This window comes from Moschus berezovskii, chromosome 23 (assembly GCF_049115385.1).
Source record: "Moschus berezovskii isolate FMDL1 chromosome 23, NW_MosBer_1.0, whole genome shotgun sequence".
NCBI classification, from domain to species: domain Eukaryota; kingdom Metazoa; phylum Chordata; class Mammalia; order Artiodactyla; family Moschidae; genus Moschus; species Moschus berezovskii.
In genome coordinates this window covers 37,363,315-37,435,403 of record NC_142482.1, presented here as the reverse complement: position 1 = coordinate 37,435,403, position 72,089 = coordinate 37,363,315, and the positions used below count along the sequence as shown (strand labels likewise).

The 72,089-nt window shown below is 41.2% G+C and overlaps 3 protein-coding genes and 1 pseudogene across 4 annotated transcripts in view; 2 read left to right on the top strand and 2 right to left on the bottom strand.

Annotated features, from left to right (window-relative positions):
* The window catches only part of LOC129543663 (boLa class II histocompatibility antigen, DQB*0101 beta chain-like), a 15,328-nt gene extending 10,488 nt beyond the window's left edge, over window positions 1-4,840 (bottom strand). The window contains exons 1-2 of the mRNA XM_055406896.2: window positions 4,648-4,840; window positions 2,695-2,964 (exon numbers count right to left, since the gene is read on the bottom strand). Of these exons, the coding sequence (XP_055262871.2) occupies window positions 2,695-2,964; window positions 4,648-4,765 (388 nt within the window). The 5' untranslated portion in view covers window positions 4,766-4,840. The remainder of the gene's footprint in view (window positions 1-2,694; window positions 2,965-4,647) is intronic.
* A 13,760-nt stretch (window positions 4,841-18,600) lies between these two features.
* LOC148774137 (iron-sulfur cluster assembly 1 homolog, mitochondrial pseudogene) lies at window positions 18,601-19,409 on the top strand (annotated as a pseudogene).
* Window positions 19,410-23,897: 4,488 nt separating this feature from the next.
* LOC129547514 (SLA class II histocompatibility antigen, DQ haplotype D alpha chain-like) lies at window positions 23,898-32,063 on the top strand. The gene is made up of 5 exons (XM_055413264.2): window positions 23,898-24,041; window positions 25,999-26,247; window positions 26,675-26,956; window positions 27,213-27,387; window positions 27,557-32,063. The coding sequence occupies exons 1-4, from the start codon at window positions 23,960-23,962 to the stop codon at window positions 27,365-27,367; spliced, it is 768 nt and encodes a 255-aa protein (XP_055269239.2). The 5' UTR covers window positions 23,898-23,959; the 3' UTR covers window positions 27,368-27,387; window positions 27,557-32,063.
* Window positions 32,064-52,656: 20,593 nt separating this feature from the next.
* On the bottom strand, window positions 52,657-62,461 carry LOC129557775 (boLa class II histocompatibility antigen, DQB*0101 beta chain). Of its 2 annotated transcripts, none has more exons than XM_088831023.1 (5): window positions 62,276-62,461; window positions 60,199-60,468; window positions 54,445-54,726; window positions 53,876-53,986; window positions 52,657-53,140 (listed from the first exon to the last, which is right to left on the bottom strand). In XM_088831023.1, exons 1-5 carry the CDS (start codon window positions 62,382-62,384, stop codon window positions 53,058-53,060), a joined length of 855 nt encoding a protein of 284 aa, XP_088687149.1. In that variant the 5' UTR covers window positions 62,385-62,461; the 3' UTR covers window positions 52,657-53,057. The 2 variants fall into 2 exon arrangements, with proteins under 2 accessions (XP_088687149.1, XP_055284386.2); XM_055428411.2 differs by having other exon boundaries at window positions 53,070-53,220; window positions 62,276-62,459.
* Between the last annotated feature and the right edge of the window lie 9,628 nt (window positions 62,462-72,089).

The window sequence follows — 72,089 nt, the reverse complement described above, 5'->3', positions numbered from 1 at the left end:
TATGTTCTCTATAGAAAATATTCTGAGATTCTTGCAGAAGCTGGCCTGGGTTAGTGAGTGTGCCATTTGAACATAAAGTATAACTGGGACTTGTTGAGGCCAGCAGACAGTCTTGTCACCCCAATAGCATGACATTCATGAACCATCATCTGGAAAGAATCATGTTTTTAATTTGGACTTTTAACTATTTGTCAGGTTCTCCATAGTGTTTCCCTGGTGGCTCAGACAGTAAAGAATCTGACTGCAATGCAGGAGACCAGGTTTGATACCTGGATTGGGAAGATCCCCTGGAGAAGGGAGTGGCTGTCCACTCCAGTATTCTTGCCTGGAGAATTCCATGAACAGAGGAGCCTGGTGGGCTACAGTCCATGGGGTCGCAAAGAAGCAGACATGACTGAGCAACCAGCACTTTCACTTTCAGGTTCTCCTTCCTGGACACTGACTGAAGTCATGGTCGGTTATGAGGACTTATAAAATCTGTTCATCTCAAACAAACTGGAAATGAAAATGGAGGTCACAAGTTCAAGAAAGCAATATTAGAATAATTTTTATGAAAAAGAATTGTACATACTTGGTGGCATTAGGATGAAGAAGGATGGAGAGGGTGCAAAGTAAGCTAAAAGTTATATGAACATGTTGAGATAATACTGGGGTCAGACTAAGGGTTAATCAGTGAATTTTCTATCCATTGAATGTATCATTTCATCCCACCAACACTGAAAATACGCAGGAACAGACTGATATTGCTACTTCTTGTCATAACTGACTTTAAAGAGGCTTTGCTTCTGTTAAACTTTACATACATGTAGTAAAGAATATGATGACTGTTGTGTATTGGGGTAGGCTTCAGAACAGTGAAAAACTGAAACTATTCATTACGCATGTATGAAGCAGTGGTGTTAATTTCCAAAACACAGGGTAGTTGTGAAATTAAGTGACATAATATAGATAATGTTTGGTAAGATAACTGTCCACAAATAGGTGCTCATCAAATGGGTATAATTAGCTTTCAGAATGTCTACCTCTGACATGGATGGTGATGATTAGGGGAAAGGGACAGGGGAGAGAGGATAAGCAAGGTTTAGGACAAAAGATGACACCACCCTTATGGCAGAAAGTGAAGAAGAACTAAAGAGCCTCTTGATGAAAGTGGAAGAGGACAGTGAAAAAGTTGGCTTAAAGCTCAACATTCAGAAAACTAATATCATGGCATCTGGTCCCATCACTTCATGGCAAATAGATCGGGAAACAGTGGAAACAGTGGCTGATTTTACTTTTTGGGCTCCAAAATCACTGCAGACGGGGACTGAAGCCATGAAATTAAAAAAACACAGACTCCTTGGAATAGAAGTTATGACCAACCTAGACAGCATATTAAAAAGCAGAGACATTACTTTGCCAACAAAGGTCTGTCTAGTCAAGGCTATGGTTTTTCCAGTGGTCATGTATGGATGTGAGAGTTGGACTATAAAGAACGCCAAGGAATGAAGAATTGATGCTTTTGAACTGTGGTGTTGGAGAAGACTCTTGAGAGTCCCTTGGACAGCAAGAAGATCCAATCAGTCCATCCTAAAGGAAATCGGTCCTGAATATTCATTGGAAGGACTGATGTTGAGGCTGGACACTCCAATAGTTTGGCCACCTGATTCGAAGAACTGACTCATTGGAAAAGACCCTGATGTTGGGAAAGATTGAAGGCAGGAGGAGAAGGGGATGACAGGATGAGATGGTTGGATGGTATCACTGACTCAATGGGCACGAGTTTGAGTAAACTCCAGGAGTTGGTGATGGACAGGGAAGCCTGGTGTGCTGCAGTCCATGGGGTCGCAAAGAGTCAGACATGACTGAGTGACTGAACTGAACTGAACTGAGGCCAAAAGAAACCTGAAATAATTTTAATCCAAAATTAAATGACATCAACTGATTTACTCCCAAACTTCAGTTCTATTATGCCATTTGTTGAGCTTGTCTAAGAAATTAAAACTCTCCCTTACAACATCATTCAAGTATTTTTAATTTTAGCAAGCACTTTTCCCCTCAGACTTAGCATTCACAAAATCTAAATTGTTAAGATCCAAATCACTGAGTTTACTTTAAAGGGTTAAGCAAAATAGTAAAGAATCTGCTAATAAAGTCAGTTTGTAAGGCCGTACCTTTCTGTTTTCTCCTAAGCTTAAGCAGATGGGCAAACAAGTACACTTATTCATTGATTTAACAAAGGTTTATGGAGCTTATACTACCTGCCCAGGTGTCAGGTACCAGGCACACTGTGATAATAAAGACAGCCCCTTGGCTGAAAGAGATGCAGGACAAATGATATAGTGATATCCATTTAAGAAAGCAGGGTTAAGACAAATAACGATTTGAAACCAAAAAGTTAAAATATATTCTTTCATGCTGGAATTTATCATCATGTGTGCAGGGTGCCCTAAGTACAGCCACGGAGCAGCCCGAAGCGGGCGGAGCTGTCAAACTTCAGAAAGTCAACACGCTGAAGGCACGAGGTGGGGCAGATAGTGTGTAGTTGAAACAACAGTCTAGGACCAGGCCACCAGGGTGGGACCACTGTGCGGGACGCCCTGCCTGGCTGTCCCCTCCGTGAACGTGGAGATCCCAACCTGGTGGACCCTCGCCCCTTCCCCGCTCGGAATCTGGGGTGGAGGGCCAATCCGTCAGAGGGCAGCAGGCGCTCACCTTGGTGCTGCAAGGACGTGATGACCTCCAGCTGGTAATTGTGTCTGCACACCGTGTCCAGCTCCGCCCGTGTCTGCTCCAGGATATCTTTCTGGCTGTTCCAGTACTCAGTCAAAAACCGTCCTAGCTGGGTCACAGCCCGGTACTCTCCGACGTCGCTGTCGTAGTACGCGGTCTCCTCCTGGTTGTAGATAAATCTGGTCACGTACCGCACCCGCTCCGTGCCATTAGTGAAGTAACACTGGCCCATAAAGTGGACCACGGTATCCTCTGTGGGGAGACAGTCAGGCCTCAGTCCCATAGTTCCACGTGGCGGCCGCCAGGCAGGCAGGGCAGGAAGCTGTCTGCCTCCACCAGCTGGCCAGGGTGCTAAGTCCTGTCCAACTCTTTGTAACCCCATGGACTGTAGCCTGCCAGGCTCCTATGTCCATGGGAATTCTCCAGTCAAATGGAGTGGGTTGCCATTCCCCTCTCCAGGGGATATATCTGACCCAGGGATGGAACCCACGTTTCCTGCATCTCCTGCATTGGCAGGTAGATTCTTTACCACTGAGACACCTGGGAACATTGCCAGTTGGGTAACAAAAACCTGAAACCTGCTGCTTAATCTCGGGTTCCTAGCCCAGCCCGGCCCTGCACCCCCTGCTCCAGCCTATGACCCTCCAGACAGCTCTTCCCCAGGCCTCTCATCCCCTCTGAGGGCTTCCAGGATGGCCTTCCAGTAAGGGGATCTGTCACTGAGTTGGCCTTGTGATCCCTGCTAAGACTAAGAACCAAGTAAGGAAGGCAGTCTGATTAGTTTTACATGCATGTCTGTGCTTAGAGGTTCTCATCAGAAATATCACCACCCCCCACCCCATCCCGGAAATCCTGGGAACTTCAGAGACAAAAGAGTATCCACATAAGCACAAGAGTTCAAGGGAACAAGGAAAGAGGTAGAGAATGAAGCTTGTCCTCATCCTGACAGGCATATTCTCTTGGTCCCTGGTAAAATGCCTTTTCTTCCCGTGCCTGGGTTTACTCTGAGTTTCTGCCACCCCTGCACCACCTTGGTGTTAGAAGAACCAGCACCACCCAAGTCCTAAAAAGGACAGTTTATTCATGAAAAGATTACAGACTTTAAAATTAGATTCCAGTTAAACTGGAACAATTCCCAGTTTAACAGAGTATCTGTATCTTAAGTATAAGCATGTTAAAAGTCATTATGCCTAAACATGTGGCTTTTAGGAAAATTGAGAGAGAATTTATATAAAGATACTAATCCTGTGTCTGAAATGAACGTACTTTCTCTCTCTACATATATATATATATTATACATATATATATGGAGGGATATATCCCTTCTTATGTTCTCCTTTCTCCTAAATCCAGTCCATCTTCAACTCAAGTCTCTGAGTCCCACTCAAGTCATTATTTGACCATAAATCTTGAGGTTAAGATTCTGTGGTTACCCAGGCAGCTCCACTCAAATACCAAGGTTTTACTTCCACGAACCCTTGACTCAGAGTCAGGAATGTAAAGTTTTTTTCCTCAAATTCTGAGACACAGAGACCACCGCTGCACTACACATCCCCTACCCAGGATCCCATAGTATTTAGTCCAGACAAGAGCCTGAGGAATCTTGAAATGACAGAAATCCTGCGGTGTCATCTTTGGAGAAATTCACATCTTTAAAAAAAATACCCATTCTCACTTTGTCCCAACACTTGCAGTAGATACACACTGTTATAACATCCCTGTTATAACATCCCCGGGCTTAAACTTGTGAGAGAAGAATTGCCCTCACCTTGTCATTAGAACGTAGAAATTAGAATGCAACATAGCTCTTATTCCCAAAGGGAAAGGGAAGAAATGTGTGATAAAAGACAGTATTCTGAACACACCCCAGCCCAAGGGTCCCTCAGAGCCTGTTCCCCAGAGTGGTGGCTCCAGGGAGCACTACCCTGCACTTACGTGGCGAGTCTCTGCCCTCAGCCCCTGGGTTGCTCAGCACCAGCAGCATCACCAGCATAACCATCACAGCTGCTGTCCAAAGGCCGCTGGGGATCCGCAGAGCCACCATTCCAGACATAATTGAGAACAAAGGAAGAAGTAATGGTAGTTAACACAACTCAAACCCAGTGGATCTGGTGAGCCCATTTCACAGAATAAAAGCTGATGAGAACTCCCACGTATAGCAGGATTGGAGAGTCCCTAGGAAAGAAACCAATCAGCTGACAGGAACCAATCAGCTAAAGTACCTCATCTGTTTCTTGGCAGATATTTTTTTTTAAGGTTCTTTATTTAATGCCTGGCACTATGTCCTCATCAAATTACACTGGATTGGGGTGAATATTTTCTCTCAGTTGTAAAAGATCTGAAGATTGAAAGCCTTAGGTGTTTAAAAAACAAGAAGAAAAGAATTTATTCAAGAGTAGACATCTCTATGATATTTATTTAAAATCTATCATTCTTAAAATTAGAATAGGGGAAACTAAATGGGTATTATATTTCAAGAAGAGAAAATTATTGTCACAGAGTTGTTCACTTTTATTATCTTAGACACTCTGAGGATCCTTACATTGTGGTGGAGAGAGTAGAATTCTTGAGAAAAATGGTTTTAGCATTGGTGCACTTTATGAGAGTCAACAAAATACAGAACCTGTTTGCCTCAGACTTCTCTTTATAAAATGTGAATCATATTTCATGCATTTTATATCTAGACCTTAATATACACAAATTCAAGAGTAATAGGACTTGTTTAATATTGCAAAATGTTCTTCAGCTGCCATGTGTAACAGCTGCCAATAACAGGATAATATGTAAAACAAGAAAACAAGCCAAAAAAAATAAAATTGACAACCAGAGCTAACCTGGCAGTCCAGTGATTAAGACTCTGCCCTTCTACTGAAGAAAATGTGGATTCAATCCCTGATTGGAAAACTAGAATCCTGCATGCCATGAGGCATGACCAAAAAAAAATTTTAATATTTTTTAAATGACAAACAGCCCTGCTGGCAAATGATTTTTCACTACACAAGAATCGATGGCATTTATGCTCTTTGAATGAAAATATTTGGACAGTTTCGACTTTTCTCTTAAAATCCCTTCAGTTGCTCAAATCCCCCCGCCCCCCGAACCATCTAATGTCAGCAAAGGCACAATCCACAAGCATTAATAGCATTCAGAGGTAGTCACCTTCAGTTTTGAGAACAGAGAGCAAAAGGTGTGGTGAAGCACCTCCTGGGGCTTGGACAATGTTAATGATGGAACAGATACTTAGAGTGCTGTGCCAGTCCTAAGCATCAAATCCCCAATGGCAGAACTCTCAATCTGTTTTATTAATAAATGTATTATTTGTCAAGCTCCTCTTGCCCATGACTAGGGGCAGTATCAGATGTTTACAGAGCAATTAGACAGTGCCTGGAAAACATTGATAAACAAGACAGTAAGTATCTCTCCCTGTAATCTCACTCTTTCCTGAATTTTAGGTTACTCTTTCAAAAAAGAGAACAGGATCTAAAAGCAGAACATCAAGAGTTTACCAGGTAAAACAAAATAAGGAAGAGACAACAGCAAGAGGTTTCTGTTAGAGGCACATGAAGGCAATGAGTTATTTCAATATTCTTAATTAGGTGCATAGTTCCAGAGCACCTGAGACTGGGAATCTGTCACTAGGCTTCCACCCGCAATGGTACATTCAGGACCATGGTAGCTCCAGAGCTAGGATGGTTTCCAAGGTGGATGAAAACATAAAGGAAAAACAGCAAACTCAAACCAGTCATTAGGTTGAAGGGAAAACAAAGAAAGTCAGAGAGGGATTTTGAAGGTGTCTCAGTTCCCTCAGACTACATTTCAGGGTCCCTGGGATTAAACAGGGGCTTCTGGCCCTTCCCCTCCCTCCTGTCCTAAGGCAGAAATTCCCTCTGCTCTGTTCTGGGCTGTACAGTAGAGGCTATATCAGATCAGGGGATTGTCTGGTCTCATGGGCATCTTTACACAGACTTTTCTACTAGCAACAATAGTGTCAGCTTAAAATCCTTTTTCTGATTGGCTAAAACCTCATCTGCAAGGCTGTGGTTTGGACTTCTGCCTGCTGCTTCCCCCAAGCCCGGCAACATTCTCTACATGTTCTAGAGTTCCTTGCACTGTCCTTTTCTCTGCTGAGTTACTCAGGGCAGTCACTGCTGCCTGTCCTAAGAAGAGAAAACACAGACAAATATTCTGATTACAGGTATTTACATGAATCACCCTGTGGAGGCAAGAAGCTTAACATGAGGGCAGTGTGTACTCCATGTGAATAGGTGCTGGAATCAAAAAGCAGTCATTGATAAGGGTCAGGGTCACTCTAGGAAGACTGTCATGGTTCATCCTCTGTTCCCTTGGAGTGGGAGACAAAAACTATGTGCTACTTCCTGTGGAAATTCAGGGAGAAATCATCTTCCCTGATCAGCATGCCTTGGAATCTGTACTTGGTCAGTGGAGTTATCTGTGAAAGTAATAATCATTTTGTCACCAAAAGAGACATCCAGGACCCTATTCTGCATTCAATTCAGGAAACAAAATATTAATACATTGCATATTTTGAAAGGTTCCATGACTTCTTTAATACCAGTAGCAGTATAATTAGAAATAATTCTCCAGAATATTATTTCCTTTAAAAAGAATTTATCAAGGCATTATTCCCAAAATTTTTCAAATCCTTATGCTGCTGCTGCTAAGTCACTTCAGTCGTGTCTGACTCTGTGTGACCCCATAGACAGCAACCCACCAGGCTCCTCTGTCCCTGGGATTCTGCAGGCAAGAATACTGGAGTGGTTTGCCATTTCCTTTTCCAATGCATGTATGCATGCTAAGTCGCTTCAGTTGTGTCCGACTCTGTGAGACCCTATGGACAGTAGCCCACCAGGCTCCTCCATCCACAGGATTCTCCAGGCAAGAATACTGGAGTGGGTTGCCAGTTCCTTCTCCAGGATGGTAACTAGTAACAAGAAAATAAGTGTAAATTTATAAGTGTAAATCTCAACAGTAAAGGCAAATATACAGTAAAAGTAGTTGATTCACCACTCATAAAGCCGGAAAGATTAAAAGACAAAGGTAGTAAAAATGACTAACTACAACAATTAGTTGAGAAATCAGAGATGAAAAGATTTAAAATGTCACATCAAAAATATAAAACATGGGGGGGATAAAATGATACAGCTTTAGAATACATTCAGATTTAAGTTGTTACCAAATTTAAATAGGCTGTTATAAGTATAAGTTGTTACGTATAAGTTTCCTAGTAACCACAAAGCAAAAACCTATAGAAAATATTAAAAAGATAGAAAGAAATGAATTTTGGCATACTACTAAAGAAAGTCATCAATTAAAATGGATTAAAAACAAAAGAGAGAAACAGAGAAACTAAAAAGCAGTCAGAAACAAAGCATTTTTGCTGGTCACAATGATATAAAACTAAAAATCAATTACAAGAAGAAAACTGGGGAAAAAAGTATGTATGTGGAGATTAAATAATATGCCAGTGAACACAGTCAGTGAGTTAATGAGGAAATCAAAAATGGAATTTTTAAAACTTTCAAATAAATGAAACTGGAAATAAAATATACCAAAATGTATGGGATACAGTAGAAGTTTTAAGAGGAAAGTTACTAAACCTGCAGAAATATTGAAATATTTCAGAGAACTTATTCACTGTACATTTAATTTATTTTATTTATAAAAGTTATGAACTGTAGAAAGTTTTACTTGTTGGGTCAAATGCTTGTTGCTTCAAATGCTTGTTGCATTTGAAGTGCTAGTTACAAGAAAATCAAATACCTTCAATGTATAAATGCTATTAAGTTTTTAAAGGACTCTGGAGTATAAGTAAGTTTGTTTAAAGAAATTTCGTCTGTTCAACTTGAATCAGCTCTGTCAAACATTAATTAGAAGCCTCATTTAAAAAAATAAATAAATAATGGTGATGGGAGGGAGGGTTGGGAAGCTGGCTGGAGGTGGAGGTGGTGAAGTTTATAAATCTAATTAAAAATGAAGTTGCATTTCCATTTTCCAAAACCACCCATCCACCAGCGTACTCTGTCACTAGACATTATGTACGATTTTACTTTGCAACAGAAACCATTACATTTAAAAATTCATTACAGCAAGGTTAGTTAGACACATGATGGATGCAGCTTTAATCCTGCCATATATTATTACAGTTAAAATGTAAATGATGAAAAATATTTTGTGCTTATCAGCATTTATGTGGAAATGTGTTTTACAGTGATATATGGTGTTATATTTCTATTATTGTGATGAAAAAGAAAGCAATACAAAAAGACGAAGTGTTTATTAAAACATGAAAAAAAAAAAAGAAAGAAATGGTTTTGCAGCACTGAAGAGATTATAGAAAGTAAATAAGCTAGATCAGACCTGTTTTATGTAGTAATTTTATAGTTTATTTTAATTATTTCAGTTGTAAAATATTGTTATACTGTTAATTAGTTCTGATTGTTCATATTAAACTATTGAAATGCAAAAAATAAATAAATAAATAAATTTTGAAAAAATAAAAAAAATATTTAAAAAAAAGAGGAAAGTTAATTGTAATTTTTACTGCACACCTTTCAAGAAAAAAGAAAAATCTAAACAACCTAACTTTACACCTCAAGGAACTAGAAAAAGAATAAGCAAACCTCAAAGTTGCTAGAAAAAGGAAAATAACAAGGATCAGAGCAGAAATAAAGAAAATAGAGGCTAAAAAAACAATAGAAACATCAATGAAACAAAAAGCTATTTCTTTGAAATAATAAACAAAACTGACAAACCTTCAGCTAGACTCATAGAGAAAAAGAAAGAAGTCTCAAATAAAATCAGAAAAGAAAGAGAAGTTACAAATGATACCAAGAATATAAAGGATGATAAGAGAACACTACAATTTTATGCCAGTGAATTGGACAATATAGAAAAATGGATAAATTCCTAGAAATGGACAACCTTCCAAACCTGAATCATCAAGGATTTGAAAATATGAAAAACCAGCTGGTAATAAATAAATTCATTCAGTAATTTAAAACCTCCCAACAAAAAAAGTCCAGGACTGGATGTCCACTGATGAATTTCACTAAACATTCAAGGAAAAATCTGTATTACTTCTATTAAAAGTCCTTGAAAAAATAGAAGAAAGAACACTTCCAAAACATTTTATGAGACCACCATTACACTGATACTAAAACTAGACAAGGACAACACAAGAAAAGAAAATTACAGGACAACATCCCTGGTAAGCATAGATCCAAAACCCCTGAAAAGAATAGAAGCAAACCAAATTCAACAGTGCATTAAAAGCTTCATACACGAGGATAAGCCCGATATATTTCAGGAATGCAAGTTTCAACAATCCGTGTGATATACCACATTAACAAAACAGAAGATAAAAGCAAAATCATTTTACTAGAAGTAGAAAAAGACTTTGACAAAATTCAACACCCATTTTTGATAAAAATGCTAAACAAATTCAGTATAGAGGGAATATACAACATAAAGACCATTTATTGACAAGTCCACAGCTAACTTCATTCTCAATGGCAAAAAGTTTAAAGCTTTTCCTCTAAAATTAGGAATAAGGCAAAGAGATGTACTGTCACCACTTTTATTTGGCATAGTATTGGAAGTCATAGCCAGAGCAATTAGTCAATAAAAATAAATAAAAATCATTCAAATTGGAAAGAGAGAAATAAAATCATTGCTAATTTGCATGTCACATGATATTATATATAGAAAATCCCAAAGTGAAAGTGATAGTCGCTCCAACTCTTTGCGACTCCATGGACTATACACTCCATGGAATTCTCTAGGCCAGAAAACTGGAGTGGGCAGCCTTTGCCTTCTCCAGGGGATTTTCCCAACCCAGGGATCAAATCCAGGTCTCCCGCACTGCAGGTGGATTCTTTACCAGCTGAGCTACAAGGTATTAGAACTAATAAATTCAGTAAAGTTGCAGGTTGCAAAATCAATATACAGAAACCTATGCATTTCTATATACTAATAACAAAATACTAGAAAGGGAAATTAAGAAAACAATCCCATTTATAATTTCATTCAAAAAATAAAATAATCTAGGAATTAATTTAACCAAGGAGAAGTATGACTCATACACTGAAAACAATAAAACATTGATAAAAGAAATTGAAGAAGACACAAATAATTGGAAAGACAATCTATGTTCATGGATTAGAAGAATTAATATAGTTAAAATATCCATACTACCCAAAGCAACCTACCCAATTCAATGCAATCTCTATCAAAATTCCAATGGCATTTTCCTTACATATAGAAGAAATAATTCTAAAATTTGTACAGAACCGCAAAAGACCCCAAATAGTCAAAGCAATCTAGAGAAAGAAGAACAAAGCTAGAGGCATCATATGCCCCTAATTTCAAACTATATTTCAAAACTATTAGTATATTTATAGAGACTTCCCTGGTGGTCCAGTGGTTAAGAATCCACCTTTAATACTGAGACCTTAAATTCAATCCCTGGTCAGGGAACTAAGATCCCAGATGCTTCTGAGCAACTAAGCCTCCATGCCACACTGCTGGTCCCTTGGGTCACAACTAAAGAGTCCATAAGCTGCAACAAACTATCACGTGTGGCACAATAAAGACCCAATGTGGTCAAATAAGTAAATAAATATGTTTTAAAAACCTGTATCCATAATATAGTTCTTCTTGACTAGTTGCTATGGTTAATCAGAATATATGATACTGGCATACAAAGAAACACACAGATTAATGAAACAGAACAGAAAATCCAGAGTTAAACTGATGCTTCTATGGGTCAATTCATTTTTCAAGAAAGGATGCCAAACGTATACACTGGGAAATCAGAGTTTCAACAATAAAGTGTTTCAAAAACTGAGCATCATACTCAAAACTTAATTCAAAACAGACTAAAGTTCTGAAACCATAAAATTCCTAGAAGATAGCAGGGGTGGTAAGATCGTTGACATTGAAGTTGGCAATAATTCATAGGGTGAAACTATAAGGTCTAGAAAAGAGTAATCCAGTAGCTATAACCTGAAGAGTTCCTGGAGGACATACACACCTAGCAGAATTCAAGTTTTAATCAGAATTCAAGTTTTAATAGCGTCCCTTTGTGGTTAATGAATTTCCATTTCATATAAAGCTATAGACTCAAAGGAACACCATGTAGATTTCTGGAGCTCTTTTTTCAGCTTTTGTTTTTCTCTGATAAATGCCCTCCAAAACATCCTTCTTAACTTTCCCAAACGCATTACTTTCTCTTCAACCCATCAAATTCATCCTGTTCTGCTTGAGATTTCCTCCTGTGTGCCATGTTTTGAAATGTACTTCATGCAGAAATCCAAACTAATTATAGGTTCCTCTTGCTTATGTCTCTCTCACAGGAATCACAATCTGATAGGACATGTTGTCCAATATTTGAAAGCAATCACCTTATATATTTTTCCTGTTTTCTAGTCATTTATATCAGTAGGCCATGTCTGTTTCTAATTATTCTATCACAGCCTAAAGTGAAAGTCTTAGCTCAAAATTTTGATCATTTCTATCACACCACATGTTCCAAAATTTGACCACCAGAAAAATTCTGTAACAGTAAGTTTGTATGAACTCACATCCCCTAAAGATAAAACCAAGTGTGCATCTTCTTTTCTATAAGCACTTAGAATATTAAATGAGTGTGTGTTGTGTGACTTGATGCTGGATGTTATAGGATTCATAGTGTCATAGGTTTGGGCATACACAACTGCAATCCATTGTGTAATTAGAGTGATATATATGGAACCAGATTTGAATAGATCCAAGGTACATTAATGAATGGACAGTCTAAGCTCCTATATCTTACCTACTTCTACTGAGCTTTCATCTCTCCCTGAACCTACATATATATCATGACAACTTTGTTTAAACAGCTAGTGGAGGAAGAAAGAATCCTGACTCAGTTCTCGAAAGAGTAGGATTGCACGGTGACATTATTTGAAAGTAGACTGCTGCTGCATCACAGCCTCACTTGATGATGGCTCTCCAGGAGTTGGTTACCACCTTAGAATATTGGGAGATGTGGCCTGAGGTACAGATACTCACTCTTGGGCAGTGGTGAATAGTTCATCTGAGTGATCAAATTTCTAAAAGGATCAAGCCTAGTAGATCTGGGACAGAAGGAATGTGAAAGAAGTATATAAGTGGACCTCAATGAATGAAGAACAAAGTGTCACTGATGTGTTATTCTTTCTGGTAAGACTTAATGTGCTTCATGTAAAGACTGACCAGAAAGCACCTGCATCAAAGATCATTCTTGAAAGTGACTAGGACAACTCACCCTATGGACATCCTCTTGCTTCTCTCCTTGACCACAGCAGTGATTGTGCAATGAGTCCATAAATAGCATGGTCATCATAGTAGGGAAGAAAGATATACATGCACTCAGTAATAGACTTGTACTCAACTAGAGTGATCTAGTTAATGGCATAGATGAGTCCCAGCATGCCAAAAGTAGATAATGACACTGAACTTTTAATATGGCATCATTCCTTGGGAAGATCAAGTTAACTGGCAGCAGATTGACTATATCAAACCTTCCACCTTGGTGGGAAAGTGAACTTTCCTTCCTAGATTTGGTATATATTTTGCATATGGGTTCACCTTTTTTGCCCACAGTGTATCCAGGATTATTACTATCCAAAGATGCATGATATATCATATTTATTGGCATAATGCAAAGCCACAATATTGCCTCAGATCACAGAATTCATTTAATAACAAAGGAGTAATGACAATGGGCAACATGGCCCATTGTAAAGATGTATCTACCCAATGCAATGATTGAATGGTGTTGACTGGAGGACACTGTCCTCTAACATGTGATATAAGCCTGAAACTAAAGATGTGAACCAAGATGGAATGGCTCCTCTTACTATGAAACCTAGTTGTGGAATTTATGCTAACTGTTCCTATAAACTTGGGTTCTCCCAATTTAGATATCCTGATTCCTGGAAGGGAAATGCTTCTGCAAAATGGCACAGTAAGATTTTAATAAAATTTGACTATGATAGCCATCTCATGCCAGTGGACCAAGAGGTAAACAAAGAAGTTAATGTACTGAATGGAGAAACGAATCTTAATTGTGATAGAAAACATGTTGCTCACACACAAAAAGGGCAGAGAGGAATATATTTGCAACCCATGAATTTACTGGACAGTCTTTTAGTACTTTTATGCATGGTAATGACTGACAACAGATGTTAAAACAATCATAGCCCAACAAGAGGAGAGTAAATAAGAATATATACATTTATGGGATGGTAACCTCTATAATCAAGTCAGAAAAATAATCTAAACTAAATTCATAGGATGAGGGGAATCAAGAATGGCTTATAAAGGAGAGCCATGATAAAGATTGCTTACAGTCACAAAGTTAATTGTAACTGTGGACACTGTAGCAAATCTCACTAACCTCCTTCTTTTAGCTTTCCAGATCACAACTGTACATCTTTCCTGACATCTCCTCTTGAGGAAAAATTGAGGTGTTAGTTTTCATTTAAAGATGGAAGGAGACTTGTTGAAATATGGGAGCCTGGATCCCTATCAACATCAACTGCCTGTTGTTACCTCAGTTCAGTTCAGTTCAGTCGCTCAGGCGTGTCCGACTCTCCGCGACCCCATGAATCACAGCACGCCAAGCCTCCCTGTCCATCACCAACTCCCAGAGTTCACTCAAACTCATGTCCATTGAGTCGGTGATGCCATCCAGCCATCTCATTCTCTGTCGTCCCCTTCTCCTCCTGCCCCCAATCCCTCCCAGCATCAGTCTTTTCCAGTGAATCAACTCTTCGCATGAGGTGGCCAAAGTAGTGAGATATAAACTTCTGTATTTGAAGCCATCATACATTCATGAATTTGTTACAGCAGTAGGTAGGACCCAGTCTAATTAATATAGGGGAAAAGTTTAAAACATCAATTTTACATATAAAATAAGCAAATCTCAGGAAGTGTAATAATAAACTCTCATACATTGATGATAAGTTGCAAATGGAGGAAAATTTGGCACTAATGACCAAAATTATAAATATGAAGTCTCTAACCTAGCAATTTTACCTCTAATAATTTACCTTTCATATCCTCTTGAAGACGTATTAATTAATGAATGCATAAAGTTATTCATTGCACCATTGTTTAAAAGAACAAAGATAGAAAAAACTACATGACTGCTTATCACGATCAGATGACCAAGTGGCAATTTTCAAAATGAGGCAGATATTTAGGTCCAGATCTGAAAACAATGGTTAGTTAGAAAAATCAAAATGAATAACATGTTATTATTTAATATCAATAATATATATCCAGATAATAGATGGAATAGATGATTTTTGTTGTATATATTTAGAATACTTCTGGAAGGATAACCAGTGCTAACAATGGCTGCCTTCTCAGAGGCACAGCTGATAACTCTGTATTTGGGTTGGGAGATAGATGAGAAATTTTCTACTATAATGATTCTTTGTACCAAATTTTTGTCATGAACATGTATTAGTTATTCAAAGTAAGTTGAATTTTAAAACAAACCAAGAAAAGCATGAAGAAAAATAAAGGAGAATATGACCATTTTAATGGTTTCTGTGGGCAGGTTTCAAAGAAATGACTCTCAATTTTGGTCTTAAGATTTTCAGAGACGTAACACAGGATATCACAAAAGCATTCTAGCTGATGATGATGCCAAATTAGCAGCTAGGGTATGTGTCGAGAATTCAGACAATATCAATCCTCACTGCCCATTCCATACTCTATCCTTTAGGGCAGGGCCTTTTCCTCATTGACCTCTCATCTTCTCACGTGCTAAATCAGAACATAGTGTTTGCCTTTCGTTGACATATTATCTCCTAAGTCGATATGGATCAAGTCAATTTTTTTATTATTTTGAAAGCACCTCATAGAAAGACAATTTTGTTGAAAGTTATATTTGAATCTGGGCAGTCTGTCCTATGTTCTTGTACTGATATTGCTTCAAAATATATATATCAATATATATATATATCTATATTCTTCTCACTTGTGGGAAATTATTATACTGTAGATCAGCTTGAAATAGTTGTGAATCAAAAGTTACTGTATGAAGTTGAGAGAAAGGCTTTAATTAGACTAGCAGCCCAGACACTCAGGACAAGAGAAATGATAACTAAGTGACCACAAAGGACTCTTTTTTTTTCCTTTTTTTTTTTTTATTGGAGGCTAATTATTTTACAATATTATATTGGTTGGTTTTACCACACATTGACATGAATCTGACCCGGGTGTACGTGAGTTCCCCTTCCCAAACCCCCCTCCCACCTCCCTCCTCCCCTTATCCTCCCTCTGGGTCATCCCCACATACCAGCCCCGAGCATCCTGTAACATGCATCGACTCTGAACTGGTGATTCATTTCATATATGATAATATACATGTTTCAATGCCATTCTCCCAAACCATCCCACCCTCACCCTCTCCCACAGAGTCCCAAAGACTGTTCTATACATCTGTGTCTCTTTTGTTGTCTTGTATAAAGGGTTATCATTTGCATCTTTCTAAATTCCATATATATGCGTTAGTATATTGTATTGGTGTTTTTTAATCACATGCATAGCTCTTGGAGCAGAGGAAGATGTCCTTGGTGGCAGAGTGGTTACTTGACCGTAGAGTAACCAAATATAGAATGTTGCTTTAAAAAAAAAAATTACAGAAGTTGTGTTTTAGTTAAACCACTAAATACTTTCCTCTCCAGCTAATAAGGCAGCATCACTTGTCTCTGGCAGACTAAGCCACTAAGTCTGGTCTAGAAAACAACTCATTTAGAAGAGCAATATATCTACAAAATATCAAAGTAATATACTCTACCAGCCATTTTTAGAATGCAAAGGAAAGAACAGGAGTTGAACAGAAAGTAGTTTAATAAATAAATAAAGATACCATGTTCTGGAACAGGAGAGCTTTTGTCAATTTCCCAAACAAGATTTAGATTTGGAGTTATTTTAATCTAAGTATCAATAAGATAGATTTTTAGTAAAATGTTTTTCAGTTCAGTTCAGTTCAGTCAATCAGTCGTGTCTGACTCTTTGCGACCCCATGAACCACAGCACACCAGGCCTCCCTGTCCATCACCAACTCCTGGAGTTCACTCAAACTCATGTCCATCGAGTTGGTGATGCCATCCAGCCATCTCATTCTCTGTCGTCCCCTTCTCCTCCCACCCCCAATCCCTCCCAGCATCAGACTCTTTTCCAGTGAGTCAACTCATTGCATGAGGTGGCCATAGTATTGCAGTTTCAATTTTTTCATTAATAATAAATGTACAAAAATAACTATTAATGAGAAAAGTGGGGTGAGTTTCTCTGTGCTCAGTTGTTCAGTCATGTCTGACTCTTTGTTAACCTGTGGACTGTAACATACAAGGATCCTCTGTCCATGGAATTTTCCAGGCAAGAATATTGGAGTGGGTTGTGGTTTCCTACTCCAGGGGACCTTCCTGACCCAGGCATCAAACACATATCTCTTGTATCTCATGCACTGGCAGGCAGATTTCTGACCACTGTGCCATCTGGGAACCCCAAGTTTTTCTGTAGATGTGTACAAGTGATTACAAAGTTAAACAATTAAAGTATGTTTGTACAGCTACAAAAAAGACAACTGTGGAATAAAATTGACTGCACTGAATTACATTAAGGTTAATGTGATTGAGAAATTTATTTACCATATTTCTAGGAAGGAATTAGTCCTATGAGAAGATTTTAAGATGGGAAACAGAAACTTTCACAATTTAGCCTGTGTTCTCCACTTTTTCATGGCACAAAAGAACCCACTCCACATCTCTGTAATCAATCCTGGTCTGTGAGGTAAAAAGCAGTACCTCATGGGGACTGGAAGTATGAGAGGGTATGAGGGTATGAGAGGTCAGGAAACAAGTCTTTTGAGAGACTTTTGAGATATGTTTGATCAACATGACACCTAGAGGTGGAATGGAAATGAAAGCAGCACAGTGGTGAGAAAATGGTGGTGAGTGAAGAAATTCTAGTGTGAGATTTTAGGGAAAGACAATATTTGAAAAGAACTTAAAGTCATGCTTCTTGGTGTTAGAAATGCAATTCAAATTTGACATTCCTCAAGAGACTAGAATAAAAATTTGAACTGCTTTTTAATTATATCCAAGGAAATTTACTCTTGCCTATTTAAAACGATTCTACACTGTTCAAGGCAGAACAAGTTATCCTACCTTTATGTTGGATAAATTCAGAAAGAAGTATATACATAATAAAAGTAAATTTTTTAATTCAATGGAGTGAGGGAAATGTGCTAAAATGGCATTGCGTCAATTGGTTTGTTGCTTGAAAGTAAAAAGAGACTATAGGTCAACAAACATATGGTTGGTATAAGATGGCTTAAAAGTTCAAATGTAAAATACAAAGGAACTCAAAATATAGAAAAATGTGTATAAGTTAATATTTATTTTAAGTGGTAAGATATTTTAATTTTGAAAAAAGAAAAACTATTGAGAAAATAATGTTCAACTCCATGTTTGAAACTTTGTATTTCTACGTTAAAAAGTCGAAATCTGAACAAGAGTGGATATATGTATACATATGACTTGTTCACTTTGCTGTACAGCAAGAAATTAACAAAATATTGTAAAGTAACTACAGTCTAATAAAAATTAATTTAAAAATAGTTTCTGAAAAAAAAGTCATCATAAATAAGACCACAAGTTACATGAAAAATCAGAAATTACTATGTGAAGCACATATCAATCATTAAGTTTTCTAGTTATGCTTTTTTAAAAATTATTTAAACCATAATGGAAAAGAATACATGTGTGGGCCCACGGTGTCCATGGAGAGAGGTTGAGATGGCCGACCTCCAGCCCTAGACACCAGGGTGGCAGGACGGTGAGGATGCTGGCTTCGTTAGTCTGGGCCACTGTCCAGGCTGTGAGCAAGAGGAAGTTGCAGCCCACCCGGGCTGCCCTCACCCTGACACCTTCAGCAGTAAACAAGATAAAACAACTTGTTAAAGATAAGCCTGAACATGTTGGTGTGAAAGTTGGTGTCCGAACCAGGGATTGTAATGGCCTTTCCTACACTTTAGAATATACAAAGACAAAAGGAGACTCTGATGAAAAAGTTATTCAAGATGGAGTCAGAGTTTTCATCGAGAAGAAAGCACAGCTAACACTGTTAGGAACAGAAATGGACTATGTTGAAGACAAATTATCCAGTGAGTTTGTGTTCAATAACCCAAACATCAAAGGAACATGTGACTGTGGAGAAAGCTTTAATATTTGACTCCTCAGGACTGCTCAGGCTGTAAGCCCCAGGAGAGCTGTGTGGAAGCTCTAGGGTTTATTGAAGAAACCATGTGACTGTCACATGCTTAAGGTGTGTAATGTATGGCTGCCTTCCAAGGAAAATAAAGTGATGCGTTTGAAAATGAAGCCAGTGTGTTAGATTCCAGAAGAATTGATGCTTTTGTTCTTTATATGGGACAGAAAATGATAATCCATTGCTCTCTTGTCATCTTTCTGATCTGTAAAGAAAAAGTTAAATTCTCCTTCCTACATCCTTTCTGTTAGAACTGGTTCCATGGAAGTGGCCTTCCTGGGAGGATTTCAGAAAACGTATTCTTCACAGCTGTGCTTTGGTAGGTCTTTCACTTCCCGACAAGATTGAGGACTTGAAATTCAGAGGCAGGAAGTCTAGACTGCCGGTGTCGTGTGATGGTGCACTGTTTTTCTACCCAGACTTGGCGTAGTGTTCCTACATTTTTTATCCAGAATTTCAGTGTCAGATGCCTCATTTGCTTATCACCCTGTAGCATCCCCAGCCATTAGATTAAAATACTGGACAAAGCCTTCCTTGAACTATAGTGCCAAACAGTTCCCAGTGATGAGATCAGAAGGTAAATACTTTGCCCACCTGTTTTTAAGTCCATTTCTTTTGCCACTCTTCGGTGTCTGCCCAGAAGTGCGATCTCAAGCTGACTTAGATCCTTTCTCTTGAAGTCTCTTTAAGGGACTTCCCTGGTGGTCCAGTGGTTAAGATTCGACGCTTCCATTGCAGGGGGCATAGGTTCCATCCCTGATCAGGGAAATAAGATCCCAAAATGCTGCATGGCAAAGCCAAAAAAAAAAAAAGCAGTAAGTTCTCTTAAAAGCCATCTAACCCACTCACTCAATTATTTACCTGGGGAATAAAACTCCAGGGATGTTGATGGGCTTTTGTCCCCCCGACACTGCAGGCTGGATTGGGACAGAGCAGGAACCACCTGCATCTCCTCTCTTGGAGGTGCCACACCAGTTTTGTGCTCTGAGGCAGTCAATGGAGGTAAACGGGTGATCTGGCTTATTTATCTGGTCAGCATTTTGATTAGATTTCCTTGTAATTTGGAGAGCATATTTAGCTTTATTTTATTTGGGGTGAGAAGTGTCTTATTTTAAAACCCATTTATGTGAATTACCATCTTGTTTCACTAGAACTTGGAACAGTAGTTCATACTAGCAGGGAAGAGGACACCATAGCAACCCAGAATTGTTCTTTTGGAATGTGGTGGTGATTGAGAAGCAGAACACGGGGATCTTTCCTTGTCATTCCCAGCATGTGTACACTTTCTGGATCCTAAGTCCAGTTGCTAAAACTTTAAGCCTAATATTTTAACCTAACATTTTTATCGCCACCCTTTCTTAAACAGTGCTCCTTTTGTCCTTTAGTTATCTCTTTTCCTGGATTTGACTTATCAAGTGTTCTATGAGATGACATATTTGCTGCTTTTGGAAGCCTGTTCTTATGAATTGAAGTAGCCGAGATCCTTTACATTTGTCATATTTACTAAGGTTCCTGGCACAAAATGCACCAAAACTTGGAGCAGCAGCTTTGTGTAAATGCTTATAAATTTGTATTGTTACTATAATTGTCAATCCACTTATAATTTATGCAATACTATATATATGTAGATATTTAATTGCCAATAAAAAAAAGAAAAGTGGAAAAAAAAGAATATGTGTGTGTATATATGTATAACTGAATCACTTTGCAGTACAGTGAGACTAACACAACATTGTAAATCAACTACACTTCAATAAGATAATTCTTTTTGAAGTGCTTAAGATGCAGTATGTAAAACTTAAATGAACAAGAGATGTTGTATTTATTTTCAGCCAGTGCCATAAATTAATTCAAACTCAGCAGTTTAAAAGAACACCTGTATATTATCCAGTGTTCTTGGTCAGAAGTGTTTGCCAGACTCTCTGCTTAAGGTCTCACCAGACTGAAGTCACAAACTGAGGTTGCAGGTCTCATCTAAATTGCAGGGTCCTCTTCCAAACTTGCTGGATGTTGGCAAGGAATGTTGGCATTCCTACCCATTCACTTGTTCCCTCTGTTATGAAATTCCAAACTTTCTTCTGTTATCATTTTCTTTCTGTTTGGAGAAACTTCCTTCTAAAGGGGAGATTTACTGCCAACATTTTCTTAGTTTTCTTTTATCTAGAAATATCTTTATTTCTCCTTAATTCCTGAAGGATAGTCTTGGCAGATACAGAATAATTCATGATTGACAGTTCTTTTACTTTCAGCAATTGAAAAACTTTGTGTCACATCTGTCTGGCCATTGTGGCTTCAGGTGACAAATCCACGGTCATCTGTCATGAAATTTGGTGTTTCCTTATCATAATGTATCATTTTTCTCTGACAGATTTTAAGACTTTTTTCCCCTTTAATCTCAGGAGTTTAATAATCCATATCTCTTGGTGTGAATTTCTTTAGGTATAACCTATTTGAGTTTTGCTTAGATTCTTGAATCTGCGTGATTCTTATGTCTTTATCCAAATTTGGGGATTTTTCTACCATTATTTCTTTGAATACTTTTCAACACTTTACACCTTTTCCTTCTCTTGGACTCTGATGATTAAAATGTTATGTATTCTGCTTTTACTCCATAAGTCTCAGAGTCTCTGTTCATATTTTTTAGTCTGTTTTCTCTCTATGGCTCAAATTGAGTAAATTCTATTAATCTGTCCTCCAGTTCACTGATTCTGTTCTCTGTTGTCTCCAATCTACTATTGAATCTTTTTGACAATTATTTATTTTTTAGTTCTGTAATTTCTACTTGGTTCTTTTTTATAACTTTTATTTCTTTACTTAAATTTTCTATTAGTTTCATTTGTTTTGAGCTAATTTATAATTGCTAATCAAAGCATTTTGTGATGGATGTTTTAAATTTCTTCTCAGACACTTCCAACATCTGACGTGTCTTGGTATCAATTGATTGTTGTTTCTCATTCAAGGTTCTATTCCTGATTCTTGGTATGACAAGAGTGATATTTTATTACATCCTGGACATTTTGGCTATTCTGTTAGGAAACTCTGGATTCTGTTCAAATATTTTATTTTAACTGGTGGTCACCCAAGTCTAAAGAAATCAACCCTGAATACTCATTGGAAGGACATATGCTGAAGCTGAAGCTCCATTACTTTGGCCACCTGATGCGAAGAGTCAACTCATTGGAAAAGACCCTCATGTAGGGAAAGATTGAAGGCAAAAGGAGAAAGGGAGGGGCGGAGGATGAGATGGTTAAATAGCATCACTGACTCAATGGACGTGAATTTGAGCAAACTCCAGGAGATAGTGGAAGACAGAGGAGCCTGCCGTGTTGCAGTTCATGGGGTCGCAAAGAACTGGACATGACTTAGTGACTGAACAACAACAGCAACTTGATCTTCATGGCATAGTAAACTTCTTTTATTCAAAGCGTCACTGTCTCAAAGCTGTCTACTACTTCAAGTTCTCCCTCATAATGAGTAATGTTGATTCTCTGGTGTTGATTTGTGGAAGAAATAAGCACAAGATAGAGTCTCGGGTAAATAATGTCCACAGGTCTGGATCACTCTAAGAGTTGAGGAATCTGTCTCCAATAGGTATGGATGTGTCAGTTTGGACTATATTAAGAGACGCCTGGCATGTCACAACACCTAGGGTGTGGTTGGAATTCAGGTGAACTTTGATTTTTTATCAGAAGACTGATGCCAGCTGGAATGGGTTAGGGGTGGATGAATGGGGTGAGTGGGTTCAAGAGACATGAACTTGGGCAAACTTCGGGAGATGGTGAGGGACAGGAAGCCTGGTGTGCCATAGTCTATGGGATTGCAAAGAGTCGGACACAACTTGGAGACTGAACAACACTCTTCTTGATCTTGGCACTTGTTCCTGGCCTAATTTTCAAGCTGTGATTCTGAAGACAGTTTTGTTTTAAGAGCCACTTCAGTGCTATTCTGGTCTGTTTCATTTATGCTATACCACTGGGGCTTCCATTCAGAGTAAGCCTGTGTCAGCCACGGTGGCAGAAAGCACTTCCAAGACTGACCAACCAGTGCTACTAGGTGGAGGATGGGCAAAGGTATTTCTTGGCTGCCACTAACAGAATTCCCCTGGGTCAGCTCAATATTTAGAGAATTCCATATGCACTATGGAAGCAAAGAGAAAGACAGTTAACCTACATATCGAGGCACTGAGCTTCCCTGGTAGCTCAGCTGGTAAAGAATCTGCCTGCATTGCAGGAGACTCTAGTTCGATTCCTGGGTGGGGAAGATCCCCTGAAGAAAGCATAGGCTACACACTCCAGCATTCCTGGGCTTCCATGGTGGCTCAGCTGTAAAGAATCTGCCTGCAATGTGGGAGACCTGGGTTTGATCCCTGGGTTGGGAAGATTCCCTGGAGGAGAGCATGACAATCAACTCCAGTATTCTTGCCTGGAGAAACCTCATGGACAGAGGAGCCTGGTGGGCTACAGTCCATAGGGTCACAAAGAGTCAGACATGACTGAGAGATTAAGCACAGCACAGCATGGATGCAGGGGAAAAGGGAGGTGGCAGGGCCTCCCAGGGAGGGGACCAACTCAAGGGAGAGTTCTGGGGAGTTATAATCCAGAAAATCCTGTTGGAGCGGGCTTACACACATGTGAAAAGACTCTGATTTAATATTCTCCCTCCTTTCATAGAAAGATCCCTCTGGTCCACTCTGAGTGGAGGCTGCATCAGAACCAGGGGATTTCCAGTCCCTTTCAGGCCTCTTAGTACAAAGTCTTCATCTAGCAACTGAAGAGTCATCAAAGGGGATTTTTCTGATTGGCCACAACCTGACCTGGCAGAGTATGGTTTGGGTGTCTTCAAAGTTCCTTCTCCACTCAGCCCTCATCATAGCTCTGCAACACAGAACAGCCACTGCTGAGTCCACCTTGAGAAAAGGATGGTCCTGAACAGAGCTCTGATTCTGGGGGCCCTCGCCCTGACCACCATGATGAGCCCCTGTGGAGGTGAAGACATTGTGGGTGAGTGCACAGTTAAGGGATGCAGAGATTAGAATTGGGGAACAGGGAATCAGAGGGAAAATCAAGAAAGATTGGCATAGAAATAGTGGAGACTCCTCACACCTTTCTCCATATTCAGTAAGGCAGTTCAGTCATGCAGTTGTGTCCCACTATTTGCGACCCCATGAACTGCAGCACGCCAGGCTTCCCTGTCCATCACCAACTCCTGGACCCTACTCAAATTCATGTCCATTGAGTCAGTGATGCCATCCAACCATCTCATTCTCTGTCGACCCCTTCTCCTCCTGCCTTTAATCTTGCCCAGCATCAGGGTCTTTTCCAATGAGTCAGTTCTTCGCATCAGGTAGCCAAAGTATTGGAGCTTCAGCTTCAGCATCAGTCCTTCCAATGAATATTCAGGACTGATTTCCTTTAGAATTGACTGGTTTGATCTCCTTGCAGTCCAAGGGACTCTCGAGAGTCTTCTTAATATTAGGCAAATCTAAAAATTACAGTTGTTCCTCCTTCAGGAAAACAGAGTCCAGACACACTCTCTTTATTACTGGTACTGTTGCAGAGTTCACCAAGGTCCAGTTTCTGATACTGGAGCCAGTGAATATGTTCTGCAGGGCTCTAAGGCAATCAGTTCATTTTTGATTGCCTCAAAGATTAGCGATGTTTCCACAGGTAGACGTCTTGTTACAAAAAATTCCATGAACTATCACTTCCAAATTTATCTGAACAACTTTAGAAGTTTTTAATATATTTCTTCTAAAGTTTATCTGTGGTGAATAGTTCCATGAATTATGAGTACTGTATGGATATGAAGAAGGTTGACCTTTCCTTTGTCTCAGATCTACATACATTTCCATGCTGGCATCTGGCACAGGGGTAGATGAGCAAGCCCAGTCGAGTATCTTTATATAAAGCACTTTGCCACACAGTCATCATTTGATCTCAGTTACTTCATATATGTCACCTCACAAATAAAGTTGTGTAGGAATGCTTTCTAAGTAATTAAGATGCACAAATGTCAAAGATTACTCTTATTTTTTTGTATTACCATTATAAGTGTAGCTTTGATTTTATTTTCTTTAACAAAGTAAAATCTTCCTTATTTTTATTTTAAAATTGAGAACTTTATGATTAAAAAAAAACCTTGCTGAATTAAATTATATTGTTTTCAAATTGTCAGTCCAAATTACCTGTTCTTCACCCCATCTGTAGAAGTCCTTCAAGAAGAATGGGCAAGCACTGGTTATTTATTTGGTCCCTTGGGCCACTCTGCCTTTGCTGTCCCCCTCTTTCTACCCTCTGTTCATACATTCCTTCATCTTCTTTTCCTTCCAAGATCCATCCCTTGCCCACATCTCTGTTGTTTATAGACAAGAAGAGTGAGTTTGTAAAACCAAATTAGAATAGCCAGATAGTTCAAAGGGGAAGAGAAAAGGTCTTCTTTCTTTCCATTATATTCTTTATTACAGACCTACTCTGTGCCAGGCACTGAGCTGGGCAGGCAGGAAATAGCAGTAAACAAAGCCTGTGAAATCCTGCCCTTGTGAGCACATGAAAGTGAAAGTCTCTCAGCCATGTCCGACTCTGCAACCCCATGGACTGTAGTCCATGGGATTCTCCAGGCCAGCATACTGGAGTGGGTAGCCTTTCGCTTCTCCAGAGGATCTTCCCAACCCAGGGATCGAACCCAGGTCTCCTGCACTGCAGGCGGATTCTTCACCAGCCAAGTCACAAGGGAAGCCCAAGAAGCACACCTGTTATAGGGCAAAAGCAGCCTGGATTCTAACACGACAGCTTCCAGTACTGAGGGAGAAGGAAGCAGGTGCCGGCACTTTGCTTAGAGACATTGTGCCAAAGGTGAAGCCCACAGTGTTTGAAGTTAGTTTCTTCTGCTTCTTTGTTTAATATGGTCTTTTCTTTCCCTCTGTTTTCCGCCTTCCTGATCCTCACCCTCACTTATCAGCTGACCACGTTGGCTCCTATGGCACAGAGATCTACCAAGCTCATGGTCCCTCTGGCCAGTACACCCAGGAATTTGATGGAGATGAGCTGTTTTATGTGGACCTGCGGAAGAAGGAGACTGTCTGGCGGCTGCCTGCGTTTAGCCAGTTTGCAGGCTTTGACCCGCAGGGTGCGCTGAGTGAAATAGCTACAGCGAAACACAACTTGGATGCCCTGACTAGACGCTCCAACTTCACCCCCGCCGTCAGCGGTAAGGCCCACCATTCTACTTCTCTTTTCTGAGTCTGTTCTTTCATACCAGGCTTCACTCCCTTCTTCTCTAAGGAGAGATATCCTTCACCATGCCATGAAACTTTCCTGTGTCCCCAGATTTCACAGTCACCCTCTCCCATCTCAAAGATCACATATTCCCATGTAATGTAAGCACCCTTACTCCCATAACGTATTCCTTGAATCCCTCAAGGAGGAGTCCCACAGACCTCCCTCCTTAACAGGCATGACCACAGACAGCACGGGGATAAAGTGTGGGCAGTGCAGAGCGTCTCCCAGCAGAAGGCAAACAAGAGCTCCTCCACTGTCAGACTGGGAAGCGTTGGTGGGAGGGCTCCCCCAGGAGGCCGTGCAGAATCAGGGCCAAGCTATTCCCATTTCACATCTGTGCTGTTTCCTCACCACAGAGGTTCCTGAGGTGATTGTGTTTTCCAAGTCTCCTGTGATGCTGGGTCAGCCCAACACCCTCATTTGTCACGTGGACAACATTTTTCCCCCTGTGATCAACATTACATGGCTGAAGAACGGGCATTCGGTCACAGAGGGTGTTTCTGAGACCAGCTTCCTCTCCAAGGATGATCATTCCTTCTCCAAGATTGGTTACCTCACCTTCCTCCCTTCTGATGATGACGTTTATGACTGCAAAGTGGAGCACTGGGGCCTGGATGAGCCACTGCTCAAACACTGGGGTATGTGCGAGTTCCACCCCTTTCGGTACTCTCTCTTTTTCTCCCAAATACAAAACACTCTGAGTTTTGGTCCCTCAATCTCACAGTCCAAAGCTTGTTTTCCACTCTTTAAGGCTTCTAAAATTACACTTCATTCGCTTCCCTAAACCTGGTGCCCTGAGTTTTTGTAGCATGAACACCACACCTCCTGCCCAATCTCATACACAGGAACATGAGCCAACACTGTATTCTGACTTTCATAACTCCACTTTTGCAGAGCCTGAGATTCCAGCCCCAATGTCAGAGCTGACAGAGACTGTGGTCTGTGCCCTGGGGTTGACCGTGGGCCTCGTGGGCATCGTGGTGGGCACCATCTTCATCATCCAAGGCCTGCGCTCAGGTGGGGCCTCCAGACACCAGGGTCCCTTGTGAGTTGCACCCTAGAGAGGAAGGTAAGGCTTCATATTTGTCAGTGCCACAGACACACTTCAGGAGAAAGCGAAGTGGGAAGAAGTTGTAGACACACACGTGGTTGAGAAGTTGTGGGAGAATTGGGAACCAGCATGACTACGGCACAGAAGCTCCCTAGGACTCATCAGTCTCATATCTTTCCTGTTGCAGGCCCTCTGCCCATCTATGAGAGCAGAAGAGTGGATGTGCTAGACGACCTAGAACTATTTTCCGGCCAAGTTCATCAGATACTCTCTCTCTCCCCCTACACTCTGCCTCTCATCTCTTCTCTGGGACTTAAGATGCTGTATCATCTCAGAGCTCACATATACCCCAGAGTTCTCCTCCAGACTTTCTGATATTTTTTCTGTTCTCAGTAGTTGCCTACTATGAGATCACTGGGGTATTCCACCCGGTTACCTACTCCCTAGTGACCCTGACCCCATATCACCATGGAAGCAATAAACTTCCCTTTAATAGAAATTTTTCCTGTCTTTCATCTCAGGGCTGACCAAGATCATGTTCTCTTATGCTTTAGACCCCTTAATTTCATTTCTCAAATCATGTTTAATGCCAAGGAACATAAGAGCAACTTGTATAAACTCATATTTAAGTATGTTCACTATGGCTAATATTTCTTCCTACTGTTTCTGCTCTTGGCTCTTGGCACTGCCATCCACCCCTTAATTCAGGCATCAGTGAAAGTAAGATATACCTTTTTCCCTTGGTATAGATTTGTTATACCAGAAATACAAAAACCAAGATAGAAGTCTGTACTCATCTTTTTGGTTTTTTTTTTTTTTTTTTTGGCTGCACTGTCCAGCTTGTGTGATCTTAGTTCTCCAACCTGGGATTGAACTCAGAACCACAGCAAAGAAAGCTGGGTCTTAACCACTGGAATGCCAGGGAATTCCCAATTCTGTACCCATTTTAATACAGCTTTTTAAACCTATGACAGAAAAATAAAAATAAGAGAAAAGGATTTTGAACTCAAAAGTACCAAAAGTCAAATATTTGGTACCAAACATCAAAATTTTGTTTCCAATACTTTAATTTGTGAAGAATGCATTGTAATAGTAAAAGCATTGTCTCCTGTCCTCACCCTTAAGGAGATAAAAATTCTCTAGATATAGAAAGAACTAAAAGTCAGTTAGGAGAGGATTAGAGTAAGATAATAATACAGATATTTGAGAAGAACAAAAACTTGTCCTTACTTAGGGTTAGTAACCCTAATGGGAAAGGCGATGGAGTAGAAATCACAGACATACCTAGGGTCCCTAGAACACAGGTGTAGTTTGTCTCACCTACTAGATGAATTCCTGCTATATAAGCACACAGACACGGCCAGTGAGGAACAGGAGTGTGAATATGGCTTCAGGATGTCTCTAGGCAGATAAGCCTAAGCCAGGCACCCTGGATCCCTGCGCATCCCTGTTTGCCCTGGAAATAGCAAAACACCCCAATATCCTCAGCCCTCTGCCCATGACCCTCCTGGCTAAGGAAAGCATGAATCTATGAGAAAGAAATCCCAGGAGGGACAACATCATTGAGGTAATGTAGCAGCATCTGTGAGTGCAATATTCTCCTCTAGATTCACTGTCTCTAGTGGAAATCCATGTGGAGGAATGGATCAACAGATGGATCCTCTGGCTTTCCTGAGTGTGTCCAAGATGTCACTCTCTCGAGTGTGTGTGACTTGACTTGGAGTCATTGTGCCTTTGAGAATGTTTTAGGCACATTGCCTCAGACTTTCCACTCTGCAATTATTGAATCCATGCATTGCATCTTGGATGGTATTATGGAACAGTTATGAAATGTATGAGACTGTCCCTGCCCATGCCTGCATCAGGGAGCTCAAAATATAATTGGAAAAAAAGACACAATATTAACACAATATTGTACAGCTTAGTTTGGTGCAAGGAAACCTAAATTCAGGTTCAGGACTCAGCACTTCATACCTAGTATTTATATTTTATAACCCTGGCTAAAGTATCTAACATTTCCAAGCTGTAGTTTTTTCATCCATTATATGGGGTGTTGATACGTTCCTTGCAGGCCTAGTGACAGAATTTGAATAATCTTGTTGCATAGGAAGTGTCTTACACGTAGTATACAAATACATAAGAAAAACATTGCTGGTTATATCCACAATTAGTTTATTAAAAAGAATAGATCAAATCATATAGAAAGCACTTTTTCTGGGCCTTTTAATGATTTAAGAGATTCCTTTTAATGATTTAAGCGACTCCATATATGGAGTATGGATGAATTTTTTCATATGTGAATTGGAAAATTATTCTTTCCAGAATGAAAGAAGCTGAGATTGAGTTAGACTGAGAGAATAGTGTCCAGTTGTCAACACCTATCACTGGTGAAGGGGTTGCTGAGAGAACTCTTCAGGAAAGCTGTAACATTTGATTTTGGATTTGTTACTCTCTGACAAAAACTATGCTCCCGTCTCCCATGACCTATAATTTTTAGTCAATATATGTTCCATGTAAATGGATATTTATGCATGTTTACCTGAAGAAGGAGTAGGGAAGATTCAAGGAGAAAAAGCTAGCTGTGAGGTAGAAATAAAATAATTTAAAATGCAGAGTAGGAATTAGTAAATGCAGGAAATCTGAACCAGAGGTGATCAAGAAAATGTAGGTAACAGAGCACAGAGGATTTCCAGGGAACTGAAACTACTCTGATACTATAGTAGGAGATACATATCATACATTTGTCCAAACCTATAGAATACATATCAAGAGTGAGCCCTAAAGTAAACTATGAACTTTGGGTGATAATGATGTGTCAATGTAAATTCATCTAGTGTAAAAAAAAAATGTAGGGGATGTTGATAGTAGCATAGGATATGCTTGATGGAGCAATGGTATGTGAGAAACCTCTTTATCGTCTGCTTTACCTTTCTGTGAACCTAAAACTGTTCTAAAATAGAGTGTATTTTTTTTTTTAGATTATTTACTTTTATTTTTAGCTTCAGATCAGTTCAGTCACTCAGTCATGTCCGACTCTTTGCGACCCCATGAATCACAGCACGCCAGGCCTCTCTGTCCATCACCAACTCCTGGAGTTCACTCAAGCTCATGTCCATCGAGTCGGTGATGCCATCCAGCCATCTCATTCTCTGTCAGCCCCTTCTCCTCCCACCCCCAATCCCTCCCAGCATCAAAGTCTTTTCCAGTGAGTCAACTCGTTGCATGAGGTGGCCAAAGTATTGGAGTTTCAGCTTTAGCATCAGTCCTTCCAATGAACACCCAGGATTGATCTCCTTTAGAATGGACCGGTTGGATCTCCTTGCAGTCCAAGGGACTCTTAAGAGTCTTCTCCAGCACCAGAGTTCAAAAGCATCAATTCTTTGGCGATCAGCTTTCTTCACAGTCCACCTCTCACATCCATACATGACCACGGGAAAAACCATAGCCTTGACTAGATGGACCTTGGTTGGCAAAGTAATATCTATGCTTTTTAATATGCTATCTAGATTGGTCATAACTTTCCTTCCAAGGAGTAAGCGTCTTTTAATTTCATGGCTGCAATCAGCATCCGCAGTGATTTTGGAGCCCAAGAAAATAAAGTCTGACACTGTTTCCAATGTTTTTCCATCTATTTCCCATGAAGTGATGGGACCAGATGCCATGATCTTCATTTTCTGAATGTTGAGCTTCAAGCTAACATTTTCACTCTCCTCTTTCACTTTCATCAAGAGACTTTTGAGTTCCTCTTCACTTTCTGCCATAAGGGTGGTGTCATCTGCATATCTGAGGTTATTGATATTTCTCCCAGCAATCTTGATTCCAGCTTGTGCTTCTTCCAGCCCAGTGTTCCTCATGATGTATTCTGCATAGAAGTTAAATAAGCAAGGTGACAATATACAAACTTGACATACCCCTTTTCCTATTTGGAACCAGTCTGTTAAAATTGGGGTATAATTGCTTTACAATGTTGTATTAGTGTCTGCTGTACAACAAAGTGAATCAGCTGTATGTATACATATATCCCTCCCTCTTGGACTGCGACCCACCCCACCCCAATCCCACCCGGCTAGGTCATCACGGAGCACCAAGCTCAGCTCCCTGAGGCATACAGCATGTTCCCATTAGCTACTTGTTTTACACATGGTAGTGATATGTGTCAATGTTACTCTTCCAACTCATCCCCATCCCCTCCCCTCAGACTCCATATCCACGTGTCTGTTCTCTACATCTGTGTCTCTGTTTCTGCTTTGTAAATAAGATTGTCTGTATCAATTTTTTCAGATGCCATGTATATGCATCAATATACTGTGTATATTTTTAAGTGAAAGAATATATCAGCATTTATTATCCGAAACATATAAAATTAAAATTTCAGTATAAAAAATATAGATCATCTGCCTATGAACAAATGTACTGAGAAGAATTTTGGCAATAGGATTTTGAGTAAGAAATTTTAAGTATCAATAATTCATAAGGTAAGAACTCAGCAAAGCATAAGAATACACTCCAGGTCTACCTGTGCTGTTGCAAAAGGAAAACTTCATTCTTTTTTATGCTGAATAATATTCCATTATATATATGCACACACACCACATCTTCTTTAACCATTAATCTGCTGATGAACACTTAGTTTGCTTCTGTATCTTGGCTATCGTAAGTAATGCTACTATTAAAATTGGGCAGTATATACCTTTTTGAATTAGTGTTTTTTCTTTCCTTCAGATATATACCCTGGAGTGAAGGTGCTGGATACTTTAAATGAAGTATAACCCTATAAAAACATCAAATCACTATCCTGTACACCTGAAACTAATATAACATTGTAAACAGCAATCAAAAAATAAAATTTTAAAAGGAAAAGCAAAATCATGTGTTAAATAACAAAAAGTTTCTGGGACTAGAAATAATTGATATACAAAACAAATTACAATTAATTAATTGGAATTTATTTTGCTCTGAATGGCTAATGAAGGTATAATATATTTCGCTTAGAGTAAAAACTAATAAGAATTGATACTTTTGAACTGTGGTATTGGAGAAGACTCTTGAGAGTCCCTTGGACTGCAAGGAGATCCAACCAGTCCATTCTAAAGGACATCAGTCCTGGGTGTTCATTGGAAGTACTGATGTTGAAGCTGAAACTCCAATAGTTTGGCCACCTGATGTGAAGAACTGACTCATTTGAAAAGATTCTGATGCTGAGAGAGATTGAAGGCAGGAGGAGAAGGGGACGACAGAGGATGAGATGGTTGGATGGCATCACCGACTCGATGGCCATGAGTTTGGGTGAACTCCAGGAGTTGGTGATGGACAGGGAGGCCTGGCGTACTGCAGTTCATGGGATCGCAAAGAGTCGGACTTGACTGAACGACTAAACTGAACTGAACTGAAACTAATAAGCTTACACTATTTTAAAACATGTCTCATATTCTGAATCAGAAATAAATAATGAGTAATACAAACTTTAAAAATTTAACTCTAAAAATAAAGGTTTTGTTAGTACCTAATATAGTGCTATTTAAAAGTTCAGTCAGTTCAGTTCAGTTCAGTCACTCAGTCCTGTCTGACTCTTTGCGACCCCATGAACCACAGCACGCCAGGCCTCCCTGTCCATCACCAACTCCCGGAGTTCACTCAAACTCATGTCCATCGAGTCGGTGATGCCATCCAGCCATCTCATTCTCTGTCGTCTCCATCTCCTCCCACCCCCAATTCTTCCTAGCATCAGACTCTTTTCCAGTGACTTAAATTGACGCGTGAGGTGGCCAAAGTATTGGAGTTTCAGCTTTAGCATCAGTGCTTCCAATGAACACACAGGATTGATCTCCTTTAGAATGGACTGGTTGGATCTCCTTGCAGTCCAAGGGACTCTCAAGAGTCTTCTCCAATACCACAGTTCAAAAGCATCAATTCTTCAGCGATCAGCTTTCTTCACAGTCCAACTCTCAAATCCATACGTGACCACGGGAAAAACCACAGCCTTGACTAGATGGACCTTGGTTGGCAACGTAATGTCTCTGCTTTTTAATATACTATCTAAGTTGGTCATAACTTTCCTTCCAAGGAGTAAGCATCTTTTAATTTCATGGCTGCAATCAGCATCCACAGTGATTTTGGAGCCCAAAAAAATAAAGTCTGACACTGTTTCCAATGTTTCCCCATCTATTTCCCATGAAGTGATGGGACCAGATGCCATGATCTTTGTTTTCTGAATGTTGAGCTTCAAGCTAACCTTTTCACTCTCCTCTTTCACTTTCATCAAGAGACTTTTGAGTTCCTCTTCACTTTCTGCCATAAGGGTGGTGTCATCTGCATATCTGAGGTTATTGATATTTCTCCCAGCAATCTTGATTCCAGCTTGTGCTTCTTCCAGCCCAGCGTTCCTCATGATGTACTCTGCATAGAAGTTAAATAAGCAGGGTGACAATATACAACCTTGACGTACTCCTTTTCTTATTTGGAACCAGCCTGTTGTTCCATGTCCAGTTCTGACTGTTGCTTCCTGACCTGCATACAGGTTTCTCAAGAGGCAGGTCAGGTGGTCTGGTATTTCCATCTCTTTCAGAATGTTCCACAGTTTGTTGTGATCCACACAGTCAAAGGCTTTGGCATAGTCAATGAAGCAGAAATAGATGTTTTTCTGGAACTCTCTTGCTTTCTCCATGATCCAGCGGATGTTATGTAACTGTAAATTTAAAAGTTACATAATTGAAAAATCCAATTTCTTCAGCAAATAATTTGCAAGGAAAAGTAATGAACAGAGAAACTTATACATTTAAAACAAAACTGAAGAACCATATAAACCAAATGCTAGGTTTTTTTGGATTCATATTCAAACTAATCAACTGTTAAAAAAATTCTTGTGAGACAAAAAAAATGAACAGTGACTGTATTAAGCAATTATTTACCTAAACTTAGGTATGGTAATGGCATTGCTTTTATATTTCTAGGGTTATTATATTTTAGATTTTCATAGTAAAATATTTAGGAATGAAATGATATAATATCTAAGGTTATCTTAAAAGTAATCCAGTAGGCATGTAACATAAGTGGGTGAATTTACATAACTGTCCATGATTTGGTCATTGTTAAAACTGGACTACTGGTTAAGAAGGAACAAGATGGCAGAGGAATAGGACGGCGAGACCACTCTCTCCCCCACAAATTCATCAAAAGAACATTTGAACGCAGAGTAAAGTCCACAAAACAACTTCTGAATGCTGGCAGAGGACATCAGGCACCCAGAAAGGCAGCCCATTGTCTTCGAAAGGAGGTAGGAAAAAACATAAAAGATAAAAAGAGAGACAAAAGAAGTATGGAAGGAGCTCCGTCCCAGGAAGGGAGGCTTTTAAAAGAGAGAAGTTTCCAAACACCAGGAAACATTCTCAATGGCGAATCTGTGGCGAGCCTTGGAACCTCAGAGGGCAACATAACCCTTTTTTTTTTAAGATTTTTTAAAAACTCACAGATTACCCGCCAAATGGTAACTCCCAGTGGAGAAGCAGCGCAGATGCCTGCATTCGCCATTAGCAAGCGGGGGCTGGGCAGGGAGGAGCCGGCTGAACTGCTTACAGAGAGGACTGGGCTTGAATGACACGAGAACAATCTGAGAGAACTGGGGATAGCAAAGCAGACTGGGATAGCTTCCCCACGAAAAGGCGGAAAGCTCTAACCTAAGACTCCACCAGCCCCGCTCACAGAACAAAGGACTGAGCAGAGTGAGCTGGCTGCGGTCGGCCCATCCCCCACCCCCTGCCGAGACAGGCAGGGAGGGCAGCCAGAGCCGGAGGGGGCAACCGCGGCCCCAGAAAGGCATCCGATACAAACTGCAGCCAGGCTTGTTGCTAATCAAGACTTCTTGGGCTTGGGCTGGTCGATATCCACCTGAGAAGGTGCACCGGTTGTACACCCAGAAAACCGAGTGGCAGGGACTGGGGAGGTGATAAGTCGCAGTGACTGCCCTCGCCAAACACCTGGTCACCTGAGCTGCTCGGTCCAGGGAAGGCACAAAACGCAGGCCCAACCAAGTCTGCGCCTTTGTGGAGTACCCAAGAACCTGAACTTGAGCCACTCAGACCTGAGAAGTGCATACAACCCAGCGCCAGTCTTGGAAAGTTCCTGGCAGAGCAACCTGTGCAGTGTAGACTGGGACAGCACACACGCTGTGAGCGGGGACAAACCCAGTGTGGCCAAGACGCTGCGAGCACTCCCCACAGACGCCAGAGATATTTGGCTGCAGTGTTTCTCCCTTCCCAGAACAGGACTGAACAACTGAGCCTTTAAAAAGTGTCCACCCGCACCCCAGTGTCAGGGCGGAAATTAGACACTGAAGAGACTAGCAAACAGAAGCTAAAACAGAGGGAACCACCTTGGAAATGACAGATAGAAACGTCTAGAGGCTACTCCAAGAATAAGACCAAAAACCAGAGGCAAGAGGCTTAAACCCGAATCCTGAGAACACCAGAGAACTCCTGACTCCAGGGAACATTAATCGATAGGAGCTCATCAAACGTCTCCATACCTACACTAAAACCAAGCACCACCCAAGGGTCAACAAGTTCCAGAGCAAGACATACCAAGCAAATTCTTCAGCAACACAGGAAACTAGCCCTGAGCTTCAATATACAGGCTGCCCAAAGTCACTCCAAACCCACTGACATCTCATAACTCATTACTGGACACTTCATTGAACTCCAGAGAGAAGAAATTCAGCTCCACCCACCAGAACACCGACACAAGCTTCCCTAACCAGGGAACCTTGACAAGTCACCCGTCCAACCCCACACACAGTGAGGAAACTACATAATAAACAGAACTCCACAAACTGCCAGAAGAGGGAAAGGCTACCCCAAACACAGCAACATAAGCAAGACGAAGAGGCAGAGAAATACCCAGCAAGTAAAGGAACAAGATAAATGCCCACCAACACAAACAAAAGAGGAAGATATAGGGAATCTACCTGATAAAGAATTTCAAATTTTGGTGGTGAAAATGATTCAAAATCTTGAAAGCAAAATGGAGTTACAGATAAATAACCTGGAGAAAAGGATTGAGAAGATGGAAGAAAGGTTTAATAAGGACTTAGAGAAAATAAAAAAGAGTCAATATACAATGAATAATGCAATAGATGAGATCAGAAACACTCTGGAGGGAACAAATAGTAAAATAACAGAGGCAGAAGACAGGATAAGCGAGCTAGAAGATAGAATTGTAGAAATAAGTGAAACAGAGAGGAAAAAAGAAAAACGAATTAAAAGAAATGAGGACAATATTAGAGACCTCTGGGACAATGTTAAATGCTCCAACATTTGAATCATAGGAGTCCCAGAAGAAGAAGACAAAAAGAAAGACCATGAGAGAATACTTGAGGAGATAATAGTTGAAAACTTCCCTAAAATGGGGAAAGAAATAATTACCCAAGTCCAAGAAGCACAGAGAGTCCCCAACAGGATAAACCCAAGGCGAAATACTCCAAGACACATATTAATCAAATTAACAAAGATCAAACACAAAGAACAAATATTAAAAGCAGCAAAAAACACACAAGGGGATTCCCATAAGGATAACAGCTGATCTTTCAACAGAAACTCTTCAGGCCAGGAGGGAATGGCAAGACATACTTAAAGTGATGAAAGAAAATAACCTACAGCCCAGATTACTGTACCCAGCAAGGATCTCATTCAAATATGAAGGAGAAATCAAAAGCTTTACAGACAAGCAAAAGCTGAGAGAATTCAGCATCACCAAACCAGCTCTCCAACAAATGCTAAAGGATCTTCAATAGACAGGAAACACAGAAAGGGTGTATAAACTCGAACCCAAAGCAATAAAGAAAATGGCTACGGGATCGTACTTATCAATAATTACCTTAAACGTAATTGGGTTGAATGCCCCAACCAAAAGACAAAGGCTGGCTGAATGGATACAAAAACAAGACCCCCATATATGTTGTCTACAAGAGACCCACCTGAAATCGAGGGACACATACAGACTGAAAGTGAAGGGCTGGAAAAAGATATTCCACAGAAATAGAGACCAAAAGAAAGCAGGAGTAGCAATATTCATATCAGATAAAATAGACTTTAAAACAAAAGCTGTGAAAAGAGACAAAGAAGGAAACTACATAATGATCAAAGGATCAATCCAAGAAGAAGATATAACAATTATAAATATTTATGCACCCAACATTGGAGCACCGCAATATGTAAGACAATTACTAACAAGTATAAAAGGGGAAATTAACAACAACAGAATAATAGTGGGAGACTTTAATACCCCACTTACATCTATGGATAGATCAACTAAACAGAAAATTAACAAGGAAACACAAACTTTACAGACAAGTAAATGATACAATAGACCAGTTAGATCTAATAGATCTCTATAGGACATTTCACCCCAAAACAATGAATTTCACCTTTTTCTCAAGCGCACACGGAACTTTTTCCAGGATAGATCACATCCTGGGCCATAAATCTAGCCTTGGTAAATTCAAAAAATTGAAATCATTCCAAGCATCTTTTCTGACCACAATGCAGTAAGATTAGATCTCAATTACAGGAGAAAAACTATTAAAAATGCCAATTATGGAGACTGAACAACACGCTGCTGAATAATGAACAAATCATAGAAGAAATCAAAAGAGAAATCAAAATATGCATAGAAGTGAATGAAAATGAAAACACAACAACCCAAAACCTCTGGGACACTGTAAAAGCAGTGCTAAGGGGGAAGTTCATAGCAATATAGGCACACCTCAAGAAACAAGAAAAAAGTCAACTAAATAATGTAACTCTACATCTAAAGAAACTAGAAAAGGAAGAAATGAAGAACCCCAGGGTCAGTAGAAGGAAAGAAATCATAAAAATTAGGGCAGAGATAAATGCAAAAGAGACCATAGCAAAAATCAACAAAGCCAAAAGCTGGTTCTTTGAGAAGGTAAGTAAAATTGACAAACCACTAGCCAGACTCATCAAGAAACAAAGGGAGAAGAACCAAATCAATAAAATTAGAAATGAAAATGGAGAGATCAAAACTGACAACACAGAAATACAAAGGATTATTAGAGAATACTATCAGCAATTATATGGCAATAAAATGAATAACCTGGAAGAAATGGACAAATTCCTAGAAAAGTACAACTTTCCAAAACTTAACCAAGAAGAAACAGAAAACTGAACAGACCCATCACAAGCACAGAACTAGAGGCTGTAATCAGAAATCTTCCAGCAAACAAAAGCCCAGGTCCAGACGGCTTCACAGCTGAATTCTACCAAAAATTTAGAGAAGAGCTAACACCCATTCTACTCAAACTCTTCCAGAAAATTGCTGAGGAAGGGAAACTTCCAAACTCATTCTATAAGGCCAGTTCAGTTCAGTTCAGTCGCTCAGTTGTGTCCGACTCTCCACGACCCCATGAATCACAGCACGCCAGGCCTCCCTGTCCATCACCAACTCCCGGAGTACACTCAAACTCATGTCCACAGAGTCGGTGATGCCATCCAGCCATCTCATTCTCGGTCGTCCCCTTCTCCTCCCGCCCCCAACCCTTCCCAGCATCAGAGTCTTTTCCAGTGAGTCAACTCATCGCATGAGGTGGCCAAAGTATTGGAGTTTCAGCTTTAGCATCAGTCCCTCCAATGAACATCCAGGATTGATATCCTTTAGAATGGACTGGTTGGATCTCCTTGCAGTATAAGGGACTCTCAAGAGTCTTCTCCAACACCACAGTTCAAAAGCATCGATTCTTCGGCGGTCAGCCTTCTTCACAGTCCAACTCTCACATCCATACATGACCACGGGAAAAACCATTGCCTTGACTAGACGGACCTTGGTTGGCAAAGTAATGTCTCTGCTTTTTAATATACTATCAAGGTTGGTCATAACTTTCCTTCCAAGGAGCAAGCGTCTTTTAATTTCATGGCTGCAATCAGCATCTGCAGTGATTTTGGAGCCCAAAAAAACAAAGTCTGACACTGTTTCCACTGTTTTTCCATCTATTTCCCATGAAGTGATGGGACCAGATGCCATGATCTTTGTTTTCTGAATGTTGAGCTTCAAGCCAACCTTTTCACTCTCCTCTTTCACTTTCATCAAGAGGCTTTTGAGTTCCTCTTCACCATCACCTTAATCCAAAAACCTGGTAAAGACCCGACAAAAAAAGAAAACTACAGGCCAATATCACTGATGAACATAGATGCAAAAATCCTTAACAAAATTCTAGCAATCAGAATCCAACAACACATTAAGATGATCATACATCATGACCAAGTGGGCTTTATCCCAGGAATGCAAGGATTCTTCAATATCCGCAAATCAATCAATGTAATACACCACATTAACAAACTGAAAAATAAAAATCATATGATTATCTCAATAGATGCAGAGAAAGCCTTTGACAAAATACAACATCCATTTATGATAAAAACCCTCCAGAAAGTGGGAATAGAAGGGACATACCTCAACATAATAAAAGCTATATATGACAAACCCACAGCAAACATTATCCTCAATGGTGAAAAACTGAAAGCATTTCCCCTAAAGTCAGGAACAAGACAAGGGTGCCCACTCTCACCACTACTATTCAACATAGTTCTGGAAGCTTTGACTACAGAAATCAGAGCAGAAAAAGACATAAAAGGAATCCAAATTGGAAAAGAAGAAGTAAAACTTTCACTGTTCACTGATGACATGATCCTCTACACAGAAAACCCTAAAGACTCTACCAGAAAACTACTAGAGCTAATCAATGATTACAGTAAAGTTACAGGATATAAAATCAACACACAGAAATCCCTTGCATTCCTATACACTAGTAATGAGAAAATAGAAAGAGAAATTAAGGAAACTATTCCATTCACTGTTGCAACGAAAATAATTAAATACTTAGGAATATATCTACCTAAGGAAACAAAAGACTTGTACATAGAAAACTATAAAACACTAGTGAAAGTAATCAAAGAGGACACTAATAGATGGAGGAATATACCATGTTCGTGGATTGGAAGAATAAATATTGTGAAAATGAGTATGCTACCCAAAGTAATTTATACATTCAATGCAATCCCTATCAAGCTCCCAATGATATTTTTCACAGAACTAGAACAAATAATCTCACAATTTGTATGGAAGTACAAAAAACCTCGAATAGTCAAAGCAATCTTGAGGAAGAAGAATGGAACTGGGGGAATTAACCTGCCAGACTTCAGGCTCTACTACAAAGCCACAGTCATCAAGACAGTATGGTACTGGCATAAAGACAGAAATATAGATCAATGGAACAAAATAGAAAGCCCAGAGATAAATCCATGCACCTATGGACACCTTATCTTTGACAAAGGAGGCAAGAATATAAAATGGAGAAAAGACAGTCTCTTTAACAAGTGGTGCTGGGAAAACTGGTCAGCCACTTGTAAAAGAATGAAACTAGAACACTTCCTAACACCATACACCAAAATAAACTCAAAATGGATTAGAGAGCTAAATGTAAGACCAGAAACTATTACGCTCCTAGAGGAGAACGTAGGCAAAACACTCTCTGACATAAATCACAGCAGGATCCTCCAAGACTCACCTCCCAGAATATTGGAAATAAAAGCAAAAATAAACAAATGGGACCTAATTAAAATCAAAAGCTTCTGCACAGCAAAGGAAACTATAAGCAAGGTGAAAAGACAGCCTTCAGAATGGGAGAAATTAATAGCAAATGAAGCAACTGATAAAGGATTAATCTCCAAAATATACAAGCAGCTCCTGCAGCTCAATTCCAGAAAAATAAATGACCCAATCAAAAAATGGGCCAAAGAACTAAACAGACATTTCTCCAAAGAAGACATAAAGATGGCTAACAAACACATGAAAAGATGCTCAACATCCCTCATAATCAGAGAAATGCAAATCAAAACCACAATGAGATACCATTTCACACCAGTCAGAATGGCTGCTATCCAAAAGTCTACATGCAATCAATGCTGGAGAGGGTGTGGAGAGAAGGGAACCCTCTTACACTGTTGGTGGGAATGCAAACTAGTACAGCCACTATGGAGAGCAGTGTGGAGATTCCTCAAAAAACTGGGAATAGAACTGCCATATGATCCAGCAATCGCACTCCTGGGCATACACACTGAGGAAACCAGAAATGAAAGAGACACATGTACTCCAATGTTCATTGCAGCACTGTTTATAATAGCCAGGACATGGAAGCAACTTAGATGTCCATCTGCAGACGAATGGATAAGAAAGCTTTGGTACATATACACAATGGAGTATTCAGTTCAGTTCAGTTCAGTCACTCAGTCGTGTCCGACTCTCCGCGACCCCATGAATCACAGCACGCCAGGCCTCCCTGTCCATCACCAACCCCCGGAGTACACTCAAACTCATGTCCACAGAGTCGGTGATGCCATCCAGCCATCTCATTCTCTGTCGTCCCCTTCTCCTCCCGCCCCCAACCTTTCCCAGCATCAGAGTCTTTTCCAGTGAGTCAGCTCGTCGCATGAGGTGGCCAAAGTATTGCAGTTTCAGTTTTAGCATCAGTCCCTCCAATGAACATCCAGGGTTGATCTCCTTTAGAATGGACTGGTTGGATCTCCTTGCATTACTCAGCCATTAAAAAGAATGCATTTGAATCAGTTCTAATGAGGTGGATGAAACTGGAGCCTATTATACAGAGTGAAGTAAGCCAGAAAGAAAAACGCCAACACAGTATACTAACGCATATATATGAAATTTAAAAAGATGCAAATGATAACACTGTATACGAGACAGCAAAAGAGACACAGATGTATAGAACAGTCTTTGGGACTATGTGGGAGAGGGTGAGGGTGGGATGATTTGGGAGAATGGCATTGAAACATGTATGTTGTCATATGTGAAACGAATCACCAGTTCAGGGTCGATGCATGTTACAGGATGCTTGGGGCTGGTGTGCGGGGATGACCCAGAGGGTGGATAAAGGGAGGAGGGAGGTGGGAGGGGGGTTCAGGAGGGGGAACTCATGTACACCCGGGGCAGATTCATGTCAATGTATGGCAAAACCAACCAATATAATGTTGTAAAATAATTAGCCTCCAATAAAGAATAAATAAATAAAATAATAATAAAACAAACAAACAAACAAAAAAAGAAAGTTTAAATGTTATCTGTCTCATGAAAAAAAAAATAACTGGACTACTGATACATGGTACTGTTCTCCCTACTACTGTATATAGTTGAAATTTTCCATAATACAATGGCCTTTTTAAGTATTCAGGAATGCCCAAAGAAGAAGTAAGCAGAGAAACATTCTATTTGAAGTTATGCTGGTTTTTAAGGTTTTCCTCATTTTTATTGCAGTTAGGAAACCCGGAGACTCCAAATCCTGCTCTGGAGCACAGAACCTCTCAAATATGTAACCCTAAAGAGTGTGCATGCCACGAGGAATAACAGCAAAGGAAAGCACAGTTAATGTTCACTTTATTATTGGCTGAACTAAGCCCCAGACTTTATTGATATGATTATTAATTCAATCTATAATGCACAAATGGTCATTAAGCAGCAATGCTGTAACACATGCCATAATACATTCCAAGTGTATTTTTAAACATATTTATTATTTATTTATTTATTTATTTTTAACTGCACTGGGTCTTCGTTGCAGCACACAGACTTTCTCCAGTTTCAGAAAGCAGAAGCTACTCTAGTTGCAGTGTGCCAGCTTCTCATTGTGGTGGCTTCTCTTGTTGTGGAGCGTGGACTCTAGGGCTCGTGGCCTTCAGAGCTGCAGCACGCTGGCTCAGTAGTTGTGGCATACAGGCTCAGCTGCCCTGTAGCAAGTGGGATTCTCCTGGACCAGGGATCAAATCAGTGTCTCCTGCACTGGCAGGTGACACTGGCAGGTGGACTCTCTACCTCCAGGGAAGTCCCCCAAGTGTATTAATGTCATATGAAAAGAGACACATTCATTGTCTTTGAAGAATTTACACTCCAGTAGGAGGAAATGTACATATGTGGAATAATTTCACAAATATATAATTATAAATGCTAAGGAAAATAAAAATGCAATATGATAAAATATTACACAGAAACCAAGTGTAATTTTGTAGAGTTGGCAATGGCAACCCATTCCAGTACTCTTGCCTGGAAAATCCCATGCACAGAGGAGCCTGGTAGGCTGCAATCCATGGGGTTGCGAAGAGTCTGACATGACTGAGTGACTTCACTTTCACTTTTCACTTTCATGCATTGGAGAAGGAAAGGGCAACCCACTCCAGTGTTCTTGCCTGGAGAACCCAGGGATGGAGGAGCCTGGTGGGCTGCCATCTATGGAGATGGCATCCGCACAGAGTCGGATGGACTAAAGCAACTTAGCAGCAGCAGCAGAGAAGACTTGAATAAGTGAGATGAAATAATATGGTTTATAGTAAGTGAAGGACAAGGTTAAGGAGGGCAGAGCACATGTTTGAGAAAATTTTGCAATACAAAAGAGATTATAAAAATAAAATTATCACAGTAAAAAAGTTTATGTAAGAGCAAGAAAGTTATTTAAATTCCTTTTAATTAAAATCCTAATGAAAAGAAATTATATTTTTAAAAATAGTAATGAAAGGCTAAAAAAAAATGGAAAATGTAATAAGTGTAATAGAAAGATTGAAAATTAAATCAACAAAATCTCCCTGAAAAAGAGGACAAGGAATGTAACATACGGTAGAAAAGATAAAACACAGAGACTTGACCTCAGAATATCAAGTAATAGAGCTAGAGAGAGAAAGAGAAACATGAAGGAAGAAAATTATGGAAAGAAGTAAAAGAAAATTTTCCAGTTATGAATGACTTAATTCTTTACATAGAATGAGGACGTTCATATATTTAGCAAAATTAATGAAAAAAGACTCATCACTACATACATTTTTTTTTTCACTACATACATTTTAAATTTTTAAAGTCATTTTAAAATTCATGGATCACTACCTGTGGCAAATGGGATAGCATAATTCAAAGAAGCCATGAGCCATGTCATGTATGGCCACCCAAGATGAACGGGTCATAGCAGATAGTTCTGATAAAACGTTATCCACTGGAGGAGGTAATGGCATATTACTCCATTATACTTGCTGTAAGAACCCCATGAACTGTATAAAGAGGCAAAAAGATATGACACCAAAAGATGAGACCCACTGCCTTCCCAGGTCAGACGGTGTCCAATATCCTACTGGGGAAGAGCAGAGGACAACTACTAATAGCTCAGAAAGAAGGAAGCGGCTGGGCCAAAGCAGAAACCACACTCACTTGTGGATGTGTCTGGTGATGAAAGTAAAATCTGATGCTGTAAAGAACAGTATTGCATAGGAACTTGGAATGCTAGGTTAGGTAAACTGGAGGTGGTCAAGCAGGAGATGGCAAGAGTAACCATCAACATCTTAGGAATCAGTGAACTGAGACAGACAGGAATGGGTGAATTTAATTCAGATGACCATTATAACTACGACTGTGGGCAAGAATCCCACAGAAGAAACAGAGTAGCCCTCATAATCAACAGGAGTCAAAAATGCAGTACTTGGGTGCAACCTCAAAAACAACAGAATGATCTTGTTTTGTTTCTAAGGTAAACAATTCAACATCATAATAATACAAATCTATGCGCCAACCCAGATGCTGAAGAAGCTGAAGTTGACCAGTTCTGTGAAGACTAGAAGACCTCCTAAAACTAACACCAAAAAAATATGTCCTTTTCATTATAGGGGACTGGAATGTAAAAGTAGGAAGTCAAGAGATACCTGGAGTAACAGGCAAGTTTGGCCTTGGAGTACAAAATGAAGCAGGGAAAAGGCTAACAGAATTCTGCCAAGAGAATGCACTGTTCATAGCAAACACAGTTTTTCAACAATACAAGAGAAGACTCTACACATGGACATCACCAAATGGTCAATACCAAAATCAGATTGATTATATTCTTTGTAGCTGAAGATGGAGAAGGTACACAGTCAGCAGAAACAAGACCTGGAACTGATTGTACCTCAGATCATCAGCTCAACTCCTCATAGCAAAATTCAGCTTAAACTAAAGAAAGTGGGGAAAACCACTAGGCAAGTCAGGTACAACTTAAATAAAATCCCCTATGAATATCCAGTAGAAGTGATGAGTAGATTCAAGGGGTTAGATCTAGTAAACAGAATGCCTGAAGAACTATGGACAGAGGTTCATCATGTACAGGAGACAGTGAACAAAACCATTCCAAAGAAAAAGAAATGCGAGAAGGGAGAGTGCTTTTCTGAGGAGGCTTTATAAATAGCTGAGAAAGAAGAGAAGCAAAAAGCAAGGGAGAAAGGGAAAGGTAGACACAACTAAATGCAGAGTTCCAGAGAATAGCAAGGAGAGACAAGAAAGTGTTCAACAAACAATGCAAAGAAAATGAGGAAAACAACAGAGATCTCTTCAAGAAAACTGGAAATATCAAAGGAATGCTTCATCCAAAAACAGGCACAATGAAGGACAGAAACAGTAAAGGCCTAATAGAAGCTGAAGAGATCAAGACTAGATCGCAAGAATACACAGAAGAACTGTACAAAAAAGACCTTAATGATCTGGATAACCACAGTGGTGTGGTCACTCACCTAGAGCCAGACATTCTGGAGTGTGAAGTCAACTGCCAATAGGAAGTTGACAATTAAGAAGCACTGCTGCCAATAAAGCTAGTGGAGGTGATGGAATTCCAGCAGAGCTATTTAAAATTCTAAAAGATGATGCTATTAAAGTGTTGCACCCAATATGCAAGCAAATTTGGAAAACCCAGCAGTGGCCACAGAGCTGGAAAATGTAGATCCTCATCCCACTTCCCAAGAAGGGCAGTACTAAAGAATGTTCAAGCCACCAGACAGTTGCACTCATCTCCAAAACTAGTAAGGTTACACTCAAAATCCAGCAAGCTAGGCTTCAGCAGTATGTGAACTGAGAACTTTCAGATGTTCAAGCTGGGTTTAGAAAAGGCAGAGGAACCAGAGATCAATCAAATTGCCAACATTCACTGGATCTTAGAGAAAACAAGGAAATTTCAGAAAAACATCTACTTCTGTTTCATTGACTATGCTAAAGCCTTTGATTGTGTGGAACATACAAACTGTGGAAAACTCTTAAAGAGATGGGAATACCAGACCATCTTACCTGTCTCCTGAGAAACCTGTATGCAGGTCAAGAAGCAACATTTAGAACCTTGTATGGAACAACTAATGGGTTCAGGATTGAGAAAAGTGTGTGACAAGGTTGTTTATTGTCACCCTGTTTATTTAATTTATATGCAGAGCACATCACGCAAAAAGTTAGGTTGGGTAAGTTACAGGCTGGAATCAAGATTGTCCTGAGAAATATCAACAACCTCTGATATACAGATGATATCACTCTAAGGGTAGAAAGTAAAGAGGAACAAAAGAGCCTCTTGATGAGGATGAAGGAAAGTGAAAAAGCTGGCCTAAAACTCAATATTTAAAAAACTAAGATCATGGCATCCAGTCCAATCACTTTATGGCAAATAAAAGGGGAAAAGGTGGAAACAGTGACAGATTTCCTCTTCTTGGACTCTAAAATCACTGTGGATGGTGACTGCAGCCATGAAATTAGACAACGATTGCTTCTTGGAAGAAAAGCTATGACAAACCTAAACAGTGTGTTAAAAAGCAAAGAGATCATTTTGCCGAAAAAGGTCCATATAGTCAAGGCTATGGTCTTTCCATAGGTCTTTCCAGTGTTTGGTCTTTCCAGTGTCACGTACGAACGTGAGAGCTAGACAATAAAGAAGGCAGAGCACCAAAGAAATTATGCTTTTGAACTGTGGTGTTGGAGGAAACTCTTGAGAGTCCCTTGGACAGCAAGGAGATCAAACCAGTCAATCATATAGGAAGTCAACCCTGAATACTCATTGGAAGGATTGATGCTGAAGCTGAATCTCCAATACTCTGGTCAACTGATGTGAACAGCTAACTCGTTGGAAACTACCCTGATCCTGGGAAAGATTGAGGCAAGAAGAAAAAGGGGATGACAGAGGATGAGATGGTTGGACGGCATCACTGATTCAATGGACATGAACTTGGGCAACCTCCAGAAGATGGTGAGGAACAGGGAAGCCTGGCATGGAGTCACGAACAGCCAGACACGACTTGGAGACTGAACAACAACAAAATTCTGAAAATCTCAAGTATTAAAAGAAGATCATCTCACTAGAGGAAACAAAACAAACAAAACAGACTTATGTTAAACTGTCAAATACTTCTATCATTAAGAAATGAGAAATGCCTGGACGTTCTAAAGGAAAATTATTTTCTGTTAATAAATACATACCTTTGCAAAATCACAATCAGGTATGAAGAAAGAATATAAGTACTGTTAGACATGAAAGGATGCAAAATGTACCTACCACATACCATTTTATTGGAAGTCGATTAAGAATGTGAATTAGTAAAGTAAGGTTGTTAATCAGGAAATAAGAATGTGTTTGGGGAATGACATCAGCAACATGATCAGAAAAGAGTCTTTCACTTGTATCTCCCTCTCAACGACAATTTGACATCCATCCCTGAACAAAGATGTCTTTGCGGGAGCTATGGTATCCAACATCATATGCTAAAGAATCCAGGAGGAGTCTCGCCCACCCATGCATAACAAGCATACAGACTGTGCTCATAGCTAGGGACCCTGCAATGGCCCATAAACTGGCTCAGAGCTTCTTAGCTATGATCTGGAAGCCCCTGGAGAACAATCTTAGGCACTCTGTGGAAGTCCAACTTTCCAGTGGAGAACTTCAAGGACACCATTGGAGCAAAGAAATATAATTTGGACACATTGGAAAGAGTAGGAGGAAGAGTGAACTGTGATGTTGGAGGAAACTCCTCCCCAAGGGACTCTCAACTTCTCCCCAAGACACTCCTCCCCAAGGCAGCACAGCTTGGTGCCAAGAAGGACCTTCTCAATCCATGAATTATCCTGGAGAGGAAACTGAGAACTTGTGAGGGAACATCTGTCTTCCTCAACTGTGCAAGAAGAGATTCATTTCTCTGTTACTCTATCCAGAGTACTATGTCATGAGCTACATAACTGGGGTGGGAAGAGGCTGGTTAGGTGGCAGATAGAACTCTAGGAAGATATGAAAAAGGCACAGATCCCTCAAGAAGTCTACTAACAATCCACTGGGGATGCCTCATCAATGGATCCTGTCAACTTGCCCACAGGCTCTCCTAACAGTACATGCACCTCACCCATACACACTCCACACTGTAGTCAGCTCCCTGTGTGAACTCCTGACAGCAGCAAGAGTGAGCTCTGGCAGACAACTAAAAAGTAGCACAGAAAGCCAGTCCAAATCTGTTGGCCAGGGAGAGAACAGGAATTGAACTTCAGCTCCACTTTTGGGAAAGCAACAGGGAAGTTGTCAGCATCCAGCATGTTGCATTGCAAAATCAGGAGAAGGCATACAAGTTCAAGAATTCTGTCACAGGAAAGAACAAGAAGTGTGGTGCAGGCACATCCATAAAAGGTTTGAGAGGGTCTCAGAGACCCCAGAAGAACAGACAAAAAAAAAAAAGACATTATAGGAAAACTGAACGAAAGTTTTGGCCAACCCAATATTTTCCTGAAGTCAGCTAGTAAAGACTAGTATGGATGTGAGAGTTGGACCATAAAGAAAGCGGAGCACCAAAGAACTGATGCTTTTGAACTGTGGTGTTGGATAAGACTCTTGAGAGTCCCTTGGACTGCAAGGAGATCAAACCAGTCAATCCTAAAGGAGATCAGTCCTAAATATTCATTGGAAGGACTGATGCTGAAGCTGAAACTCCAATACTTTGGCCACCTGATGGGAAGAACTGACTCATTTGAAAAGACCTTGATGCTGGGAAAGATTGAAGGCAGGAGGAACAGGGGATGACAGAGGATGAGATAGTTGGATGGCATCACCGACTCGATGGACATGAGTTTGAGCAGGCTCCAGGAGTTGGTGATGCACAGGGAAACCTGTCCATGGGGTCTGCAGTCCATGGGGTCGCAAAGAGTCAGACACGACTGAGCGACTGAACTGAACTGAGAGGAGAGGATTGCTACTTCAAAGGCAGAGACAGAAATGCAAGACTTCGATAAACATGAAAAATCAAAGAAACATAATATCACCAGATAATCAAAATAATCTCCCAGTAACTGACACCAAGACATGGAAATCTATAATTTACCCAATGAAGAGTTTAAAATAGCTCTTTTAAAGAAACTCATTAAGTTACAAGAAAACACAGTAAGACAATTCAGTAAAATCTGGAAAACAATACATGAACAAAATTAGAAGTTTAATAGAGAGATAGAAATCATAAAAAACAGAAATTAGGAATATGAAAAATACAATAGATTAAATAAAAAATGCAGTAGTGTCAAGAATAGAGTGTATCAAGCAGAAGAAAGAGTTAGAAGCTAAGAACTTTGAAATTATCCAAGTCAGAGTAAAACAAAGAAAAAAGAATGAAACGTGAAGAAAGCCTAGGTGATCTATAGAATACCATCAAATGTAAGCCTCTGTGAATTACTGGCATCCCAAAAGAAGAGAGAGGAGAAAAGGCACAAAAAGCTTATTTAAAGAAACAATGGCTGAGAACTTATAATCTGAGGAGAGAGTTAGATATATGTTCATGAAGCTCAAAGGTTAAGAAACAAATGCAACTGAAATAGATTTTCTCAAAGACGCATTATAATAAAACTGCAAAAAATCAAAGATAAGAAGATAATCTTAAAAGCAGCAAGAGAAACTAAGCTGGTAATTTACACAGAAAACATAATAAGGATATCAGATTTCTCAACAGAAACTTTACATTTAAGGACAGAGAATGATGACATATTCAAAACTTGCTGAAAGAGTCTGGGTCACGGGGTAGCTGAAGGAAGGTCATGAACTCACCTCCTCCAATGGACATACTCATTCTACAGCTACAAATGAAATAATTTCCTCTGGAAGGAAAAAAATCTAAAAATTTGGTTCAACAATGCCTGCACATCAGGCAAATGAGAGGAAAATCGCATCGAGGCAGGAGAGGTAGAGTCATAAGCTTGCCATAAACCCCACCCTGGGCACAGCAACCCACAGTTGGGAAGGAACTCAAAACCAAGAGCTTCTCCTGAGGAGCAAGGGGTGTGATCACAACAACAGGCATCCCAACCGTTAAGACCTGCACCTAAGAGATAAGCCCCCCAATATCTAGCTTTGAAAGCCAATGGGTCTCATGTTTTGATTGAACTCAAAAATGGCTCTCAAAGGAATCACACACAGACTCCCTTGACCCAGGTCCCAGCGCAGAAGCAGCCATTAGAAAAGCGTTCAGATTTTATGGGAATGAGGCTCATTTGATGACCTTCAAGTTTCAGCCTATGGAACAGGGGCCTCTGGGATACTCTCCCGGGACAGAGGCTGGCAGGCACTATTTTGCTCTCTCTTTCTTCTGTGCTAAAGTGGGCAGGCATCTATTTTTTTATTCTAGGAATTTTTTTCTTTCTTTTCAGAGGTTCAGTCTTCAACTCCTCCTTTGCATCACTGTAGCCAGCAGGTGCTGGCTTTACACTTTCCCTGTGCCACCCTCCAGAGCACCACAATGTCATGCAGGTGAGCTTTTACATAGGCTGGGTATCCCAGTTTTTATGCTTGTCACCCAGAGGATGCCTTTGGATCACCTGGCTCTGGAGACCATGGAAGTTTACAGTCCATCGGAGCACTGCACAGAGAGCAGACTGAAACACACTCCCAGTCTTTCTAAGAAAGAGGACTATTTTTTTATCCAGGAGCTTTGGTATTAGGGCAGGTTTCTGGTTTGACACAGTTCTAGGGGGACTATAGAGGTGCTTTCATGAACCAGAAGCCAGTAGACAAAATCTTTGCACACTTCCCCTGCCTTGCTCCCGCTCACCAGTATCTCTCGGAAAGCAGCTTATACATTTGTCTGGTGCCCTAATTCTTCCAGCTGGTACCAGGAGATAATTCTACACTGTCTGGCTCTGGTGACTAGTGGCACTTAGGCTCATGGGTCACAAAGGACTATAACAAATGTAGAGGAGTTCTTAAATAGCTACCAACCCAGGGCACAGCAAGAAGCAACAGTATTTCTGTGAAAGAGGCCTATTAGCTTACCACCATAGCTATAGCCTGAGGGGTAGGTTTCTAATTAAACACAGATCTAAGGACTGACTTTAACCCTTTCCAGAGACCTTGCAGGGTGGCATTATCATTTCACTCTCCTCTGCCATGCTCCCCAGTGCCAGTGGCTCTCAGAAGGGAGCTCTTACACCCATCTGGGGCCCTGGATTTTGTGTCTGCAAAATTCAACATCTATGTGATACATCACATTAACAAATCACAGAATAAAAATCATGATTATCTCAATAGATGCAGAAAAAGCTTTTCCAAAATTCAACACTTGTTTATGATAAAAACTCTCAACAGAAGTGGGTTTAGAGGGTTCATGTGCTGTGCTAAGTCACTTCAGTCATGTCCAGCTCTTTGTGACACTATGGACTGTAACTGGCCGGGCTCCTCTGTCCATGGGATTCTCCAGACAAGAGTACTGCAGCAGGTTGCCATGCCATCCTCCGGGGATCTTCCCAACCCAGGGATCAAACCCACATCTTCTGTGTCTCCTGCATTGGCAGGAGAGTTCTTTACCGCCAGCGCCACCTGGGAAGCCTCAACATAATAAAGACCATGTATGACAAACCCGCTGCCAGCATCCAGAGGCTCAAACAGTAAAGAATCCGCCTCCAATTATATTAATAATATAGGTAAGTCCTGAGGATGTGATGTGCAGCATGGTTACTATAGTTAAAAATACTGTATTGCAGACTTGAAAGTTGCTAAATCTTTTTAAGTTTGACTATCCTTTAATTATTTTGACCCACGATAACTCACAAACCCCTCTGTGAGACAAAAGATTGTCATGGGTATTCCTCATTTCATTCAAAATATTGTAAAGATTCCACTATTTGCAATTCTGTTATTTGAAAACTAAAATGGTCCACAAATTTCTTTAACAGGGCACAGTAAACTTCAGCACATGGAAATATCCTGATGTGACTGAACGGATGAAGATATAGCTGCAGCTTTCAGGGCTGGAGTACTGCTCTGCCTACTGTACCTTATGTGACATCTCAGTTGTGACACAGGATGTCTGTTAGCTACACATTATAGTGATCATTTTGCAATATAAACAAATATTATATCACCATGCTGCATACCTGAAGTTAATATTATATATCAATTATGTCTCAATAAAAATTCTTAATAAACAAGAAGGCTCAAGGTACAGATAATTTATATTCACGTTTAATTACGATATACTCTATAACCAGGTGATGGTTTCAATGTGCTTCCCTTGAACGATACACAGAGAGAGAATGGAAACAGAAAAATCCCTTGGGATCTGAGTCGATGCTGTTGGCAGTGCACAGGCAGAGGCTCCAGGATCCATGCAGGAGGCAGCATCACAGTCAAATCCTTAGGGCAAGGATCACAAGGGGTGACCCGGTGACTGTGTCAGAGTTAATATAAGAAAAAACTTTGATCTCAGAGGAGGACAAGCTGATCATGGGAATAAAAATGGGAATAGAACAAATTCTCAGGGTCTGAGCAGATGCAGTTAGCAGCACACAGGAAAGTACAGGAAGCAGCACTGTTACAGCCAGAACCCTGTTGGGGCAGGTGGTCACAGGAAGTGACCTGATGACTGCATCAGAGTCACTATAGGATCTGATCTCAGAGGAACAGGCTGGTGGGCAGCTGGGAATTCTGGGCAAGAACAGGCAGTTATTACAGAGGAGCGAAATCCAATCTCCATCAAAATATCCTCAGGAGTCAGCGCACGAGCCCTGTAGAAGAGAGAGTGATCACACACAGCACCCTGAGCGAGGCACCCCTCATCTCCTCTAAGGTCCCTGCAGAATCAGACAGAGACAGCTGAGCTCCAGGGCATGTCATCATCACCACCCCCTACAACTGGGTAAAGATGAATCTCCCAAATAGGATGTAGCACTCCAGGCTGACTCAGATGTATGGGAGGCTGGGGAGTGGCTGTTATCCTTCTGGCGGATATGAAGATTTCAATCTTTTCAGTAAATTTAATGATAATTCACCTTCTTTAAATTTATTTCCTTCCTGTCCATCATACAAAGTCTTAACTGCCCAAAGTTAAAATCCCCCAAATGAATGAAACTGTCATTGGAAAAAAGGGAAGTCAGTGCTCTGACCCTCTTAAAAGAGGAAGCTTTTGGAAAGGAGTCTGTGAGACAGTGATGAACTTTAAGGAAGCCCTAGAATGAATTCCACCTGCCAGTTTTGTGGCAGGGCTACCCTTCAATCAGTAAAGTAAGACTTCAGTGTCTCCCTAGGTTGTTTGTTTCCTCCTGCCACCACCTTAACCTCCTTTATGTCAGGGTCAGGAAAAAGAGCTACATCTAGAGACAGAAGCCTCCCTGAGAAGACGGTCTCAGTCAAAGTCTTCCCCACTTCCCCAGAGTTCCTTACCCTTCTGGCTCCTGTGACGGACAATGAGGCCCAGCCCGAGGAAGATCAGCCCCAGCACGAAGCCCCCAACACCACTCAGCATCTTGCTCTGGGCAGATTCAGACTGTGCCCCTGGGGAGCAGAGCCTGAGCGTCAGCATTTGTCTCCACATCCCAACAGTGTCCCTTGAAAATCCTGAAGTCCAGTCTGACGTAAAAGTGGAAGTACCAGGGGAACTTAGTTCTTCATTCTAACCACCCCCAGGTGAGGGACCCAGCAAGTGGGCAGGTGAATGATCAGGGAAAGCAGATCCCTGCCCCTCAAGGACACATGGATAACCTTGGACCTGTCAATCCTGCAGAGCTCCCTGGGCTGGGCTCTGGGGCCATGGTGTGTGCAGTGAGCTCCTGTATCTGAAAAGACAATGTAATTAGGCTCTTCCAATGCCCCTGCTATGAGGTATGAGCACTCTTGTGTCCTGTGATTTCAGTAGGGATGCTGGGGACAAGAGGTGAGATGGGATAAACCCTGGAAACTCTGTCTGCCCCGTCCTGTAGGGCCCAAAATGTAAGGAAACCAAGTGCTCTTACGCCACTCCACCATGATAGGGCTCTGGAGGCTGGGGTGCTCCACACGGCAGGTGTAGACATCTCCTCGCTGGGGGGTCATTTCCAGCATCACAAGCAGCTGGAAGGTCCAGTCCCCGTTCCTAATAAGAGGGGTGGACACAACGCCGACTGTCTCCTCCTGGTCATTCCGGAACCACCGAACCTTGATCTGGCCTGGATAGAAATCTGTCACCGAGCAGACCAGCAGGTTGTGGTGGTTTAGAGCCTCTGTCCTGGACGGGGAGATGGTCACCGTAGGTTCCACTGAGGGAGGAACAGACAGGAAAAGACACAGTGAGACATGAGACTGCACAGCATGTATCCCCATGGGGAAGAGTCCTTCCTTGGTTCCAGAGTGGGAAGATCCCCGGATTCCAAGTCTTGGATTTGGATCCAAAATTGTCCATGTTATTAGCTTGAGTAGAAACATTCATCAGTTTACTCTTTGGAGTCTCAAGAGATAAATGTCATCATTCTATGGGAGTTACTTTGTTGACACTGATAAAAATGAAGCACTTTTAAATTATAAATTGCTATACTATACAGGCAATTATTTATTAAAAATTTTTAAATAAAAATTTAAAAACTGAGACTTGTTTCCCCCACACCTATTGAAGGTCCCCATCAGGATTAGCTCTAGAGACTTATGCGAAGTTAGTCCCAATAGTCCTCACTGTAGGGAAAATCCAGCTGTTTTGACTCCCATCTGCTGGTCATGAGATGATCAATAATAGTCATGGAATAGCAACACAGACTGAGAACTAAGAAAACACAGACATTTCTGCATGCGAGCATGCAAAGTTGCTTTAGTCATGTCCAACTCTTTCAACCTATGGACTGTAGCCTGTCAGGCTCCTCTGTCCATGGGATTCCCTGGCGAGAATTTTGGAGAGGGTTGCCATGCCCTCATCCAGTGGATCTTCCTTAACTAGGGATCAATAAACATTTCTACATACAATAAAATAGGACAAGAGTGACCATCACATCCTTCCTACAAAGCAAGTCTTCTCAAACGGACTACATCTATAGTCCTCAGGCCCGTAACACAGAGTTTGAGAGCAAAAGCACTTCCCACATGCTGCTGGTGAACAAAGCATCTCTCTCAGCTTTAGCCTTATCTTAGCTCCGGTGCCCTTCTGTGGCGAACACCCCACAGGAATCTACATAATCAAAAACACACACTCTGTCTCCACTTCATTTATGCCACATATGTGAAAGTGAAAGTCGTGTCCGACTCTTAGCAACCCCATGGACTATACAGTCCACGGAACTCTCCAGGCCAGAATACTGGAGTGGGTAGCCTTTCCCTTCTCCAGAGGATCTTCCCAACCCAATGATCGAACACAGGTCTCCTGCAATGCAGTTGATTCTTTACCAGCTGAGCCACAAGAGGAGACCAAGAATACCAGAATGGGTAGCCTATCCGTGCTCCAGGGGATCTTCCCGATCCAGGAACCAAACCGGGTCTCCAGCTTTGTAGGTGGATTCCTTACCAACTGAGCCGTCAGGGAAGCTCAATACATGCACTGCATACGCTCTGTCTCTACCCCATCTATGCCACATATACTTATTTGATTAATCTGTTTATTCACTAATTCATTCATTCAACAATTATATGTATGACACTTTGGATTCTCTGGTAATCCAAAATAACAACAGACCACAGCCCCTTTTACAGACTTTGCAATCTAGTAACAGAGAGTCGGACACGACTGAGCGACTGAACTGAACTGAACTGAACAGAGACCAAACACACACACAATGTTACAAACTTAATCAGTCAGTCAGTTCATTTGCTCAGTCGTGTCTTTTTGTGACCCCATGGACTGAAGCACACCAGTCTTCCCTGTCCATCACAAAATCCCACAGCTTGCTCAAACTCACGTCCATTGAGTCGGTGATGCCATCCAGCCATCTCATCCTCTGTCGACCCCATTCTCCCCCTGTCCTCAGTGTTTCTCATCATCAGGGTCTTTTAAAATGAATCAGTCCTTTGCATGAGGTGGCCAAAGTACTGGAGTTTCAGCTTCAGCATCAGTCATTCCAATGAATATTCAGGACTGATTTTCTTTACAATGGACTGGTTGGATCTCCTTGCAGTCCAAGGGACTCTCAAGAATCGTCTCCAACACCACAGTTCAAAAGCATTAATTCTTCAGTGCTCAGCTTTCTTTATAGTCCAACTCTGACTTCCACACATGACTACTGGAAAAAAACCATAGCTTTGACTAGACGGACCTTTGTCAGCAAAGTAATGTCTCTGCTTTTTAATATGCTGCCGGAGAAGGTAATGGCAAGCCACTCCAGTACTCTTGCCTAGAAAATCCCATGGAGGGAGAAGCCTGGTAGGCTGCAGTCCATGGGGTCGCTACGAGTCTGACATGACTGAGCGACTTCACTTTCACTTTTCACTTTCACACACTGGAGAAAGAAATGGCAACCCACTCCAGTGTTCTTGCCTGGACAATCCCAGGGACGGGGAAGCCTGGTTGGCTACCATCTATGGGGGTCACACAGAGTCGGTTCTAGCTTTTCTTCCAAGGAGAAAGCATCTTTTAATTTCATGGCTGGAATCACCATCTGCAGTGATTTTGGAGCCCCCCAAAATAAATCTGTCACTGTTTCCATTGTTTCCCCATCTATTTGCCATGAAGTGATGGGAAACTCCAATACTTTGGCCACCTCATGCGACGAGTTGACTCACTGGAAAAGACCCTAATGCTGGGAAGGATTGGGGGCGGGAGGAGAAGGGGACGACAGAGAATGAGATGGCTGGATGGCATCACCGACTCGATGGACATGAGTTTGAGTGAACTCCCGGAGTTGGTGATGGACAGGGAGGCCTGGTGTGCTGTGATTCATGGGGTCGCAAAGAGTTGGTCACGACTGAGCGACTGAACTGAACTGAACTGAAGGGACAAGATGCTATGATCTTAGTTTTCTGAATGTTGAGTTTTAAGCCTTTTTCATGCTCCTCTTTCACTTGCATCAAGAAGCTCTTTAGTTCTTCTTTGCTTTTTGCCATAAGGATGATGTCATCTGCATATCTGAGGTTATTGCTATTTCTCCCAGCAATCTTGATTCCAGCTTGTGCTTCATTCAGCCCTGCATTTCACATGATGTACTCTGCATATAAGTTAAATAAGCAGGGTGACCATATACAGCTTTGACATACTCCTTTCCCGATTGGGAACCAGTCTGTTCCATGTCCAGTTCTAACTGTTGCTCCTTTACCTGCATACAGATATCTTAGGAGGCAGGTCAGATGGCCTGGTATCCCATCTCTTTAAGAATTTTCCACACTGTGTTGTGATCCACACAGTCAAAGGTTTTAGCATAGTCAATAAAGCAGATGTTTTTCTGTAACTCTCTTGCTTTTTCGATGATCTAACAGATGTTGGCAATCTGTTCTCTGGTTCCTTTGCCTTTTCTAAATCCAGCTTAAACATCTGGAAGTTCACTGTTCTTGTACTGTTGAAGCCTGGCTTGTAACATTATACAAACTTTGTAACATTTTGTAATTTTTGAAAGAAAAGAAAGTGAACCTAAAAACAAGCAACACTGATAAAACATCATGCTTGCCCATACCTCAGTTTCTTTATCCTCTCAGATGTTACTCACGGTCAAATACAACTCACTTCCTTATCTATTCTACACATCTTATCCTCTACCTCTCCAGTTGTTTCACTGCATCTCGCTCATTCTCTTAGTGTGAAACTATAGTAAATATTTCATACATGTTTTACTTATTTATTTGATAACACATTGTATGCTCTCATTTTCTTTTTCTCCCTAACTTCCTTTCAACATTCAAGTGAGTTTACTAGCTGCCTACCCTATTCCATCCCCTTGCTTTTAAGAATAACTTCCTTGTTCAGAAATCAGACATGATTATCATGTATGTTCTCTATAGAAAACATTCTGCGATTCTTGCAGAAGTTGGCCAGGGTTAATGAGAAAGCACTCTGAACATAAAGTATAACTGGGACTTGCTGAAGTCAGGAGGCAATCTTGTCACCCCAGTTACATGGTACACATGAACCATCATCTGGAAAGAATCATGCTTTCAGTTGGGACTTTAACTCTTGTTTACGTCCTCCTTGCTGGAGTCTGAAATCTTGGTCTGGTATGTGGACTTACAAAATCTGTTCATCTCAAACAGATTGGGAGTAAAAATGAAGGTCACAAGTTCAAGAGAGAAATGTTAGAGTAATGTATATGGAAAAAGAACTGAAATAGCAAAAAATATAAGTATATATTAATACTTGGTATCATTAGGATGAAGAAGGTAAAAGAGTGTAAAGTAAACGAAAAGTTATGTGAACGTGTATAGATAAAACTGAGGTCAGATTAGGGGTTAATCAGTGAGTTTTCAATCCCCTCAATGTATCATTTTGTCCCACCAATTTGAAAATAGGCAGGAACAGACTCACACTGCTTTTTCTGGTCATAACTGACTTTAAGGAGGCTTTGCCTCCATTAGACTCTATATACATTAGTAAAGAACATGATGACTGTTGTGTATTGGGGGACACTTCAGGACAGTGAATAACCGTGTATAACTAATTAAACTGTTTATATTTACCAACATTAGCACATATAAAGTGTTGATGCTGTTAACACCCAAGCTTGTTGTGAAATTAAGTGGCATAATACCAACAGTATTTGGTAACATAATTGTCTAGAAATAGGTTCCCATTAAATGGGAATAATTAACTTTCAGAAGGTGCATCCCTAAGGTGGATGGATGGTGACCGGCCTGGAGGGAGAGGATAGGGTTTAGGCCAAAATAAACCTGAAGAAATTTTTATTCAATTAAATGGCATAGACGTATTTACCCCAAAACTCCAACTCTTTTTATTATGCCATTTGTTGAGCTTTTCTAAGAAATTGTAACTCAGCCTTACACCATTCAAGGGTTGTTTCTATTTTTAGTAAACACTTTTTTCCTCAGACTTTGCTTTCACAAATTCTAAGTTGTTAAGATCCAAGTCAGTAAGAGTTAACTTTAAAGTGTTAAGTAAAACAGTAAAGAATAATTAATAAAAATCAGTTTTTAAGGCTCTATTTACTTGTTTTCTCTTGGACCTAACTGGATGGAAAACCAAGTACATTTATGCATTAATTTAACAAAGGTTTACGGAACTCACACTACCTACCAATGTGTCAACAGGCACTCGGTAATAATTAACACCGTCTCTTACTCGAAAGAGGTCCAGAACAAGTGATACAGTGACATCCATTTAAGAAACCAAGATTAAGTTGAATAACGATGTGAAACCAAAAAGTGAAAAAAGTATTATTTCATGATTGTAATTTATCACCACGTGCACAGGGTGCCCTGAACTAAGCAGCGGAGCAGCCCTAACCAGGAGGAGCGGTCAGACGTCGGGAAGCAAACACACCAAAGGCGCGAGCGGGGCAGGAACGAGCTGACTTAGTGGAGAGAAGTGCCCAGCACGCGGCCTTCAGAGGTGGCCCACACTGAGGCCGCGCCGCCTCGGCGGGGAGAGGTCCGGGCTGCGAGTGTCCACTCCCCGCGGCGTCCTCGGCCCCCGCCCCTCCGCGCAGGCGCCCCCACAGCTCGGTCCCCGCCCCTCCGCGCAGGCGCCCCCACAGCTCGGTCCCCGCCGCTCCGCGCAGGCGCCCCCACCGCGGACCCCGCCCCGAGGCCCCGGCCCCGGCCCGCGCTGAGCCTCGGGTGGAGGGGCCCCGCGGAGGGCAGCCGGCGCTCACCGTGGCGCTGCCAGGTGAAGGGGGCGTACACCTGGTAGTTGTGTCTGCACACCGTGTCCGCCTCGGCCCGCGTCCCCTCCAGGATGTCCTTCTGGCTGTTCCAGAGCTCGGCGTCCGGCCGCCCCAGCGGGGTCACCGCCCGGTACTCGTCCCAGTCGCTGTCGAACCGCGCGAACTCCTCCCGGTTGTAGATGTATCTGGTCACGTACCGCACCCGCTCCGTCCCGTTGGTGAAGTAACACAGGGCCTTAAACTGGAACACGAAGTCCTCTGCGGGAGAAGCCGCTCGGTCAGGCTCAGCCCCACAGCCCCGCGCGGCGGCCTCTCGGCCAGACCCAGCCGCTGGGTCCCGAAACCTGAAGCCGCCGCCGCGCGCCCTGTTCCGGCCCAGCCCGGCCCCGCGCCTCCGCGGCGAACCCGCGGCCTCCAGCGGCTCTTCCCCGGCCTCCCGCCCGCTCTGAGGAGGCCTGCGGGACCTCAGAAAACTCAGGAACCGGGCTGATTATCCATCCCTCTGTACTAAGAGGGATCAGGATGTTCCCACAGGAAATCTCAGTTTCCCTTGAACTACTGAGACCCTCAGAGGCAAAGCAGTGTCGGGTAAACGCAAGAGTTCAGGGAATGACAAAAGAGGTGGAGAAAAGGTTTGTCCTCAGCCTGGAAGAAAGTGAAGTCACATCGCTCAGTCGTGTCCGACTCTTTGTGACCCCATGGACTGCAGCCCACCAGGCTCCTCCATCCATGGAATTTTCCAGGCAAGACTACTGGAGTGGGTTGCCGTTACCTTCTCCAGGAGCTCTTCCTGACCCAGGGATCGAACGCGGTCTCCCGCATTGCGGGCAGACACTTCACCGTCTGAGCCACCGGGGAATGAGCCTGACGGGCATGCACATTCTCTTTGTCCCCGGCAAAGTGTCTTCCTTACAAGACCTGGGTTTACTCCTAGTTTCTGCCACCCCCACCGACACCTGTGAGGTTAAAAGGTACCAACAACTTCCCGGTCATAGAAAGGAACATTTTATTCGTGGAAAGAGCACAGACTTTCAAATGAGATAAATTGGATTTTGATTACACTGAGATAGTTACCAGCTTGGGCAGGTTCCTTAACAGAGTGTCTGTATTATAATTGTGTAAAAAGCCATTATACCTACATGTAGGGCTTTTAGGAAGACTCAGAGAATTTATATTAAGATATTAATCCTGTGTCTGAAGTGAACGGTTTCTCAATATTTATATCATTCCATTCTTACCTTCTCTTCGATCCTAAATCCGATCCATCCCCACTTAAGTCTCTGAATCCCACTCAAGGCACTGCTTGACCATAAATCAGTGAAACTTGAGGCTAAGGTTCTGTCTGTGGTCACCCAGGGAGCTCCTCCGATACCAGGAGTTGCTTTCATAAACCCTCCACTCAGAGTCAGGACTGTAGAGTCTTTTCCTCAAATTCTGAACCTACAGAGACTGTTCTGTTCTGTTCTGTTCAGTCACTCAGTCGTGTCCGACTCTTTGCGACCCCGTGGACTGTAGCCTACCAGGCTTCTCCGTCCATGGGATTCTCCAGGCAAGAATACTGGAGTGGGTTACCATTTCCTTCTCCAGGGGATCTTCCCGACCCAGGGATCGAACCCGGGTCTCCCGCATTGGAGGCAGACGCTCTATTGCCCTACATTTCCCTCCAACCCAAGATCCCACATTATTTAGTCCAGACAAGATCTTGGGGGACCCTGAAATGACAAATTTTGCTGTGTCTTTTTTGGAGAAATTTGTATCTTCTAAAAAAAAGGCGGGGCGGGGGTGGGGGAGGGTGGAGAGACCCATGCTCACTGTGTCCTGGCACTTATAGCAGATACCCAATTTGTATCCTCCTCCCTGTTATTCCCAGGCTCAAACCTGTAAGACAGGGATTGTCCTCACCTTGTCCTCAGAGGGTGGAAATGAGAATGTAACATAGCCCTCATTCCCAAAGGGAGGAAATGTGTGATGAAAGACAGGATCCTGAGATCACACCCCAGCCTAAGGGTCCCTCAGAGCCTGCTCCCCGGAGTGTGGCTCCAGGGAGCAGCTGTCCTGCACTTACGTGGAGAGTCTCTGCCCTCAGCCTCTGGGGTGCTCAGCACCGCCAGTGTCACCATCACAGCTGCTGTCCAGAGGCCTCTGGGGATCTGCAGAGCCACCATCGCAGACATAGTAGAGAACAAAGGAAGAAGTAATGGTAGTCAACACAGCTTGAACCTGGTGGATCTGATGAACTCACTTCACAGAATAAAAGTCTATGGGAGCTCCCATATATGGCAGGATCGGAGAGTCCCTAGGAAAGGAACCAATCAGCACTGGAGCTGAAATACCTCATCTGTCCCTGGGCAGACGTTATTTTCAAAGGTTCTCAGTCTAGTGCCTGGCACTGTCTTCATCAGATTACACTGAATAAACATTTCAGGTGAAGATTTTCTCTCAGTTATAAAAGATCTGAAGATTGAACGCCTCAGGAGTTTGAAGAATGAAAAGAAAAAAAGTGATTCAGAAGTAGACATGTCTGTGATATTTACTTAGGTTTATTGTTTTGGGGTAGGGGGAAATAAGTAGGGATATATTTCAAGGAGATAAAATTATTGTCACAGAGGTGCTCACCTTATTAGCTTAGACACTCTGAGAGGTCTTAAGATGCTGGGAAGAACAGAGCTCTTGAAGGAAACGGTTTTGGGCTGCAGTCCTACCACTGATATGCTTTATGATAATCAGCAAAATATTGAACATTTTTCCCTAAGACTTCTCTGTGTAAAATGTGAATCCTGCTTCATTTTATATCTAGGCCTTCATATATACAAACTTAAGAATGATGTTGTTGTTCAGTCTCTAAGATGTATCCAACTCTTTGTGACCACATGGACTGCAGCTTGCCAGGCTTCCTTTTCCTTCACTGTCTCCCAAATTTGCTCAAACTTATGTCTATTGAGTCAGTGATGCCATCCAGCCATCTCATCCTGTGTCGCCTCCTTCTCATCCTGCCTATAATCTTACCCAGCATCAGGGCCTTTTCCAAAGAGTCAGCTCTTCACATCAGGTAGTCCAAGTATTGGAGCTTCAGCTTCAGCATCTGTCCTTCCAATGACTATTAAGGACTGATATTCTTTAGGATGGACTGGTTGGATCTCCTTGCAGTCCAAGGGACTCTCACGAGTCTTTTCCAGCAACACAATTTGAAAGCATCAATTCTACGGTGCTCTGCTTTCTTTATGGTCCAACCCTCACATCTGTACATGACTACTAGAAAAACCATCTCTTTGACTATCTGGACCTTTGTTAGCAAAGTGATGTCTCTGCTTTTTAATATGCTGTCTAGGTTTATCATAGTTTTTCTTCCAAGGAGCAAGCATCCTTTAATTTCATGGCTGCAGTCACTATCCACAGTGATTTTGGAGCCCAGGAAAATAAAATCTGTCTCTGTTTCTACTTTTTCCCCATCTATTTGCCATGAAGTGATGGGAGCAGATGCCATGATCTCAGTTTTTGAATGTTGAGTTTTAAGTCAACTTTTTCACTCTCTTCTTTCACCCTTATCAAGAAGTTCTTTAGTTCCTCTTAGTTTCTGCCATTAGAGTTGTATCATCTTGCTGAGGTTGTTGCTCTTTCTCCCAGTAACCTTGATTCCAGCTTGTAATTCATTCCTCTGTACTTAGAGCAATAAAACCCAGCATTTCACATGATATACTCTACAAATAAATTAAATAAGCCAAGTGACAATATACAGCCTTGAGATATGCCTTTCCCAATTTTGAACCAGTGTGTTGTTCCATGTCTGGTTCTATCTGTTGTTTCTTGACCCGCATAGAAATTTCTTAGGAAGCGGGTAAGGTAGTCTGTTATTACCATCTGTTTAAGAATTTTCCAGTTTGTTGTGATCCACACAAAGGCTTTAACATAATTAGTGAAGAAATAGATGCTTTTCTGGAATTCCCTTGCTTTTTCCATGATCCAGTGGATGTTGGCAGTTTGATCTCTGGTTCTTCACTTCTTCTAAATCCTACTTGTACATCTGGAAGTTCTCAGTTCACATACTGCTGAAGCCTAGCTTGAGGGGTTTTGAGCATTACATTGCTAGCATGTGATATGACTTGTTTAATATTGTAAAATGTTCCTCATCTACCATGAGTAACTGTTGGTAATATCTGGTCGATATGTGGAACAAGAAAACAAAATTTATCAACTGGTTCTGCTGGCAAGTGATTTTTTATTATACAAGAATGCATTGCATTCTCTTCTTTGAATGAAAATATTTGGAAAATTAAGTTGACTTTTCTCTTAAAAATTTCTTCAGCTATTCAGATCCTCCCTGAACCATCTGATGTCAGCAGAGACACAATCCACAAACAGTAACACCATTCAGACACAGAAGAGAGCAAAAGTTGTGGAGAAGCATTTCCTGGAGCTTGAATAGTGTTAATGAGGGAGTGGATGCTTGCAGATACAGAATGTATTGTGCCAGGCCAAAGATAAAATCTCCAGTGGCAGAAATAGCAATTGTGGTTTTTTAAATAATTTTTTTTCATTCAGATGCATCCTATCCATGACTAGGGACAGTATTAAAAGATTATAGAGCAATTAGAACAGTGCCTGGAAAAATTAATAAGACAGGAAGTGTCTCTAGTGTGAACAGGATCTAAAAATATATATATATATGGAGTTTACCGGGTAAAAAAAAATAGGGAAAAAGCAACATCAAGAAGTTTCCTTTAGTGGCACATGAAGACAATGAGTTATTTCAATATTCTGAATTATGTGCATAATCCCAGAGCACCTGAGACCTAGAACCTGTCACTGGGCTTCCACAGCTGCAGTGGTGCACTCAGGACCAGGGTCGCTTCAGGCTAGGAGGGTTTCCCGGGTGGGATAGAAGCATAACAGGGGAACATCAAACTGAGACCAGTAATAGGGTTGAAGGGGGCAACAAAGAAAGTCAGAGAGGGATTCTGAAGGTACCTCAGTCCCCTCAGGCTCCACTTCAAGGTCTCTTAGAATGAACAGGAGTTTCTGGCCCATCCCGTCCCACCCACCCCCCACCCCCCACCCCACCCCCCCTGTCATAAGGGGAAAGTGGCCTCCACTCTATTCTGGGGCTGTGCAGTGGAGGCTGCAACACATCTGGAAATTGCTGGATCTCACAGGCCTCTTCATGCAGTATTTCTACTAGCAACAAGGGTGTCAACTTAAAATTCTTTTTCTGATTGGCTAAAACCTCATCTGCAAGGCTGTGGCTTGGGCTTCTGCCTGCTGCTTCCCCCTAAGCCAGACTGCATTCTCTACATTTTCTAGAGTTCTCTGTACCATCCTTATCTCTGCTGAGTTACTCAGGGCAGTCACTGCTGGCCTGGCCTCTGAGAAGACAAAAGGGACAAGCATTCTGATTCTAGCATTCACCTGAATCACCCTACAGGGAGCTTAGGATGAGGGAAGTGTGTACTTCATGTGGGTAGATGGTGGGATCAAAAAACTAAATGAATACAGTGAGAACTTCAACAGAGGGAAAATATAAGAAAATTAAAACAGAACACACAGAGTTGAAATACAATAACTAAACTGAAAAATACATGAGAGAGGTTCAAGCACATGAATAAATGAGGCAGAAGAAGGATCAGTGAACTTGGAGAAGGACCAGAGCAAATAACTTGTTTAATCAGGGCAGAAAAAAAGGTGGGGAAGGGGAGACGGGAATAAAAGTAAAGCTTAAGGGACTTACAGGACAACCTCAAGCAAACTAACTTGTTTGGCCTCCCTGGTGGCTCAGAGGGTAAAGTGTCTGCCTGCAATGCAGGAGACCTGGGTTCAATCCCCAAGGTCAGGAAGACCCCCTGGAGAAGGGAATGGCAACCCAATCCAGTACCCTTGCCTTGCCTGGAAATTCCATGGACAGAGGAGCCTGGTAGGCTACAGTCCATGGGGTTACAAAGAATTGGACACAACACTGGAAAAGACTCTGATGCTGGGAAGGATTGGGGGCGGGAGGAGAAGGGGACAACAGAGAATGAGATGGCTGGATGGCATCACCGACTCGATGGACATGAGTTTGAGTGAACTCCAGGAGTTGATGATGAACAGAGAGGCCTGACGTGCTGTGATTCATGGGGTCGCAAAGAGTCGGACACGACTGAGCAACTGAACTGAACTGAACTGAAACAACATTACTTACCTACTCTCTCCTTCTCTGAGCCCCCCGGTTGATTGGCCAATCAGAAATGATTGACATGTGCTAAGCTTCTCAAATGATCTAGCCAGGCCACCAACCCCTCTCAGTGTCCTAGAATGTTCTATGATGACTCATTATTAAGATATACTAGGAGAAGGAACAAGATGGCAGAGGAATAGGATGGCGAGACCACTCTCTCCCCCACAAATTCATCAAAAGAACATTTGAACGTGGAGTAAAGTCCACAAAACAACTTCTGAATGCTGGCAGAGGACATCAGGCACCCAGAAGAGCAGCCCATTGTCTTCGAAAGGAGGTAGGAAAAACATAAAAGATAAAAAGAGAGACAAAAGAGGTAAGGACGGAGCTCCGTACCGGGAAGGGAGGCTTTAAAAAGAGAGAAGTTTTCAAACACCAGGAAACACGCTCACTGGCTAGTCTGTGGTGAGCCTTGGAACCTCAGAGGGCCACAGAACTGGGAGGAAAAAAGAAAGAAATAATTAAAACCCACAGATTACCTGCCAAACGGTAACTCCCAGCGGAGAAGCAGCGCAGACGCCTGCATACACCATTAGCAAGCGGGGGCTGGGCAGGGAGGAGCCGGCTGAACTGCTTAGAGAGAGGACTGGGCTTGAATGCTGCAAGAACAATCTGAGAGATCTAATGGGGATAGCAAAGCAGACTGGGATAGCTTCCCCACGAAAAGGCGGAAAGCTCTAACCTAAGACTCTGCCAGCCCCGCTCACAGAACAAAGGGCTGAGCAGAGCCAGCTGGCTGCGGTTGGCCCATCCCCCACCCCCCGCCGAGACAGGCAGGGAGGGCAGCCAGAGCCGGAGGGGCCAACCGCAGCCCCAGAAAGGCATCCGATACAAACTGCAGGCAGGTTTGTTGCTAATCAAGACCTCTTGGGCTCTGGCTGGTCGATATCTGCCTGAGAAGGTGCGCCGGTTGTACACCCAGAAAACCGAGTGGCAGGGACTGGGGAGGTGATAAGTCACAGCGACCGTGCTCGCCAAACACCTGATCCCCTGAACTGCTCAGACTGGGGAAGGCACAAAACGCAGACCCAGCCAAGTCTGCGCCTTTGTGGAGTACCTGAGAAACTGATCTTGAGACGCTCAGACCTGAGAAGTGCATACAACCCAGCGCCAGCCTTGGACAGTTCCCGGCAGAGCAACCTAGAGCCTGTGCAGTGTAGACTGGGACAACACATGTGCTGTAAGCGGGGGCAAGCCCAGTGTGGCCGAGACGCTGCGAGCACTCCCCACAGATGCCAGAGATATTTGTCTGCAGCGTTCCTCCCTTCCCAGAACAGGACTGAACAACTGAGCCTTAAAAAGTGTCCACCTGCCCCCTGGTATCAGGGCAGAAATTAGACACTGAAGAGACCAGCAAACAGAAGCTAAAACAGAGGGAACCACCTTGGAAATGACAAATAGAGTCTAGAGGCTACTCCAAGAATAAGACCAAAAACCAGAGGAAAGAGGCTTAAGCCCGAAACCAGAGAACTCCTGACTCCAGGGAACATTAATCGATATGAGCTCATCAAACGCCTCCATACCTACACTAAAACCAAGCACCACCCAAGGGTCAACAAGTTCCAGAGCAAGACATACCACTCAAATTCTCCAGGAACACAGGAAAATAGTCCTGAGTTTCAGTATACAGGCTGCCCAAAGTCACTCCAAACCCGCTAACATCTCATAACTCATTATGGATACTACATTGCACTCCAGAGAGAAGAAATCCAGCTTCACCCACCAGAACACTGACACAAGCTTCCCTGACCAGGGAACCTTGACAAGTCACCCGTCCAACCCCACACACAGCGAGGAAACTACATAATAAAGAGAACTCCACAAATGGCCAGAAGAGGGAAAGGCCACCCCAAGCAAAGCAATATAAGCAAGATGAAGAGGCAGAGAAATACCCAGCAAGTAAAGGAACAAGATAAATGCCCACCAACACAAACAAAAGAGGAAGATACAGGGAATCTACCTGATAAAGAATTTCGAATTTTGATGGTGAAAATGATTCAAAATCTTGAAAGCAAAATGGAGTTACAGATAAATAACCTGGAGAAAAGGATTGAGAAGATGGAAGAAAGGTTTAATAAGGACTTAGAGGAAATAAAAAAGAGTCAATATACAATGAATAATGCAATAGATGAGATCAGAAACACTCTGGAGGGAACAAACAGTAGAATAACAGAGGCAGAAGACAGGATAAGCGAGCTAGAAGATAGAATTGTAGAATTAAGTGAAATAGAGAGGAAAAAAGAAAAAAGAATTAAAAGAAATGAGGGCAATATTAGAGACCTCTGGGACAATGTTAAACGCTCCAACATTCGAATCATAGGAGTCCCAGAAGAAGAAGACAAAAAGAAAGACCATGAGAGAATACTTGAGGAGATAATAGTTGAAAATTTCCCTAAAATGGGGAAAGAAATAATCACCCAAGTCCAAGAAACCCAGAGAGTCCCCAACAGGATAAACCCAAGGCAAAATACTCCAAGACACATATTTATCAAATTAACAAAGATCAAACACAAAGAACAAATATTAAAAGCAGCAAGGGAAAAGCAGCAAATAACACACAAGGGGATTCCCATAAGGATAACAGCTGATCTTTCAACAGAAACTCTTCAGGCCAGGAGGGAATGGCAAGACATACTTAAGGTGATGAAAGAAAATAACCTACAGCCCAGATTACTGTACCCAGCAAGGATCTCATTCAAATATGAAGGAGAAATCAAAAGCTTTACAGACAAGCAAAAGCTGAGAGAATTCAGCATCACCAAACCAGCTCTTCAACAAGTGCTAAAGGATCTTCTTTAGACAGGAAACACAGAAAGGGTGTATAAACTCGAACCCAAAGCAATAAAGCAAATGGCAACAGGATCATACTTATCAATAATTACCTTAAACTAGTAAATGGGTTGAATGCCCCAACCAAAAGACAAAGGCTGGCTGAATGGATATAAAAACAAGACCCCCATATATGTTGTCTGCAAGAGACCCACCTCAAAACGAGGGACACATACAGACTGAAAGTGAAGGGCTGGAAAAAGATATTCCACGCAAATAGAGACCAAAAGAAAGCAGGGGTAGCAATACTCGTATCAGATAAAATAGACTTTAAAACAAAGGCTGTGAAAAGAGACAAAGAAGGAAACTACATAATGATCAAAGGATCAATCCAAGAAGAAGATATAACAATTATAAATATTTATGCACCCAACATAGGAGCACCGCAACATGTAAGACGATTACTAACAAGTATGGAAGGGGAAATTAACAACAATGCAATAATAGTGGGAGATTTTAATACCCCACTTACATCTATGGATAGATCAACTAAACAGAAAATTAACAAGGAAACACAAACTTTAAATGATACAATAGACCAGTTAGACCTAATAGATATCTCTAGGACATTTCACCCCAAAACAATGAATTTCACCTTTTTCTCAAGCGCACACGGTAAATTCAAAACAATTGAAATCATTCCAAGCATCTTTTCTGACCACAATGCAGTAAGATTAGATCTCAATTACGGGAGAAAAACCATTTAAAATGCCAGCATATGGAGGCTGAACAACACGCTGCTGTATAATGAACAAATCATAGAAGAAATCAAAAGAGAAATCAAAATATGCATAGAAATGAATGAAAATGAAAACACAACAACCCAAAACCTCTGGGACACTGTAAAAGCAGTGCTAAGGGGGAAGTTCATAGTAATACAGGCACACCTCAAGAAACAAGAAAAAAATCAACTAAATAACCTAACCCTACATCTAAAGAAACTAGAAAAGGAAGAAATGAAGAACCCCAGGGTTAGTAGAAGGAAAGAAATCATAAAAATTAGGGCAGAGATAAATGCAAAAGAAACAAAAGAGACCATAGCAAAAATCAACAAAGCCAAAAGCTGGTTCTTTGAGAAGGTAAATAAAATTGACAAACCACTAGCCAGACTCATCAAGAAACAAAGGGAGAAGAACCAAATCAATAAAATTAGAAATGAAAATGGAGAGATCACAACCGACAACACAGAAATACAAAGGATTATTAGAGAATACTATCAGGAATTATATGGCAATAAAATGAATAACCTGGAAGAAATGGACAAATTCTTAGAAAAGTACAAATTTCCAAAACTGAACCAGGAAGAAATAGAAAATCTGAACAGACCCATCACAAGCACAGAACTAGAGGCTGTAATCAGAAATCTTCCAGCAAACAAAAGCCCAGGTCCAAACGGCTTCACAGCTGAATTCTACCAAAAATTTAGAGAAGAGCTAACACCTATTCTACTCAAACTCTTCCAGAAAATTGCTGAGGAAGGGAAACTTCCAAACTCATTCTATGAGGCCACCATCACACTAATCCCAAAACCTGGTAAAGACCCCACAAAAAAAGAAAACTACAGGCCAATATCACTGATGAACATAGATGCAAAAATCCTTAACAAAATTCTAGCAATCAGAATCCAACAACACATTAAGATGATCATACATCATGACCAAGTGGGCTTTATCCCAGGAATGCAAGGATTCTTCAATATCCGCAAATCAATCAACGTAATACACCACATTAACAAACTGAAAAATAAAGATCATATGATTATCTCAATAGATGCAGAGAAAGCCTTCGACAAAATACAACATCCATTTATGATAAAAAAAACCCTTCAGAAAGTGGGAATAGAAGGGACATATCTCAACATAATAAAAGCTATATATGACAAACCCACAGCAAACATTATCCTCAATGGTGAAAAATTGAAAGCATTTCTCCCAAAGTCAGGAACAAGACAAGGGTGCCCACTCTCACCACTACTATTCAACATAGTTCTGGAAGTTTTGGCTACAGCAATCAGAGCAGAAAAAGACATAAAAGGAATACAAATTGGAAAAGAAGAAGTAAAACTTCCACTGTTCACTGATGACATGATCCTCTACACAGAAAACCCTAAAGACTCTACCAGAAAACTACTAGAGCTAATCAATGATTACAGTAAAGTTACAGGATATAAAATCAACACACAGAAATCCCTTGCATTCCTATACACTAATAATGAGAAAATAGAAAGAGAAATTAAGGAAACTATTCCATTCACTTTTGCAATGAAAAGAATTAAATACTTAGGAATACATCTACCTAAGGAAACAAAAGACTTGTACATAGAAAACTATAAAACACTACTGAAGGCAATCAAAGAGGACACTAATAGATGGAGAAATATACCATGTTCATGGATTGGAAAAATAAATATTGTGAAAATGAGTATACTACCCAAAGTAATTTATACATTCAATGCAATCCCTGTCAAGCTACCAATGATATTTTTCACAGAACTAGAACAAATAATCTCACAATTTGTATGGAAATACAAAAAACCTCGAATAGTCAAAGCAATCTTGAGGAAGAAGAATGGAACTGGGGGAATGAACCTGCCAGACTTCAGGCTCTACTACAAAGCCACAGTCATCAAGACAGTATGGTACTCGCATAAAGACAGAAATATAGATCAATGGAACAAAATAGAAAGCCCAGAGATAAATCCATGCATCTATGGACACCTTATCTTTGACAAAGGAGGCAAGAATATAAAATGGAGAAAAGACAGTCTCTTTAACAAGTGGTGCTGGGAAAACTGGTCAGCCACTTGTAAAAGAATGAAACTAGAACACTTCCTAACACCATA

What these genes read in the sequence shown, in the direction of transcription:
- LOC129547514 (XM_055413264.2), top strand. Translation starts at nt 23,960, where the DNA reads ATGGTCCTGAACAGAGCTCTGATTCTGGGGGCCCTCGCCCTGACCACC. An exon ending in TGGAGGTGAAGACATTGTGG is followed by an intron (nt 24,042 to 25,998) that starts GTGAGTGCACAG and finishes CTCACTTATCAG; the next exon opens with CTGACCACGTTGGCTCCTAT. An exon ending in GCCACTGCTCAAACACTGGG is followed by an intron (nt 26,957 to 27,212) that starts GTATGTGCGAGT and finishes CCACTTTTGCAG; the next exon opens with AGCCTGAGATTCCAGCCCCA.
- LOC129557775 (XM_088831023.1), bottom strand. Translation starts at nt 62,384, where the DNA reads ATGTCTGCGATGGTGGCTCTGCAGATCCCCAGAGGCCTCTGGACAGCA. An exon ending in TGAGGGCAGAGACTCTCCAC is followed by an intron (nt 60,469 to 62,275) that starts GTAAGTGCAGGA and finishes CTTCTCCCGCAG; the next exon opens with AGGACTTCGTGTTCCAGTTT. An exon ending in CCGTCACAGGAGCCAGAAGG is followed by an intron (nt 53,141 to 53,875) that starts GTAAGGAACTCT and finishes GTTCTTGCCCAG; the next exon opens with AATTCCCAGCTGCCCACCAG.